A 72,089-nucleotide genomic window follows, 5' to 3' on the forward strand; every position below is an offset into this window, starting at 1 on the left:
CTATCTGTTTGAACATGGAAATATCTAAACCGCTATCAGCATGAAAATAGAAATATCTACACAGCTATCTGCATATACATGGAAATATCTACACAGCTATCTCTTTACACATGGAAATAACTACACCGCTATCTGTATGAACATGGAAATATCTACACCGCCATCTGTATGAACATGGAAATATCTGCACCGCCATCTGAATGAACACATAAATATCTACAGCGCCATCTGTATTAAGATGGAAATATCTACACCGCTATCTGTATAAACCTGGAAATATCCACATCGCTATCTGTATAAACATGGAAATATCTACACTGCTACCTGTATAAACATGGAAATATCTACACCACTACCTGTATAAACATGGAAATATCAGCACCGCTATCTGTATGAACATGGAAATATCAGCCCCTCTATCTGTATGAATATGGAAATATCTACACCGCTATCTCTATGAACATGGAAATATCTACACCGCCATCTGTATGAACATGGATATATCTACACAGCCATCTGGATGAACATGGAAATATCTACACCGCTATCTGTATGAACAAGGAAATATCTACACCGCTATCTGTATGAACATGGAAATACATACACCGCTATCTGTATGAACATGGAAATAGCTACACCGCTATCTGTATGGACATGGAAATTTCTTCACTGCCATCTGGATGAACATGGATATATCTACACAGCCATCTGGATGAACATGGAAATATCTACACCGCTATCTGTATGAACATGGAAATATCTACACCGCTATCTGCATGAACATGGAAATATCTACACCGCTATCTGTATGAACATGGAAATATCCACACCGCTATCTGTATGAACATGGAAATATCTACACCGCTATCTGTTTGAACATGGAAATATCTACACCGCTGTCAGCATGAAAATGGAAATATCTACACAGCTATCTGCATATACATGGAAATATCTACACAGCTGTCTCTTTACACATGGAAATAACTACACCGCTATCTCTATAAACATGGAAATATCCACTCCGCCATCTGTATGAACATGGAAATATCTGCACCGGCATGTGTATGAGCATATAAATATCTGCACCGCCATATGTATTAAAAAGGAGATATCTACACCGCTATCTGTATAAACATGGAAATATCTACACCGCTATCTGTATAAACATGGAAATATCAACTCCGCTATCTGTATAAACATGGAAATATCAGCACCGCTATCAGTGTGAACATGGAAACATCTACACCGCTATCTGTATGAACATGGAAATATCTACACCGCTGTCTGTATGAACATGGAAATATCTTCACCGCCATCTGTATGAACATGGATACATCTACACAGCCATCTCTATGAACATGGAAATATCTACACCGCTATCTGTATGAACATGGAAATATCTACACCGCTATCTTTGTAAACATGCGTACATCTTCACCGCTATCTATATAAACATGGAAATATCTACACCGCTATCTGTATGAACATGGAAATATCTACACCGCAATCTGTTTGAACATGGAAATATCTAAACTGCTATCTGCATGAAAATAGAAATATATACACAGCTATCTGAATATACATGGAAATATCTACAAAGCTATCTCTTTACACATGGAAATAACTACACCACTATCTCTATAAACATGGAAATATCTACACCGCCATCTGAATGAACATGGAAATATCTGCACCGCCATCTGTATGAACATATAAATATCTACACCGCCATCTGTATTAAGATGGAGATATCTTCACCGCTATCTGTAGAAACTTGGAAATATCTACACAGCTATCTGTATAAACATGGACATATCTTCACCGCTGTCTGTATAAACATGGAAATATCTACACCGCTACCTGTATAAACATGGAAATATCAGCACCGCTATCTGTATGAACACGGAAATATCTACCCCGCTATCTCTATGAACATGGAAATATCTACACCGCTATCTGTATGAACATGGAAATAGCTACACCGCTATCTGTATGAACATGGAAATATCTACACCACTATCTGAATGAACATGGAAATATCTACACCGCTATCTGTATGAACATGGAAATATCTACACCACTATCTGAATGAACATGGAAATATCTACACCGCTATCTGTATGAACATGGAAATATCTACACCGCTATCTGTGTAAATATGCATACATCTTCACCGCAATCTGTATAAACATGGAGATATCTACACCGCTATCAGTATAAACATGGAAATATCTACACCGCTATCTATATAAACATGGAAATAACTACACCACTATCTGTATAAACATGGAAATATCTACACCGCTACCTGTATAAACATGGAAATATCAGCACCGCTATCTGTATGAACATGGAAATATCAACCCCTCTATCTGTATGAACGTGGAAATACCTACTCCGCTATCTGTATGAACATGGAAATATCTACACCGCTATCTGTATGAACATGGAAATATCTACAACGCCATCTGTTTGAAAATGGATATATCTACACAGCCATCTGGATGAACATGGAAATATCTACACCGATATCTGTATGAACATGGAAATAGCTACACCGCTATCTGTATGAACATGGAAATATCTACACCACAGTCTGTATGAACATGGAAATATCTACACTGCTATCTGTATGAACATGGAATTATCATCACCGCCATCTGTATGAACATGGATATATCTGTACAGCCATCTGGATGAACATGGAAATATCTACACCGCTATCTGTATGAACATGGAAATAGCTACAGAGCTATCTGTATGAACATGGAAATATCTACACCGTTACCTGTATAAACATGGAAATATCAGCACAGCTATCTGTATGAACATGGAAATATCTGCACCGCTATGTGTACGAAGATGGAAATATCTACACCGCTATCTGTATGAACATGGAAATAGCTACACCGCTATCTGTATGAATATGGAAATATCTACACCACTATCTGTATGAACATGGAAATATCTACACCGCTATCTGTATGAACATGGATATATCTACACAGCCATCTGGATGAACATGGAAATATCTACACCGCTATCTGCATGAACATGGAAATATCTACACCACTAAGTGTGTAAGCATGCATACATCTTCACCGCTATCTGTATAAACACGGAAATATCTACACCGCTATCTGTTTGAACATGGAAATATCTAAACCGCTATCTGCATGAAAATGGAAATATCTACACAGCTATCTACATATACAAAGAAATATCTACACAGCTATTTCTTTACACATGGAAATAACTACACCGCTATCTGTATGAACATGGAAATATCTGCACGGCCACCTGTATGAACATATTAATATCTACCCCGCCATCTGTATTAAGATGGAGATATCTACACCGCTATCTGTATAAACATGGAAATATCTACAGCGCTTTCTGTATAAACATGGAAATATCTACACCGCTATCTGTATAAACATGGAAATATCTACACCGCTACCTGTATAAACATGGAAATATCAGCACCGCTACCTGTATAAACATGGAAATATCAGCACCGCTATCTGTATGAACATGGAAATATCTACACCACTATCTGTATGAACATGGAAATATCTACACCGCTAGATGTATAAACATGGAATTATCTTCACTGCCATCTGTATGAACATGGATATGTCTACACAGCCATCTGGATGAACATGGAAATATCTACACCGCTATCTGTATGAACATGGAAATAGCTACACCGCTATCTGTATGAACATGAAAATATCTGCACCGCCATCTGTATGAACATATAAATATCTACACCGCCATCCGTATTAAGAAGCAGATATCTACACCTCTATCTGTATTAACCTGGAAATATCTACACCGCTATCTGTATAAACATGGAAATATCTACACCGCTATCTGTATAAACATGGAAATATCTACACCGCTATCTGTATGAATATGGAAATAACTACACCGCTATCTGTATGAACATGGATATATCTACACAGCCATCTGGATGAACATGGAAATATCTACACCGCTATCTGTATGAGCGTGGAAATATCTACACCGCTATCTGTGTAAACATGCATACATCTTCAGCGCTATCTGTATAAACATGGAAATATCTACACCGCTATCTGTATGAACATGGAAATATCTACACCGCTATCTGTTTGAACATGGAAATATCTAAACCGCTATCTGCATGAAAATGGGAATATCTACACAGCTATCTGCATATACATGGAAATATCTACACAGCTATCTCTTTACACATGGAAATAACTACACCGCTATCTGTATGAACATGGAAATATCTGCACCGCCATCTGTATGTACATAGAAATATCTACTCCGCCAGCTGTATTAAGATGGAGATATCTACACCGCTATCTGTATAAACATGGAAATATCTACACCGCTATCTGTATAAACATGGAAATATCTACACCGCTATTTGTATAAACATGGAAATATCTACACCGCTACCTGTATAAACTTGGAAATATCAGCACCGCTATCTGTATGAACATGGAAATATATACACCGCTATCTGTATTAACATGGAAATATCTACACCGCTATCTGTATGAACATGGATATATATGCACCGCTATCTGTATGAACATGGAAATATCTACACCGCTATCTGTTTGAACATGGAAATATCTACACCGCTATCTGCATGAAAATGGAAATATCTACACAGCTATCTGCATATACATGGAAATATCTACACAGCTATCTCTTTGCACATGGAATTAACTACACCGCTATCTCTATTAACATGGAAATATCTACACCGCCATCTGTATGAACATGGAAATATCTTCACCGCCATCTGTATGAACATATAAATATCTACACCGCCATCTGTATTAAGAAGGAAAAATCTACACCGCTATCTGTATAAACATGGAAATATCTACACCGCTATCTGTATAAACATGGAAATATCTACACCGCTATCTGTATAAACATGGAAATATCAGCACCGCTATCTCTATGAACATGGAAATATCTGCACCGCTATCTGTATGAACATGGAAATATCTACAGCGCTATCTGTATGAACATGGAAATATATTCACCACCATCTGTATGAACATGGATATATCTACACAGCCATCTGTATGAACATGGAAATATCTACACCGCTATCTGTATGAACATGGAAATATCTACACCGCTATCTGTATGAACATGGAAATATCTTCACCGCAATCTGTATGAACATAGATATGTCTACACAGACATCTGGATGAACATGGAAATATCTACACCGCGATCTGTATGAACATGGAAATATCTACACCGCTATCTGTGTAAACATGCATACGTTTCACCGCTATCTGTATAAACATGGAAATATCTACACCGCTATCTGTATGAACATGGAAATATCTACACCGCTATCTGTTTGAACATGGAAATATCTAAACCGCTAAATGCATGAAAATAGAAATATCTACACAGCTATCTACATATACATGGAAATATCTACAAACCAATCTCTTTACCCATGGAAATAACTACACCGCTATCTCTATAAACATGGATATATCTACACCGCCATCTGTACGAACATGGAAATATCTGCACTGCCATCTGTATTAACATATAAATATCTACACCGCCATCTGTATTAAGATGGAGATATCTTCACCGCTATCTGTATAAACTTGGAAATATCTACACCGCCATCTTTATAAACCTGGAAATATGTACACCGCTATCTGTATAAAGATGGAAATATCTACACCGCTACCAGTATAAACATGGAAATATCAGCACCACTATCTGTATGAACTTGGAAATATCTACACTGCTATCTCTATGAACATGGAAATATCTACACCACTATCTGTATGAACAAGGAAATATCTACACCGCTATCTGTATGAACATGGAATTATCATCACCGCCATCTGTATGAACATGGATATATCTGTACAGCCATCTGGATGAACATGGAAATATCTACACCGCTATCTGTATGAACATGGAAATAGCTACAGAGCTATCTGTATGAACATGGAAATATCTACACCACTACCTGTATAAACATGGAAATATCAGCACAGCTATCTGTATGAACATGGAAATATCTACACCGCTATGTGTACGAAGATGGAAATATCTACACCGCTATCTGAATGAACATGGAAATAGCTACACCGCTATCTGTATGAACATGGAAATATCTACACCACTATCTGTATGAACATGGAAATATCTACACCGCTATCTGTATGAACATGGATATATCTACACAGCCATCTGGATGAACATGGAAATATCTACACCGCTATCTGTATGAACATGGAAATATCTACACCACTAAGTGTGTAAGCATGCATACATCTTCACCGCTATCTGTATAAACATGGAAATATCTACACCGCTATCTGAACATGGAAATATCTAAACCGCTATCTGCATGAAAATGGAAATATCTACACAGCTTTCTGCATATACATGGAAATATCTACACAGCTATTTCTTTACACATGGAAATAACTACACCGCTATCTGTATGAACATGGAAATATCTCCACGGCCATCTGTATGAACATATTAATATCTACACCGCCATCTGTATTAAGATGGAGATATCTACACCGCTATCTGTATAAACATGGAAATATCTACAGCGCTATCTGTATAAACATGGAAATATCTACACCGCTATCTGTATAAACATGGAAATATCTACACCGCTACCTGTATAAACATGGAAATATCAGCACCGCTACCTGTATAAACATGGAAATATCAGCACCGCTGTCTGTATGAACTTGGAAATATCTACACCACTATCTGTATGAACATGGAAATATCTACACCGCTAGATGCATAAACATGGAATTATCTTCACTGCCATCTGTATGAACATGGATATGTCTACACAGCCATCTGGATGAACATGGAAATATCTACACCGCTATCTGTATGAACATGGAAATAGCTACACCGCTATCTGTATGAACATGAAAATATCTGCACCGCCATCTGTATGAACATATAAATATCTACACCGCCATCCGTATTAAGAAGCAGATATCTACACCTCTATCTGTATAAACCTGGAAATATCTACACCGCTATCTGTATAAACATGGAAATATCTACACCGCTATCTGTATAAACATGGAAATATCTACACCGCTATCTGTATGAATATGGAAATAACTACACCGCTATCTGTATGAACATGGATATATCTACACAGTCATCTGGATGAACATGGAAATATCTACACCGCTATCTGTATGAGCGTGGAAATATCTACACCGCTATCTGTGTAAACATGCATACATCTTCAGCGCTATCTGTATAAACATGGAAATATCTACACCGCTATCTGTATAAACATGGAAATATCTACACCGCTACCTGTATAAACATGGAAATATCAGCACCGCTATCTGTATGAACATGGAAATATCAGCCCCTCTATCTGTATGAACGTGGAAATACCTACTCCGCTATCTGTATGAACATGGAAATATCTACACCGCTATCTGTATGAACATGGAAATATCTACAACGCCATCTGTTTGAACATGGATATATCTACACAGCCATCTGGATGAACATGGAAATATCTACACCGATATCTGTATGAACATGGAAATAGCTACACCGCTATCTGTATGAACATGGAAATATCTACACCACTATCTGTATGAACATGGAAATATCTACACCGCTATCTGTATGAACATGGAATTATCATCACCGCCATCTGTATGAACATGGATATATCTGTACAGCCATCTGGATGAACATGGAAATATCTACACCGCTATCTGTATGAACATGGAAATATCTACACCGCTATGTGTACGAAGATGGAAATATCTACACCGCTATCTGTATGAACATGGAAATAGCTACACCGCTATCTGTATGAACATGGAAATATCTACACCACTATCTGTATGAACATGGAAATATCTACACCGCTATCTGTATGAACATGGATATATCTACACAGCCATCTGGATGAACATGGAAATATCTACACCGCTACCTGTATGAACATGGAAATGTCTACACCACTAAGTGTGTAAGCATGCATACATCTTCACCGCTATCTGTATAAACATGGAAATATCTACACCGCTATCTGTTTGAACATGGAAATATCTAAACCGCTATCTGCATGAAAATGGAAATATCTACACAGCTATCTGCATATACATGGAAATATCTACACAGCTATTTCTTTACACATGGAAATAACTACACCGCTATCTGTATGAACATGGAAATATCTGCATGGCCATCTGTATGAACATATTAATATCTACACCGCCATCTGTATTAAGATGGAGATATCTACACCGCTATCTGTATAAACATGGAAATATCTACAGCGCTATCTGTATAAACATGGAAATATCTACACCGCTATCTGTATAAACATGGAAATATCTACACCGCTACCTGTATAAACATGGAAATATCAGCACCGCTACCTGTATAAACATGGAAATATCAGCACCGCTATCTGTATGAACATGGAAATATCTACACCACTATCTGTATGAACATGGAAATATCTACACCGCTAGATGTATAAACATTTAATTATCTTCAATGCCATCTGTATGAACATGGATATATCTACACCACTATCTGTATGAACATGGAAATAACTACACCGCTATCTGTAGGAACATGGAAATATCTACACCGCTATCTGTATGAACATGGATATATCTACACAGCCATCTGGATGAACATGGAAATATCTACACCGCTATCTGTATGAACATGGAAATAGCTTCACCGCTATCTGTATGAACATGGAAATATCTGCAACGCCATCTGTATGAACATATAAATATCTACACCGCCATCTGTATTAAGATGGAGATATCTTCACCGCTATCTGTAGAAACTTGGAAATATCTACACAGCTATCTGTATAAACATGGACATATCTTCACCGCTATCTGTATAAACATGGAAATATCTACACCGCTACCTGTATAAACATGGAAATATCAGCACCGCTATCTGTATGAACATGGAAATATCTACCCCGCTATCTCTATGAACATGGAAATATCTACACCGCTATCTGTATGAACATGGAAATAGCTACACCGCTATCTGTATGAACATGGAAATATCTACACCACTATCTGAATGAACATGGAAATATCTACACCGCTATCTGTATGAACATGGATATTTCTACACCGCTATCTGTTTGAACATGGAAATATCTACACCGCTATCTGCATGAAAATGGAAATATCTACACAGCTATCTGCATAAACATGGAAATATTTACACAGCAATCTCTTTACACATGGAAATAACTACACCGCTATCTGTATGAACATGGAAATATTTACACCGCCATCTGTATGAACATGGAAATATCTGCACTGACATCTGTATGAACATATACATATCTACACGGCCATCTGTATTAAGATGGAGATATCTACACCGCTATCTGCATGAACATGGAAATATCTACACCGCTATCTGTATGAACATGGAAATATCCACACCGCTATCTGTATAAACATGGAAATATCTACACCGCTATCTGTTTGAACATGGAAATATCTACACCGCTGTCAGCATGGAAATGGAAATATCTACACAGCTATTTGCATATACATGGAAATATCTACACAGCTATCTCTTTACACATGGAAATAACTACACCGCTATCTCTATAAACACGGAAATATCTACTCCGCCATCTGTATGAACGTGGAAATATCTGCACCGGCATGTGTATGAACATATAAATATCTGCACCGCCATCTGTATTAAGAAGGAGATATCTACACCGCTATCTGTATAAACATGGAAATATCTACACCGCTATCTGTATAAAAATGGAAATATCAACACCGCTATCTGTATAAACAAGGAAATATCAGCACAGCTATCAGTATGAACATGGAAATATCTACACCGCTATCTGTATGAACGTGGAAATGTCTACACCGCTGTCTGTATGAACATGGAAATACCTTCACCGCCATCTGTATGAACATGGATATATCTACACAGCCATCTGTATGAACATGGAAATATCTACACCGCTATCCGTATGAACATGGAAATATCTACACCGCTATCTGTATGAACATGGAAATATCTTCACCACCATCTGTATGATCATCGATATGTCTACACAGCCATCTGGATGAACATGGAAATATCTACACCGCGATCTGTATGAACATGGAAATATCTACACCACTGTCTGCGTAAACATGCATACATTTCACCGCTATCTGTATAAACATGGAAATATCTACACCGCTATCTGTATGAACATGGAAATATCTACACCGCAATCTGTTTGAACATGGAAATATCTAAACTGCTATCTGCATGAAAATAGAAATATATACACAGCTATCTGAATATACATGGAAATATCTACAAAGCTATCTCTTTACACATGGAAATAACTACACCACTATCTCTATAAACATGGAAATATCTACGCCGCCATCTGTATGAACATGGAAATATCTGCACTGCCATCTGTATGAACATATAAATATCTACACCGCCATCTGTATTAAGATGGGGATATCTTCACCGCTATCTGTATAAACTTGGAAATATCTACACCGCTATCTGTATAAACCTGGAAATATCTACACCGCTATCTGTATAAACATGGAAATATCTTCACCGCTATCTGTATAAACATGGAAATATCTACACCGCTACCTGTATAAACATGGAAATATCAGCACCGCTATCTGCATGAACATGGCAGTAACAGCCCCTCTATCTGTATGAACATGGAGATATCTACAACGCTATCTGTAAGAACATGGAAATATCTACACCGCTATCTGTATGAACATGGAAATAACTTCACCGCAATCTGTATGAACATGGATATATCTACACAGCCATCTGGATGAACATGGAAATATCTACACCGCTATCTGTATGAACATGGAAATAGCTACACCGCTATCTGTATGAACATGGAAATATCTACAACACTATCTGTTTGAACATGGAAATATATACACCGCTATCTGTATGAACATGGAAATATCTTCACCGCCATCTGTATGAACATGGATATATCTACACAGCCATCTGGATGAACATGAAAATATCTACACCGCTATCTGTATGAACATGGAAATAGCTACACCGCTATCTGTATGAACATGGAAATATCTACACCGCTATCTGTATGAACATGGAAATATCTACACCGCTATCTGTATGAACATGGAAATATATTCACCGCCATCTGTATGAACATTGATATATCTACAGAGCCATCTGGATGAACATGGAAATATCTACACCGCTATCTGTATGAACATGGAAATATCTACACCGCTATCTGTGTAAACATGCATACATCTTCACCGCTATCTGTATGAACATGGAAATATCTACACCGCTGTCTGTATTAACATGGAAATATCTACACCACTATCTGCATGAAAATGGAAATATCTACACAGCTATCTGCATATACATGGAAATATCTAAAAAGCTATCTCTTTACACATGGAAATAACTACACCGCTATCTCTATAAACATGGAAATATCTACACCGCCATCTGTATGAACATGGAAAAATCTGCACCGCCATCTGTATGAACATATAAATATCTACACCGCCATCTGTATTAAGATGGAGATATCTACACCGCTATCTGTATAAACCTGGAAATATCTACACCGCTATCTGTATGAACATGGAAATAGCTACACCGCTCTCTGTATCAAAATGGAAATATCTACACCACTATCTGTATGAACATGGAAATATCTACACCGCTATCTGTATGAACATGGATATATCTACACAGCCATCGGGATGAACATGGAAATATCTACACCGCTATCTGTATGAACCTGGAAATATCTACACCGCTATCTGTGTAAACATGCATACATCTTCACCGCTATCTGTATAAACATGGAAATATCTACACCGCTATCTGTATGAACATGGAAATAGCTACACCGCTATCTGTATGAATATGGAAATAGCTACACCGCTATCTGTTTGAACATGGATATATCTACACAGCCATCTGGATGAACATGGAAATATCTACACCGCTATCTGTGTAAACATGCATACATCTTCACCGCTATCTGTATGAACATGGAAATATCTCCACCGCTATCTGTATGAACATGGAAATATCTACACCACTATCTGTTTGAACATGGAAATATCTACACCGCTATCTGCATGAAAATGGAAATATATACACAGCTATCTGCATATACATGGAAATATCTACAAAGCTGTCTCTTTACACATGGAAATAACTACACCGCTATCTCTGTAAACATGGAAATATCTACACCGCCATCTGTATGAACATGGAAATATCTGCACCGCCATCTGTATGAAGATATAAATATCTACACCGCCATCTGTATTAAGATGGAGATATCTACACCGCTATCTGTATAAACCTGGAAATATCTACACCGCTATCTGTATAAACATGGAAATATCTACACCGCTATCTGTATAAACATGGAAATATCTACACCGCTACCTGTATAAACATGGAAATATCAGCACCGCTATCTGTATGAACATGGAAATATCTACACCGCTATCTGCATGAACATGGAAATATCTACACCGCTATCTGTATGAACATGGAATTATCCACACCGCTATCTGTATAAACATGGAAATACCTACACTGCTATCTGTTTGAACATGGAAATATCTACAGCGCTGTCAGCATGAAAATGGAAATATCTACACAGCTATTTGCATATACATGGAAATATCTACAAAGCTATCTCCTTACACATGGAAATAACTACACCGCTATCTCTATAAACATGGAAATATCAACTCCGCCATCTGTATGAACATGGAAATATCTGCACCGGCATGTGTATGAACATATAAATATCTGCACCGCCATCTGTATTAAGAAGGAGATATCTACACAGCTATCTGTATAAACATGGAAATATCTGCACCGATATCTGTATGAACATGGAAATATCTACACCGCTATCTGTATAAACATGGAAATATCAGCAACGCTATCAGTATGAACATGGAAATATCTACACCGCTATCTGTATGAACGTGGAAATATCTACACCGCTGTCTGTATGAACATGGAAATACCTTCACCGCCATCTGTATGAACATGGATATATCTACAAAGCCATCTGTATGAACATGGAAATATCTACACCGCTATCCATATGAACATGGAAATATCTACACCGCTATCTGTATGAACATGGAAATATCTTCACCACCATCTGTATGATCATCGATATGTCTACACAGCCATCTGGATGAACATGGAAATATCTACACCGCGATCTGTATGAACATGGAAATATCTACACCACTATCTGCGTAAACATGCATATATTTCCCCGCTATCTGTATAAACATGGAAATATCTACACCGCTATCTGTATGAACATGGAAATATCTACAAAGCTATCTGTTTGAACATGGAAATACCTAAACCGCTATCAGCATGAAAATAGAAATATATACACAGCTATCTGCATATACATGGAAATATATACAAAGCTATCTCTTTACACATGGAAATAACTACACCGCTATCTTTATAAACATGGAAATATCTACACCGCCATCTGTATGAACATGGAAATATCTGCACTGCCATCTGTATGAACATATAAATATCTACACCGCCATCTGTATTAAGATGGGGATATCTTCACCGCTATCTGTATAAACTTGGAAATATCTACACCGCTATCTGTATAAACCTGGAAATATCTACACCGCTATCTGTATAAACATGGAAATATCTTCACCGCTATCTGTATAAACATGGAAATATCTACACCGCTACCTGTATAAACATGGAAATATCAGCACCGCTATCTGCATGAACATGGCAGTAACAGCCCCTCTATCTGTATGAACATGGAGATATCTACACCGCTATCTGTAAGAACATGGAAATATCTACACCGCTATCTGTATGAACATGGAAATAACTTCAACGCAATCTGTATGAACATGGATATATCTACACAGCCATCTGGATGAAGATGGAAATATCTACACCGCTATCTGTATGAACATGGAAATAGCTACACCGCTGTCTGTATGAACATGGAAATATCTACAACACTATCTGTATGAACATGGAAATATATACACCGCTATCTGTATGAACATGGAAATATCTTCACCGCCATCTGTATGAACATGGATATATCTACACAGCCATCTGGATGAACATGAAAATATCTACACCGCTATCTGTATGAACATGGAAATAGCTACACCGCTATCTGTGTGAACATGGAAATATCTACACCGCTATCTGTATGAACATGGAAATATCTACACCACTATCTGTATGAACATGGAAATATATTCACCGCCATCTGTATGAACATTGATATATCTACAGAGCCATCTGGATGAACATGGAAATATCTACACCGCTATCTGTATGAACATGGAAATATCTACACCGCTATCTGTGTAAACATGCATACATCTTCACCGCTATCTGTATGAACATGGAAATATCTACACCGCTGTCTGTATGAACATGGAAATATCTACACCGCTATCTGCATGAAAATGGAAATATCTACACAGCTATCTGCATATACATGGAAATATCTACAAAGCTATCTCTTTACACATGGAAATAACTACACCGCTATCTCTATAAACATGGAAATATCTACACCGCCATCTGTATGAACATGGAAATATCTGCACCGCCATCTGTATGAACATATAAATATCTACACCGCCATCTGTATTAAGATGGAGAATTCTATACCGCTATCTGTATAAACCTGGAAATATCTACACCGCTATCTGTATGAACATGGAAATAGCTACACCGCTATCTGTATGAACATGGAAATATCTACACCACTATCTGTATGAACATGGAAATATCTACACCGCTATCTGTATGAACATGGATATATCTACACAGCCATCGGGATGAACATGGAAATATCTACACCGCTATCTGTATGAACCTGGAAATATCTACACCGCTATCTGTGTAAACATGCATACATCTTCACCGCTATATGTATAAACATGGAAATATCTACACCGCTATCTGTATGAACATGGAAATAGCTACACCGCTATCTGTATGAATATGGAAATAGCTACACCGCTATCTGTATGAACATGGATATATCTACACAGCCATCTGGATGAACATGGAAATATCTACACCGCTATCTGTGTAAACATGCATACATCTTCACCGCTATCTGTATGAACATGGAAATATCTCCACCGCTATCTGTATGAACATGGAAATATCTACACCTCTATCTGTTTGAACATGGAAATATCTACACCGCTATCTGCATGAAAATGGAAATAAATACACAGCTATCTGCATATACATGGAAATATCTACAAAGCTATCTCTTTACACATGGAAATAACTACACCGCTATCTCTGTAAACATGGAAATATCTACACCGCCATCTGTATGAACATGGAAATATCTGCACCGCCATCTGTATGAAGATATAAATATCTACACCGCCATCTGTATTAAGATGGAGATATCTACACCGCTATCTGTATAAACCTGGAAATATCTACACCGCTATCTGTATAAACATGGAAATATCTACACCGCTATCTGTATAAACATGGAAATATCTGCACCGCTACCTGTATAAACATGGAAATATCAGCACCGCTATCTGTATGAACATGGAAATATCTACACCGCTATCTGCATGAACATGGAAATATCTACACCGCTATCTGTATGAACATGGAAATATCCACACCGCTATCTGTATAAACATGGAAATACCTACACTGCTATCTGTTTGAACATGGAAATATCTACAGCGCTGTCAGCATGAAAATGGAAATATCTACACAGCTATTTGCATATACATGGAAATATCTACACAGCTATCTCTTTAGACATGGAAATAACTACACCGCTATCTCAATAAACATGGAAATATCTACTCCGCCATCTGTATGAACATGGAAATATCTGCACCGGCATGTGTATGAACATATAAATATCTGCACCGCCATCTGTATTAAGAAGGAGATATCTACACGGCTATCTGTATAAACATGGAAATATCTACACCGCTATCTGTATGAACATGGAAATATCTACACCGCTATCTGTATGAACATGGAAATATCTACACCGCTATCTGTATAAACATGGAAATATCAGCAACGCTATCAGTATGAACATGGAAATATCTACACCGCTATCTGTATGAACGTGGAAATATCTACACCGCTGTCTGTATGAACATGGAAATACCTTCACCGCCATCTGTATGAACATGGATATATCTACAAAGCCATCTGTATGAACATGGAAATATCTACACCGCTATCCATATGAACATGGAAATATCTACACCGCTATCTGTATGAACATGGAAATATCTTCACCACCATCTGTATGATCATCGATATGTCTACACAGCCATCTGGATGAACATGGAAATATCTACACCGCGATCTGTATGAACATGGAAATATCTACACCACTATCTGCGTAAACATGCATATATTTCCCCGCTATCTGTATAAACATGGAAATATCTACACCGCTATCTGTATGAACATGGAAATATCTACAAAGCTATCTGTTTGAACATGGAAATACCTAAACCGCTATCAGCATGAAAATAGAAATATATACTCAGCTATCTGCATATACATGGAAATATATACAAAGCTATCTCTTTACACATGGAAATAACTACACCGCTATCTTTATAAACATGGAAATATCTACACCGCCATCTGTATGAACATGGAAATATCTGCACTGCCATCTGTATGAACATATAAATATCTACACCGCCATCTGTATTAAGATGGGGATATCTTCACCGCTATCTGTATAAACTTGGAAATATCTACACCGCTATCTGTATAAACCTGGAAATATCTACACCGCTATCTGTATAAACATGGAAATATCTTCACCGCTATCTGTATAAACATGGAAATATCTACACCGCTACCTGTATAAACATGGAAATATCAGCACCGCTATCTGCATGAACATGGCAGTAACAGCCCCTCTATCTGTATGAACATGGAGATATCTACACCGCTATCTGTAAGAACATGGAAATATCTACACCGCTATCTGTATGAACATGGAAATAACTTCAACGCAATCTGTATGAACATGGATATATCTACACAGCCATCTGGATGAAGATGGAAATATCTACACCGCTATCTGTATGAACATGGAAATAGCTACACCGCTATCTGTATGAACATGGAAATATCTACAACACTATCTGTATGAACATGGAAATATATACACCGCTATCTGTATGAACATGGAAATATCTTCACCGCCATCTGTATGAACATGGATATATCTACACAGCCATCTGGATGAACATGAAAATATCTACACCGCTATCTGTATGAACATGGAAATAGCTACACCGCTATCTGTGTGAACATGGAAATATCTACACCGCTATCTGTATGAACATGGAAATATCTACACCACTATCTGTATGAACATGGAAATATATTCACCGCCATCTGTATGAACATTGATATATCTACAGAGCCATCTGGATGAACATGGAAATATCTACACCGCTATCTGTATGAACATGGAAATATCTACACCGCTATCTGTGTAAACATGCATACATCTTCACCGCTATCTGTATGAACATGGAAATATCTACACCGCTGTCTGTATGAACATGGAAATATCTACACCGCTATCTGCATGAAAATGGAAATATCTACACAGCTATCTGCATATACATGGAAATATCTACAAAGCTATCTCTTTACACATGGAAATAACTACACCGCTATCTCTATAAACATGGAAATATCTACACCGCCATCTGTATGAACATGGAAATATCTGCACCGCCATCTGTATGAACATATAAATATCTACACCGCCATCTGTATTAAGATGGAGAATTCTATACCGCTATCTGTATAAACCTGGAAATATCTACACCGCTATCTGTATGAACATGGAAATAGCTACACCGCTATCTGTATGAACATGGAAATATCTACACCACTATCTGTATGAACATGGAAATATCTACACCGCTATCTGTATGAACATGGATATATCTACACAGCCATCGGGATGAACATGGAAATATCTACACCGCTATCTGTATGAACCTGGAAATATCTACACCGCTATCTGTGTAAACATGCATACATCTTCACCGCTATATGTATAAACATGGAAATATCTACACCGCTATCTGTATGAACATGGAAATAGCTACACCGCTATCTGTATGAATATGGAAATAGCTACACCGCTATCTGTATGAACATGGATATATCTACACAGCCATCTGGATGAACATGGAAATATCTACACCGCTATCTGTGTAAACATGCATACATCTTCACCGCTATCTGTATGAACATGGAAATATCTCCACCGCTATCTGTATGAACATGGAAATATCTACACCTCTATCTGTTTGAACATGGAAATATCTACACCGCTATCTGCATGAAAATGGAAATAAATACACAGCTATCTGCATATACATGGAAATATCTACAAAGCTATCTCTTTACACATGGAAATAACTACACCGCTATCTCTGTAAACATGGAAATATCTACACCGCCATCTGTATGAACATGGAAATATCTGCACCGCCATCTGTATGAAGATATAAATATCTACACCGCCATCTGTATTAAGATGGAGATATCTACACCGCTATCTGTATAAACCTGGAAATATCTACACCGCTATCTGTATAAACATGGAAATATCTACACCGCTATCTGTATAAACATGGAAATATCTGCACCGCTACCTGTATAAACATGGAAATATCAGCACCGCTATCTGTATGAACATGGAAATATCTACACCGCTATCTGCATGAACATGGAAATATCTACACCGCTATCTGTATGAACATGGAAATATCCACACCGCTATCTGTATAAACATGGAAATACCTACACTGCTATCTGTTTGAACATGGAAATATCTACAGCGCTGTCAGCATGAAAATGGAAGTATCTACACAGCTATTTGCATATACATGGAAATATCTACACAGCTATCTCTTTAGACATGGAAATAACTACACCGCTATCTCTATAAACATGGAAATATCTACTCCGCCATCTGTATGAACATGGAAATATCTGCACCGGCATGTGTATGAACATATAAATATCTGCACCGCCATCTGTATTAAGAAGGAGATATCTACACGGCTATCTGTATAAACATGGAAATATCTACACCGCTATCTGTATGAACATGGAAATATCTACACCGCTATCTGTATAAACATGGAAATATCAGCACCGCTATCAGTATGAACATGGAAATATCTACACCGCTCTCTGTATGAACGTGGAAATATCTACACCGCTGTCTGTATGAACATGGAAATACCTTCACCGCCATCTGTATGAACATGGATATATCTACACAGCCATCTGTATGAACATGGAAATATCTACAACGCTATCTGTATGAACATGGAAATATCTTCACCGCCATCTGTATGATCATCGATATGTCTACACAGCCATCTGGATGAACATGGAAATATCTACACCGCGATCTGTATGAACATGGAAATATCTACACCACTATCTGCGTAAACATGCATACATTTCACCGCTATCTGTATAAACATGGAAATATCTACACCGCTATCTGTATGAACATGGAAATATCTACAAAGCTATCTCTTTGAACATGGAAATACCTAAACCGCTATCTGCATGAAAATAGAAATATCTACACAGCTATCTGCATATGCATGGATATATATACAAAGCTATCTCTTTACACATGGAAATAACTACACCGCTATCTTTATAAACATGGAAATATCTACACCGCCATCTGTATGAACATGGAAATATCTGCACTGCCATCTGTATGAACATATGAATATCTACACCGCCATCTGTATTAAGATGGGGATATCTTCACCGCTATCTGTATAAACTTGGAAATATCTACACCGCTATCTGTATAAACCTGGAAATATCTACACCGCTATCTGTATAAACATGGAAATATCTTCACCGCTATCTGTATAAACATGGAAATATCTACACCGCTACCTGTATCAACATGGAAATATCAGCACCGCTATCTGCATGAACATGGCAATATCAGCCCCTCTATATGTATGAACATGGAAATATCTACACCACTATCTGTATGAACATGGAAATAGCTACACCGCTATCTGTATGAACATGGAAATATCTACAACACTATCTGTATGAACATGGATATATATACACCGCTATCTGTATGAACATGGAAATATCTTCACCGCCATCTGTATGAACATGGATATATCTACACAGCCATCTGGATGAACATGAAAATATCTACACCGCTATCTGTATGAACATGGAAATAGCTACACCGCTATCTGTATGAACATGGAAATATCTACACCGCTATCTGTATGAACATGGAAATATCTACACCGCTATCTGTATGAACATGGAAATATATTCACCGCCATCTGTATGAATATGGATATATCTACAGAGCCATCTGGATGAACATGGAAATATCTACACCGCTATCTGTATGAACATGGAAATATCTACACCGCTATCTGTGTAAACATGCATACATCTTCACCGCTATCTGTATAAACATGGAAATATCGACACCGCTATCTGTATGAACATGGAAATAGCTACACCGCTATCTGTATGAACATGGAAATATCTACACCGCTATCTGTTTGAACATGGAAATATCTACACCGCTATCTGCACGAAAATGGAAATATATACACTGCTATCTGCATATACATGGAAATATCTACACAGCTATCTCCTTACACATGGAAATAACTACACCGATATCTCTATAAACAAGGAAATATCTACACCGCCATCTGTATGAACTTAGAAATATCTTCACCGCCATCTGTATGAACATATAAATATCTACACCGCCATCTGTATAAAGAAGGAGATATCTACACTGCTATCTGTATAAACATGGAAATATCTACACCGCTGCCTGTATAAACATGGAAATGTCAGCACCGCTATCTCTATGAACATGGAAATATCTACACCGCTACCTGTATGAACATGGAAATATCTACACCGCTATCTGTATGAACATGGAAATATCTACACCGCTATCTGTTTGAACATGGAAATATCTACACCGCTATCTGAATGAACATGGAAATATCTACACCGCTACCTGTATGAACATGGAAATATCTACACAGCCATCTGGATGAACATGGAAATATCTACATAGCTATCTGTATGAACATGGAAATATCTACACCGTTATCTGTATGAACATTGATATATCTACACAGCCATCTGGATGAACATGGAAATATCTACACCGCTATCCGTGTAAACATGCATACATCTTCACCGCTATCTGTATAAACATGGAAATATCTACACCGCTATCTGTATGAACATGGAAATATCTAAACCGCTATCTGTATGAACATGGAAATATCTACACTGCTATCTGTTTGAACATGGAAATATCTACACCGCTATCTGCATGAAAATGGAAATATCTACACTGCTATCTGCATATACATGGAAATATCTACTCAGCTATCTCTTTACACATGGAAATAACTACACCGCTATCTGTATGAACATGGAAATATCTACACCGCCATCTGTATGAACATGGAAATATCTGCACCGACAACTGTATGAACATATAAATATCTACACTGCCATCTTTATTAAGATGGAGATATCTACACCGCTATCTGTATAATCATGGAAATATCTACACCGCTATCTGTATAAACATGGAAATATGTACACCGGTACCTGTATAAACATGGAAATATCCGCACCGCTATCTGTATGAACATGGAAATATCTACACCGCTATCTGTATGAACATGGAAATATCTACACCGCTATCTGTATGAACATGGAAATATCTACACCGCTATCTGTATGAACATGGAAATATCTACACCGCTATCTGTTTGAACATGGAAATATCTACTCCGCTGGCTGCAAGAAAATGGAAATATCTACACAGCTATCTGCATATACATGGAAATATCTACACAGCTACCTCTTTACACTTGCAAATAATTACACCGCTATCTCTATAAACTTGGAAATATCTACACCGCCATCTGTATGAACATGGAAATATCTGCACCGCCATTAGTATGAACATATAAACATTTACACAGCCATCTGTATTAAGAAGGAGATATCTACACCGCTATCGGTATAAACATGGAAATATCTACACCGCTACCTGTATAAACAAGGAAATATCAGCACCGCTATATATATGAACATGGAAATATCTACACCGCTATCTGTATGAACATGGAAATATCTACACCGCTATCTGTATGAACATGGAAATATCTACACCGCTACCTGTATAAACATGGAAATATCAGCACCGCTATCTGTATGAACATGGAAATATGTACACCGCTATCTCTATGAACATGGAAATATCTACTCCGCTATCTGTTTGAACATGGAAATATCTAAACCGATATCTGCATGAAAATGGAAATATCTACACAGCTATCTGCATATACATGGAAATATCTACACAGCTATCTCTTTACACATGGAAATAACTACACCGCTATCTGTATGAACATGGAAATATCTTCACCGCTATCTGTATGAACATGGAAATATCTACACCGCTATCTGTATGAACATGGAAATATATTCACCGCCATCTGTATGAATATGGATATATCTACAGAGCCATCTGGATGAACATGGAAATATCTACACCGCTATCTGTATGAACATGGAAATATCTACACCGCTATCTGTGTAAACATGCATACATCTTCACCGCTATCTGTATGAACATGGAAATACCTACACCGCTATCTGTATGAACATGGAAATATCTACACCGCTATCTGTTTGAACATGGAAATATCTACACCGCTGGCTGCAAGAAAATGGAAATATCTACACAGCTACCTCTTTACACTTGCAAATAACTACACCGCTATCTCTATAAACTTGGAAATATCTACACCGCCATCTGTATGAACATGGAAATATCTGCACCGCCATCTGTATGAACATATAAACATTTACACAGCCATCTGTATTAAGAAGGAGATATCTACACCGCTATTGGTATAAACATGGAAATATCTACACCGCTACCTGTATAAACAAGGAAATATCAGCACCGCTATATGTATGAACATGGAAATATCTACACCGCTATCTGTATGAACATGGAAATATCTACACCGCTATCTGTATGAACATGGAAATATCTACACCGCTACCTGTATAAACATGGAAATATCAGCACCGCTATCTGTATGAAGATGGAAATATCTACACCTCTATCTCTATGAACATGGAAATATCTACTCCGCTATCTGTTTGAACATGGAAATATCTAAACCGATATCTGCATGAAAATGGAAATATCTACACAGCTATCTGCATATACATGGAAATATCTACACAGCTATCTCTTTACACATGGAAATAACTACACCGCTATCTGTATGAACATGGAAATATCTTCACCGCCATCTGTATGAACATGGATATATCTACACAGGCATCTGGATGAACATGGAAATATCTATACCGCTATCTGTATGAAAATGGAAATATCTACTCCGCTATCTGTGTAAACATGCATACATCTTCACCGCCACCTGTATAAACATGGAAATATCTACACTGCTATCTGCATGAACATGGAAATGTCTACACCGCTATCTGTTTGAACATTGAAATATCTACACCGCTATCTGCATGAAAATGGAAATATCTACACAGCGATCTGCATATACATGGAAATATCTAAACAGCTATCTCTTTACACATGGAAATAACTTCAGCACTATCTCTATAAACATGAAAATATCTTCACCGCCACCTGTATGAACATGGAAATATCTGCACAGCCATCTGTATGAAGATATAAATATCTACACACCCATCTATATTAAGATGGAGATATCTACACCGCTATCTGTATAAACTTGGAAATATCTACACCGCTACATGTATAAACATGGAAATATCTACACCGCTATCTGTATTAACATGGAAATATCTACACCGCTACTTGTATAAACATGGAAATATCAGCACCGCTATCTGTTTGAACATGGGAATACCTACACTGCTATCTCTATGAACATGGAAATATCTACACCGCTATCTGTATGAACATGGAAATAGCTACACCGCTATCTGTATGAACATGGAAATATCTACACCACTACCTGTATGAAAATGGAAATATCTACACCGCTATCTGTATGAACATGGATATATCTACACAGCCATCTGGATGAACATGGAAATATCTACACCGCTATCTGGATGAACATGGAAATATCTACACCGCTATCTGTGTAAATATGCATACACCTTCACCGCAATCTGTATAAACATGGAAATATCTACACCTCTATCTGTATGAACATGGAAATATCTACACCGCAATCTCAATGAACATGGAAATATCTACAACGCTATCTGTGTAAACATGCATACATCTTCACCGCTATCTGTATAAACATGGAAATATCTACACTGCTATCTGTATGAACATGGAAATAACTACACCGCTATCTGAATGAACATGGAAATATCTACACCGCTATCTGTTTGAACATGGAAATATCTACACCGCTATCTGCATGAAAGTGGAAATATCTACATGCTATCTGCATATACATGGAAATACCCACACAGCTATCTCTTTACACATGGAAATATCTACAACGCTATCTGTATGAACATGGAAATATCTACACCGCCATCTGTATGAACATGGAAATATGTGCACCGCCAACTGTATGAACATATAAATATCTACACCGCCATCTGTATTAAGATGGAGATATCTACACCGCTATCTGTGTAAATATGCATACACCTTCACCGCAATCTGTATAAACATGGAAATATCTACACCGCTATCTGTATAAACATGGAAATATCTACACCGCTATCTGTATAAACATGGAAATATCTACACCGCTACCTGTATAAACAAGGAAATATCAGCACCGCTATATGTATGAACATGGAAATATCTACACCGCTATCTTTATGAACATGGAAATATCTACACCGCTATCTGTATGAACATGGAAATATCTACACCGCTATCTGTACGAACATGGAAATATCTACACCGCAGTTTGAACATGGAAATATCTACACCGCTGTCTGCATGAAAATGGAAATATCTAAACAGCTATCTGCATATACATGGAAATATCTACACAGCTACCTCTTTACACATGGAAATAACTACACCGCTATCCCTATAAACTTGGAAATATCTACACCGCCATCTGTATGCACATGGAAATATCTGCAACGCCATCTGTATGAACATATAAACATCTACACCGCCATCTGTATTAAGAAGGAGATATCTACACCGCTATCTGTATAAACATGGAAATATCTACACCTCTATCTGTATAAACATGGAAATCTCTACACCGCTATCGGTATGAACATGGAAATATCTACACCGCTATCTGTATGAACATGGAAATATCTACACCGCTATCTGTATGAACATGGAAATACCTTCACCGTCATCTGTATGAACATGGATATATCTACACAGCCATCTGTATGAACATGGAAATATCTACACCGCTATCTGTATGAACATGGAAATATCTACACCGCTGTCTGTATGAACATGGAAATATCTTCACCGCCATCTGTATGAACATGGATATGTCTACACAGCCATCTGGATGAACATGGAAATATCTACACCGCGATCTGTATCAACATGGAAATATCTACACCGCTATCTGTTTGAACATGGAAATATCTAAACCCCTATCTGCATGAAAATAGAAATATCTACACAGCTATCTGCATATACATGGGAATATCTACAAAGCTATCTCTATACACATGGAAATAACTGCACCGCTATCTCTATAAATATGGAAATATCTACAGCGCCATCTGTATGAACATGGGAATATCTGCACCGCCATCTGTATGAACATATAAATATCTACACCGCCATCTGCTTTAAGATGGAGATATCATCACCGCTCTCTGTATAAACTTGGAAATATCTACACCGCTACCTGTATAAACATGGAAATATCAGCACCGCTATCTGTATGAACATGGAAATATCTACACCGCTATCTCTATGAACATGGAAATATCTACACCGCTATCTGTTTGAACATGGAAATATCTAAACCGCTATCTGCATGAAAATGGAAATATCTAAACAGCTTTCTGCATATACATGGAAATATCTACACAGCTATCTCTTTACACATGGAAATAACTACACCGCTATCTGTATGAACATGGAAATATCTTCACCGCCATCTGTATGAACATGGATATATCTACACAGCCATCTGGATGAACATGGAAATATCTACACTTCTATCTATATGTACATGGAAATATCTACTCCGCTATCTGTGTAAACATGCATACATCTTCACCGCCATCTGTATAAACATGGAAATATCTACACTGCTATCAGCATGAACATGGAAATATCTACACCGCTATCTGATTGAACATGGAAATATCTTCACCGCTATCTGCATGAAAATGGAAATATCTACACAGCGATCTGCATATACATGGAAATATCTACAAAGCTATCTCTTTACACATGGAAATAACTACAGCGCTATCTCTATAAACATGCAAATATCTACACCGCCATCTGTATGAACATGGAAATATCTGCACCGCCATCAGTATGAAGATATAAATATCTACACCCCCATCTATATTAAGATGGAGATATCTACACCGCTATCTGTAAAAACATGGAAATATCTACACCGCTACCTGTATAAACATGGAAATATCAGCACCGCTATCTGTATGAACATGGAAATATCTACACCGCTATCTCTATGAACATGGAAATATCTACACCGCTATCTGTATGAAAATGGAAATAGCTACACCGCTATCTGTATGAACATGGAAATATCTACAACACTACCTGTATGAAAATGGAAATATCTACACCGCTATTTGTATGAACATGGATATAACTACACAGCCATCTGGATGAACATGGAAATATCTACACCGCTATCTGTATGAACATGGAAGCATCTACACCGCTATCTGTGTAAATATGCATACATCTTCACCGCAATCTGTATAAACATGGAAATATCTACACCGCTATCTGTATGAACATGGAAATATCTACACCGCTGTTTGAACATGGAAATATCTACACCGCTATCTGTGTAAACATGCATACATCTTCACCGCTATCTGTATAAACATGGAAATATCTACACTGCTATCCGTATGAACATGGAAATATCTACACCGCTATCTGTATGAACATGGAAATATCTACACTGGTATCTGTATGAACATGGAAATATCTTCACCGCCATCTGTATGAACATGGATATATCTACACAGCCATCGGGATGAACATGGAAATATCTACACCGATATCTGTATGAACATGGAAATATCTACACCGCTATCTGTTTGAACATGGAAATATCTACACCGCTATCTCTATGAACATGGAAATATCTTCACCGCCATCTGTATAAACATGGAAATATCTATACCGCTATCTCTATGAACATGGAAATATCTACACCGCTATCTGTATGAACATGGATATATCTACACAGCTATCTGTATGAACATGGAAATATATACACCGCTATCTGTGTAAACATGTATACATCTTCACCGCTATCTGTATAAACATGGAAATATCTATACCGCTATCTCTATGAACATGGAAATATCTACACCGCTATCTGTATGAACATGGATATATCTACACAACCATCTGTATGAACATGGAAATATCTACACCACTACCTGTATGAAAATGGAAATATCTACACCGCTATCTGTATGAACATGGATATATCTACACAGCCATCTGGATGAACATGGAAATATCTACACCGATATCTGTATGAACATGGAAATATCTACACCGCTATCTGTTTGAACATGGAAATATCTACACCGCTATCTCTATGAACATGGAAATATCTTCACCGCCATCTGTATGAACATGGATATGTCTACACAGCCATCTAGATGAACATGGAAATATCTACACCCCGATCTGAATGAACATGGAAATATCTACACCGCTATCTGTGTAAACATGCATACATCTTCACCGCTATCTGTATGAACATGGAAATTTCTACACCGCTGTCTCTATGAACATGGAAATATCTACACCGCTATCTGCATGAAAATGGAAATATCTACACAGCTGTCTGCATATACATGGAAATATCTACAAAGCTATCTCTTTACACATGGAAATAACTACACCGCTATCTCTATAAACATGGAAATATCTACACCGCCATCTGTATGAACATGGAAATATCTGCACCGCCATCTGTATGAACATATAAATATCTACACCGCCATCTGTATTAAGATAGAGATATCTACACCGCTATCTGTATAAACCTGGAAATATCTACACCGCTATCTGTATGAACATGGAAATAGCTACACCGCTATCTGTATCAACATGGAAATATCTACACCACTATCTGTAAGAACATGGAAATATCTACACCGCTATCTGTATGAACATGGATATATCTACACAGCCATTGGGATGAACATGGAAATATATACACCGCTATCTGTATGAACCTGGAAATATCTACACCGCTATCTGTGTAAACATGCATACATTTCCACCGCTATCTGTATAAACATGGAAATATCTACACCGCTATCTGTATGAACATGGAAATAGCTACACCGCTATCTGTATGAATATGGAAATAGCTACACCGCTATCTGTATGAACTTGGATATATCTACACAGCCATCTGGATGAACATGGAAATATCCACACCGCTATCTGTATAAACATGCATACATCTTCACCGCTATCTGTATGAACATGGAAATATCTCCACCGCTATCTGTATGAACATGGAAATATCTACACCGCTATCTGTTTGAACATGGAAATATCTACACCGCTACCTGCATGAAAATGGAAATAAATACACAGCTATCTGCATATACATGGAAATATCTACAAATCTATCTCTTTACACATGGAAATAACTACACCGCTATCTCTGTAAACATGGAAATATCTACACCGCCATCTGTATGAACATGGAAATATCTGCACCGCCATCTGTATGAAGATATAAATATCTACACCACCATCTGTATTAAGATGGAGATATGTACACCGCTATCTGTATAAACCTGGAAATATCTACACCGCTATCTGTATAAACATGGAAATATCTACACCGCTATCTGTATAAACATGGAAATATGTACACCGCTACCTGTATAAACATGGAAATATCAGCACCGCTATCTGTATGAATATGGAAATATCTACACCGCTATCTGCATGAACATGGAAATATCTACACCGCTATCTGTATGAACATGGAAATATCCACACCGCTATCTGTATAAACATGGAAATACCTACACTGCTATCTGTTGGAACATGGAAATATCTACAGCGCTGTCAGCATGAACATGGAAATATCTACACCGCTATCTGCTTGAACATGGAAATATCTAAACTGCTATCTGCATAAAAATAGAAATATCTACACAGCTATCTGCATATACATGAAAATATCTACAAAGCTATCTCTTTACACATGGAAATAACTACAGCGCTATCTCTATAAACATGGAAATATCTACACCGCCATCTGAATGAACATGGAAATATGTACACCGACATCTGTATGAACATATAAATATCTACACCGCCATCTGTATTAAGATGGAGATATCTTCACCGCTATCTGAATGAACATGGAAACATCTACACCGCTATCTCTATGAACATGGAAATATCTTCACCGCTATCTGTATGAACATGGAAATATCTACACCGCTATCTGTATGAACATGGAAATATCTACTCCGCTATCTGTTTAAACATGCATACATCTTCACCGCCACCTGTATAAACATGGAAATATCCACACTGCTATCTGCATGAACATGGAAATGTCTACACCGCTATCTGTTTGAACATGGAAATATCTACACCGCTATCTGCATGAAAATGGAAATATCTACACAGCGATCTGCATATACATGGAAATATCTACACAGCTATCTCTTTACACATGGAAATAACTACAGCGCTATCTCTATAAACATGCAAATATCTACACCGCCACCTGTATGAACATGGAAATATCTGCACCGCCATCTGTATGAAGATATAAATATCTACACCCGCATCTATATTAAGATGGAGATATCTACACCGCTATCTGTATAAACTTGGAAATATCTACACCGCTACATGTATAAACATGGAAATATCTACACCGCTATCTGTATAAACATGGAAATATCTACACTGCTACCTGTATAAACATGGAAATATCAGCACCGCTATCTGTTTGAACATGGGAATACCTACACCGCTATCTCTACGAACATGGAAATATCTACACCGCTATCTGTATGAACATGGAAATAGCTACACCGCTATCTGTATGAACATGGAAATATCTACACCACTACCTGTATGAAAATGGAAATATCTACACCGCTATCTGTATGAACATGGATATATCTACACAGCCATCTGGATGAACATGGAAATATCTACACCGCTATCTGGATGAACATGGAAATATCTACACCGCTATCTGTGTAAATATGCATACACCTTCACCGCAATCTGTATAAACATGGAAATATCTACACCTCTATCTGTATGAACATGGAAATATCTACACCGCAATCTCAATGAACATGGAAATATCTACACCGCTATCTGTGTAAACATGCATACATCTTCACCGCTATCTGTATAAACATGGAAATATCTGCACTGCTATCTGTATGAACATGGAAATAACTACACCGCTATCTGTATGAACATGGAAATATCTACACCGCTATCTGTTTGAACATGGAAATATCTACACCGCTATCTGTTTGAACATGGAAATATCTACACCGCTATCTGCATGAAAATGGAAATATCTACACTGCTATCTGCATATACATGGAAATATCTACACAGCTATCTCTTTACACATGGAAATAACTACACCGCTATCTGTATGAACATGGAAATATCTACACCGCCATCTGTATGAACATGGAAATATATGCACCGACAACTGTATGAACATATAAATATCTACACCGCCATCTGTATTAAGATGGAGATATCTACACCGCTATCTGTATAAACATGGAAATATCTACACCGCTATCTGTATAAACATGGAAATATCAACACCGCTATCTGTATAAACAAGGAAATATCAGCACCGCTATATGTATGAACATGGAAATATCTACACCGCTATCTGTATGAACATGGAAATATCTACAATGCTATCTGTATGAACATGGAAATATCTACACCGCTATCTGTATGAACATGGAAATATCTACACCGCTATCTGTATGAACATGGAAATATCTACAATGCTATCTGTATGAACATGGAAATATCTACACCGCTATCTGTATGAACATGGAAATATCTACACCGCTATCTGTTTGAACATGGAAATATCTACACCGCTGTCTGCATGAAAATGGAAATATCTACACAGCTATCTGCATATAAATGGAAATATCTACACAGCTACCTCTTTACACATGGAAATAACTACACCGCTATCCCTATAAATTTGGAAATATCTAAACCGCCATCTGTATGCACATGGAAATATCTGCACCGCCATCTGAATGAACATATAAACATCTACACCGCCATCTGTATTAACAAGGAGATATCTACACCGCTATCTCTATAAACATGGAAATATCTACACCGCTATCTGTATAAACATGGAAATCTCTACACCGCTATCTGTATAAACATGGAAATATCTACACCGCTGCCTGTATAAACATGGAAATATCAGCACCGCTATCGGTATGAACATGGAAATATCTACACCGCTATCTGTATGAACATGGAAATATCTACACCGCTATCTGTATGAACATGGAAATATCCTCACCGTCATCTGTATGAACATGGATATATCTACACAGCCATCTGTATGAACATGGAAATATCTACACCGCTATCTGTATGAACATGGAAATATCTACACCACTGTCTGTATGTACATGGAAATATTTTCACCGCCATCTGTATGAACATGGATATGCCTACACAGCCATCTGTATGAACATGGAAATATCTACACCGCGATCTGTATGAACATGGAAATATCTACACCGCTATCTGTTTGAACATGTAAATATCTAAACCCCTATCTGCATGAAAATAGAAATATCTTCACAGCTATCTGCATATACATGGAAATATCTACAAAGCTATCTCTATACACATGGAAATAACTGCACCGCTATCTCTATAAACATGGAAATATCTACAGCGCCATCTGTATGAACATGGGAATATCTGCACCGCCATCTGTATGAACATATAAATATCTACACCGCCATCTGCTTTAAGATGGAGATATCTTCACCGCTCTCTGTATAAACTTGGAAATATCTACACCGCTACCTGTATAAACATGGAAATATCAGCACCACTATCTGTATGAACATGGAAATATCTACACCGCTATCTCTATGAACATGGAAATATCTACACCGCTATCTGTTAGAACATGGAAATATCTAAACCGCTATCTGCATGAAAATGGAAATATCTACACAGCTATCTGCATATACATGGAAATATCTACAGAGCTATCTCTTTAAACATGGAAATAACTACACCGCTATCTGTATGAACATGGAAATATCTTCACCGCCATCTGTATGAACATGGATATATCTACACAGCCATCTGGATGAACATGGAAATATCTACACCGCTATCTATATGAACATGGAAATATCTACTCCGCTATCTGTGTAAACATGCATACATCTTCACCGCCATCTGTATAAACATGGAAATATCTACACTGCTATCAGCATGAACATGGAAATATCTACACCTCTATCTGTTTGAACATGGAAATATCTTCACCGCTATCTGCATGAAAATGGAAATATCTACACAGCGATCTGCATATACATGGAAATATCTACAAAGCTATCTCTTTACACATGGAAATAACTACAGCGCTATCTCTATAAACATGCAAATATCTACACCGCCATCTGTATGAACATGGAAATATCTGCACCGCCAGCAGTATGAAGATATAAATATCTACACCCCCATCTATATTAAGATGGAGATATCTACACCGCTATCTGTATAAACATGGAAATATCTGCACCGCTACCTGTATAAACATGGAAATATCAGCACCGCTATCTGTATGAACATGGAAATATCTACACCGCTATCTCTATGAACATGGAAATATCTACACCGCTATCTGTATGAAAATGGAAATAGCTACACCGCTATCTGTATGAACATGGAAATATCTACACCACTACCTGTATGAAAATGGAAATATCTACACCGCTATTTGTATGAACATGGATATATCTACACAGCCATCTGGATGAACATGGAAATATCTACACCGCTATCTGTATGAACATGGAAATATCTACACCGCTATCTGCGTAAATATGCATACATCTTCACCGCAATCTGTATAAACATGGAAATATCTACACCGCTATCTGTATGAACATGGAAATATCTACACCGCTGTTTCAACATGGAAATATCTACACCGCTATCTGTGTAAACATGCATACATCTTCACCGCTATCTGTATAAACATGGAAATATCTACACTGCTATCTTTATGAACATGGAAATATCTACACCGCTATCTGTATGAACATGGAAATATCTACACCGCTATTTGTTTGAACATGGAAATATCTACACCTCTATCTGCATGAAAATGGAAATATCTACACTGCTACCTGCATATTCATGGAAATATCTACACAGCTATCTCTTTACACATGGAAATAACTACACCGCTATCTGTATGAACATGGAAATATCTACACCGCCATCTGTATGAACATGGAAATATCTGCACCGCCAACTGTATGAACATATAAATATCTACACCGCCATCTGTATTAAGTTGTAGATATCTACACCGCTATCTGTATAAACATGGAAATATCAGCACCGCTATATGTATGGACATGGAAATATCTACACCACTATCTGTATGAAAATGGAAATATCTACACCGCTATCTGTATGACAATGGAATTATCTTCACCGCCATCTGTATGAACCTGGATATATCTACACAGCCATCTGGATGAACATGGAAATATCTACACCGCTATCTGTATGAACATGGAAATAGCAACACAGCTATCTGTATGAACATGGAAATATCTACACCGCTATCTGTATGAAGATGGAAATATCTTCACCGCCATCTGTATGAACATGGATATATCTACACAGCCATCTGGATGAACATGGAAATATCTACACCGCTATCTATATGAACATGGAAATATCTACTCCGCTATCTGTGTAAACATGCATACATCTTCACCGCCATCTGTATAAACATGGAAATATCTACACTGCTATCAGCATGAACATGGAAATATCTACACCTCTATCTGTTTGAACATGGAAATATCTTCACCGCTATCTGCATGAAAATGGAAATATCTACACAGCTATCTGCATAAACACGGAAGTATTTACACAGCAATCACTTTACACATGGAAATAACTACACCGCTATCTGTATGAACATGGAAATATTTACACCGCCATCTGTATGAACATGGAAATATCTGCACCGACATCTGTATGAACATATACATATCTACACGGCCATCTGTATTAAGATGGAGATATCTACACCGCTATCTGTATAAACATGGAAATATCTACACCGCTATCTGTATAAACATGGAAATATCAACACCGCTATCTGTATAAACATGGAAATATCTACACCGCTACCAGTATAAACAAGGAAATATCAGCACCGCTATATGTATGAACATGGAAATATCTACACCGCTATCTGTATGAACATGGAAATATCTACACCGCTATCTGTATGAACATGGAAATATCTACACCGCTATCTGTATGAACATGGAAATATCTACACCGCTATCTGTTTGAACATGGAAATATCTACACCGCTGTCTACATGAAAATGGAAATATCTAAACAGCTATCTGCATATAAATGGAAATATCTAAACAGCTACCTCTTTACACATGGAAATAACTACACCGCTATCCCTATAAACTTGGAAATATCTACACCGCCATCTGTATGCACATGGAAATATCTGCACCGCCATCTGAATGAACATATAAACATCTACACCGCCATCTGTATTAAGAAGGAGATATCTACACCGCTATCTGTATAAACATGGAAATATCTACACCACTATCTGTATAAACATGGAAATCTCTACACCGCTATCTGTATAAACATGGAAATATCTACACCGCTGCCTGTATAAACATGGAAATATCAGCACCGCTATCGGTAAGAACATGGAAATATCTACACCGCTATCTGTATGAACATGGAAATATCTACACCGCTATCTGTATGAACATGGAAATATCTTCACCGTCATCTGTATGAACATGGATATATCTACACAGCCATCTGTATGAACATGGAAATATCCACACCGCTATCTGTATGAACATGGAAATATCTACAGCACTGTCTGTATGAACATGGAAATATCTTCACCGCCATCTGTATGAACATGGATATGTCTACACAGCCATCTGTATGAACATGGAAATATCTACACCGCGATCTGTATGAACATGGAAATATCTACACCACTACCTGTATGAAAATGGAAATATCTACACCGCTATTTGTATGAACATGGATATATCTACACAGCCATCTGGATGAACATGGAAATATCTACACCGCTATCTGTATGAACATGGAAATATCTACACCGCTATCTGCGTAAATATGCATACATCTTCACCGCAATCTGTATAAACATGGAAATATCTACACCGCTATCTGTATGAACATGGAAATATCTACACCGCTGTTTGAATTTGGAAATATCTACACCGCTATCTGTGTAAACATGCATACATCTTCACCGCTATCTGTATAAACATGGAAATAACTACACTGCTATCTGTATGAACATGGAAATATCTACACCGCTATCTGTATGAACATGGAAATATCTACACCGCTATTTGTTTGAACATGGAAATATCTACACCGCTATCTGCATGAAAATGGAAATATCTACACTGCTACCTGCATATTCATGGAAATATCTACACAGCTATCTCTTTACACATGGAAATAACTACACCGCTATCTGTATGAACATGGAAATATCTACACCGCCATCTGTATGAACATGGAAATATCTGCACCGCCAACTGTATGAACATATAAATATCTACACCGCCATCTGTATTAAGTTGTAGATATCTACACCGCTATCTGTATAAACATGGAAATATCAGCACCGCTATATGTATGGACATGGAAATAACTACACCACTCTCTGTATGAAAATGGAAATATCTACACCGCTATCTGTATGAACATGGAATTATCTTCACCGCCATCTGTATGAACATGGATATATCTACACAGCCATCTGGATAAACATGGAAATATCTACACCGCTATCTGTATGAACATGGAAATAGCAACACAGCTATCTGTATGAACATGGAAATATCTACACCGCTATCTGTATGAACATGGAAATATCTACACTGCTATCTGTATGAACATGGAAATATCTTCACCGCCATCTGTATGAACATGGATATATCTACACAGCCATCTGAATGAACATGGAAATATCTACACAGCTATCTGTATGAACATGGAAATATATACACCGCTATCTGTGTAAACATGCATACATCTTCACCGCTATCTGTATAAACATGGAAATATCTACACCGCTATCTGTATGAACATGGATATATCTACACAGCCATCTGGATGAACATGGAAATATCTACACCGATATCTGTATGAACATGGAAATATCTACACCGCTATCTGTATGAACATGGAAATAGCTACACCGCTATCTGTTTGAACATGGAAATATCTAAACCGCTATCTGCATGAAAATGGAAATATCTACACCGCTATCTCTATGAACATGGAAATATCTACACCGCTATCTGTTTGAACATGGAAATATCTACACCGCTATCTGTATGAACATGGAAATATCTTCACCGCCATCTGTATGAACATGGATATGTCTACACAGCCATCAAGATGAACATGGAAATATCTACACCCCGATCTGTATGAACATGGAAATATCTACACCGCTATCTGTGTAAACATGCATACATCTTCACCGCTATCTGTATAAACATGGAAATATCTACACCGCTATCTGTATGAACATGGAAATATCTACAGCGCAATCTGTTTGAAGATGGAAATATCTAAACTGCTATCTGCATGAAAATAGAAATATCTACACAGCTATCTGCATATACATGGAAATATCTACAAAGCTATCTCTTTTCACATGGAAATAACTACACCGCTATCTCTATAAACATGGAAATATCTGCACCGCCATCTGCATGAACATATAAATATCTACACTGCCATCTGTATTAAGATGGAGATATCTTCACCGCTATCTGTATAAACTTGGAAATATCTACACAGCTATCTGTATAAACATGGACATATCTTCACTGCTATCTGTATAAACATGGAAATATCTACACCGCTACCTGTATAAACATGGAAATATCAGCACCGCTATCTGTATGAACATGGAAATATCTACACCGCTATCTGCATGAACATGGAAATATCTACACCACTATCTGTATGAACATGGAAATAGCTACACCACTATCTGAATGAACATGGAAATATCTACACCGCTATCTGTATGAACATGGATATATCTACACCGCTATCTGTTTGAACATGGAAATATCTACACCGCTATCTGCATGATAATGGAAATATCTACACAGCTATCTGCATAAACATGGAAATATTTACACAGCAATCACTTTACACATGGAAATAACTACACCGCTATCTGTATGAACATGGAAATATTTACACCGCCATCTGTATGAACATGGAAATATCTGCACCGACATCTGTATGAACATATACATATCTACACGGCCATCTGTATTAAGATGGAGATATCTTCACCGCTATCTGTATAAACATGGAAATATCTACACCGCTATCTGTATAAACATGGAAATATCAACACCGCTATCTGTATAAACATGGAAATATCTACACCGCTACCTGTATAAACAAGGAAATATCAGCACCGCTATATGTATGAACATGGAAATATCTACACCGCTATCTGTATGAACATGGAAATATCTACACCGCTATCTGTATGAACATGGAAATATCTACACCGCTATCTGTATGAACATGGAAATATCTACACCGCTATCTGTTTGAACATGGAAATAGCTACACCGCTGTCTGCATGAAAATGGAAATATCTACACAGCTATCTGCATATAAATGGGAATATCTACACAGCTACCTCTTTACACATGGAAATAACTACACCGCTATCCCTATAAACTTGGAAATATCTACACCGCCATCTGTATGCACATGGAAATATCTGCACCGCCATCTGAATGAACATATAAACATCTACACCGCCATCTGTATTAAGAAGGAGATATCTACACCGCTATCTGTATAAACATGGAAATATCTACACCGCTATCTGTATAAACATGGAAATCTCTACACCGCTATCTGTATAAACATGGAAATATCTACACCGCTGCCTGTATAAACATGGAAATATCAGCACCGCTATCGGTATGAACATGGAAATATCTACACCGCTATCGGTATGAACATGGAAATATCTACACCTCTGTTTGAACATGGAAATATCTTCACCGTCATCTGTATGAACATGGATATATCTACATAGCCATCTGTATGAACATGGAAATATCTACACCGCTATCTGTATGAACATGGAAATATCTACTCCGCTATCTGTTTGAACATGGAAATATCTAAACCCCTATCTGCATGAAAATAGAAATATCTTCACAGCTATCTGCATATACATGGAAATATCTACAAAGCTATCTCTATACACATGGAAATAACTGCACCGCTATCTCTATAAACATGGAAATATCTACAGCGCCATCTGTATGAACATGGGAAAATCTGCACCGCCATCTGTATGAACATATAAATATCTACACCGCCATCTGCTTTAAGATGGAGATATCTTCACCGCTCTCTGTATAAACTTGGAAATATCTACACCGCTACCTGTATAAACATGGAAATATCAGCACCACTATCTGTATGAACATGGAAATATCTACACCTCTATCTCTATGAACATGGAAATATCTACACCGCTATCTGTTTGAACATGGAAATATCTAAACCGCTATCTGCATGAAAATGGAAATATCTACACAGCTATCTGCATATACATGGAAACATCTACACAGCTATCTCTTTACACATGGAAATAACTACACCGCTATCTGTATGAACATGGAAATATCTTCACCGCCATCTGTATGAACATGGATATATCTACACAGCCATCTGGATGAACATGGAAATATCTACACCGCTATCTATATGAACATGGAAATATCTACTCCGCTATCTCTGTAAACATGCATACATCTTCACCGCCATCTGTATAAACATGGAAATATCTACACTGCTTTCAGCATGAACATGGAAATATCTACACCGCTATCTGTTTGAACATGGAAATATCTTCACAGCTATCTGCATGAAAATGGAAATATCTACACAGCGATCTGCATATACATGGAAATATCTACAAAGCTATCTCTTTACACATGGAAATAACTACAGCGCTATCTCTATAAACATGCAAATATCTACACCGCCATCTGTATGAACATGGAAATATCTGCACCGCCATCAGTATGAAGATATAAATATCTACACCCCCATCTATATTAAGATGGAGATGTCTACACCGCTATCTGTATAAACATGGAAATATCTGCACAGCTACCTGTATAAACATGGAACTATCAGCACCGCTATCTGTATGAACATGGAAATACCTACACCGCTATCTCTATGAACATGGAAATATCTACACCGCTATCTGTATGAAAATGGAAATAGCTACACCGCTATCTGTATGAACATGGAAATATCTACACCACTACCTGTATGAAAATGGAAATATCTACACCGCTATTTGTATGAACATGGATATATCTACACAGCCATCTGGATGAACATGGAAATATCTACACCGCTATCTGTATGAACATGGAAATATCTACACCGCTATCTGCGTAAATATGCATACATCTTCACCGCAATCTGTATAAACATGGAAATATCTACACCGCTATCTGTATGAACATGGAAATATCTACACCGCTGTTTGAACATGGAAATATCTACACCGCTATCTGTGTAAACATGCATACATCTTCACCGCTATCTGTATAAACATGGAAAGATCTACACTGCTATCTGTATGAACATGGAAATATCTACACCGCTATCTGTATGAACATGGAAATATCTACACCGCTATTTGTTTGAACATGGAAATATCTACACCGCTATCTGCATGAAAATGGAAATATCTACACTGCTACCTGCATATTCATGGAAATATCTACACAGCTATCTCTTTACACATGGAAATAACTGCACCGCTATCTGTATGAACATGGAAATATCTACACCGCCATCTGTATGAACATGGAAATATCTGCACCGCCAACTGTATGAACATATAAATATCTACACCGCCATCTGTATTAAGTTGTAGATATCTACACCGCTATCTGTATAAACATGGAAATATCAGCACCGCTATATGTATGGACATGGAAATATCTACACCACTATCTGTATGAAAATGGAAATATCTACACCGCTATCTGTATGAACATGGAATTATCTTCACCGCCATCTGTATGAACATGGATATATCTACACAGCCATCTGGATGAACATGGAAATATCTACACCGCTATCTGTATGAACATGGAAATAGCAACACAGCTATCTGTATGACCATGGAAATATCTACACCGCTATCTGTATGAACATGGAAATATCTACACTGCTATCTGTATGAACATGGAAATATCTTCACCGCCATCTGTATGAACATGGATATATCTACACAGCCAACTGGATGAACATGGAAATATCTACACAGCTATCTGTATGAACATGGAAATATATACACCGTTATCTGTGTAAACATGCATACATCTTCACCGCTATCTGTATAAACATGGAAATGTCTACACCGCTATCTGTATGAACATGGATATATCTACACAGCCATCTGGATGAACATGGAAATATCTACACCGATATCTGTATGAACATGGAAATATCTACACCGCTATCTGTATGAACATGGAAATAGCTACACCGCTATCTGTTTGAACATGGAAATATCTAAACCGCTATATGTATGGACATGGAAATATCTACACCACTATCTGTATGAAAATGGAAATATCTACACCGCTATCTGTATGAACATGGAATTATCTTCACCGCCATCTGTATGAACATGGATATGTCTACACAGCCATCAAGATGAACATGGAAATATCTACACCCCGATCTGTATGAACATGGAAATATCTACACCGCTATCTGTGTAAACATGCATACATCTTCACCGCTATCTGTATAAACATGGAAATATCTACACCGCTATCTGTATGAACATGGAAATATCTACAGCGCAATCTGTTTGAACATGGAAATATCTAAACTGCTATCTGCATGAAAATAGAAATATCTACACAGCTATCTGCATATACATGGAAATATCTACAAAGCTATCTCTTTTCACATGGAAATAACTACACCGCTATCTCTATAAACATAGAAATATCTGCACCGCCATCTGCATGAACATATAAATATCTACACTGCCATCTGTATTAAGATGGAGATATCTTCACCGCTATCTGTATAAACTTGGAAATATCTACACAGCTATCTGTATAAACATGGACATATCTTCACTGCTATCTGTATAAACATGGAAATATCTACACCGCTACCTGTATAAACATGGAAATATCAGCACCGATATCTGTATGAACATGGAAATATCTACACCGCTATCTGCATGAACATGGAAATATCTACACCACTATCTGTATGAACATGGAAATAGCTACACCGCTATCTGTATGAACATGGAAATATCTACACCACTATCTGAATGAACATGGAAATATCTACACCGCTATCTGTATGAACATGGATATATCTACACCGCTATCTGTTTGAACATGGAAATATCTACACCGCTATCTGCATGAAAATGGAAATATCTACACAGCTATCTGCATAAACATGGAAATATTTACACAGCAATCACTTTACACATGGAAATAACTACACCGCTATCTGTATGAACATGGAAATATTTACACCGCCATCTGTATGAACATGGAAATATCTGCACCGACATCTGTATGAACATATACATATCTACACGGCCATCTGTATTAAGATGGAGATATCTACACCGCTATCTCTATAAACATGGAAATATCTACACCGCTATCTGTATAAACATGGAAATATCTACACCGCTATCTGTATAAACATGGAAATATCTACAACGCTACCTGTATAAACATGGAAATATCAGCACCGCTATCTGCATGAACATGGAAATGACCCCTCTCTCTGTATGAAGATGGAGATATCTACAACGCTATCTGTATGAACATGGAAATATCTACACCGCTATCTGTATATACATGGAAATATCTTCACTGCCATCTGTATGATGATGGATATGTCTACACAGCCATCTGGATGAACATGGAAATATCTACACCGCGATCTGTATGAACATGGAAATATCTACACCACTATCTGTGTAAACATGCATACTTTTCACCGCTATCTGTATAAACATGGAAATATCTACACCGCTATCTGTATGAACATGGAAATATCTACAAACTATCTGTTTGAACATGGAAATACCTAAGCCGCTATCTGCATGAAAATAGAAATATCTACACAGCTATCTGCATATACATGGAAATATATACAATGCTATCTCTTTACACATGGAAATAACTACACCGCTATCTTTATAAACATGGAAATTTCTACACCGCCATCTGTATGAACATGGAAATATCTGCACTGGATCTGTATGAACATATAAATATCTACACCGCCATCTGTATTAAGATGGGGATATCTTCACCGCTATCTGTATAAACTTGGAAATATCTACACCGCTATCTGTATAAACCTGGAAATTTCTACACCGCTATCTGTATAAACATGGAAATATCTTCACGGCTATCTGTATAAACATGCAAATATCTACACCGCTACCTGTATAAACATGGAAATATCAGCACCGCTATCTGCATGAACATGGCAATATCAGCCCCTCTATCTGTATGAACATGGAGATATCTACACCGCTATCTGTAAGAACATGGAAATTTCTACACCGCTATCTGTATGAACATGGAAATATCTTCACCGCTATCTGTATGAACATGGATATATCTACACAGCCATCTGAATGAACATGGAAATATCTACACCGCTACCTGTATAAACATGGAAATATCAGCACCGCTATCTGTATGAACATGGAAATATCTACACCGCTATCTCTATGAACATGGAAATATCTACTCCGCTATCTGTTTGAACATGGAAATATCTAAACCGCTATCTGCATGAAAATGGAAATATCTACACAGCTATCTGCATATACATGGAAATATCTACACAGCTATCCCTTTACACATGGAAATAACTACACCGCTATCTGTATGAACATGGAAATATCTTCACCGCCATCTGTATGAACATGGATATATCTACACAGCCATCTGTATGAACATGGAAATATCTACACCGCTATCTGTATGAACATGGAAATATCTACTCCGCTATCTGTGTAAACATGCATACATCTTCACCGCCACCTGTATAAACATGGAAATATCCACACTGCTATCTGCATGAACATGGAAATGTCTACACCGCTATCTGTTTGAACATGGAAATATCTAAACCGCTATCTGCATGAAAATGGAAATATCTACACAGCGATCTGCATATACATGGAAATATCTACACAGCTATCTCTTTACACATGGAAATAACTACAGCGCTATCTCTATAAACATGCAAATATCTACACCGCCACCTGTATGAACATGGAAATATCTGCACCGCCATCTGTATGAAGATATAAATATCTACACCCCCATCTATATTCAGATGGAGATATCTACACCGCTATCTGTATAAACTTGGAAATATCTACACCGCTACATGTATAAACATGGAAATATCTACACCGCTATCTGGATGAACATGGAAATATCTACACCGCTATCTGTGTAAATATGCATACACCTTCACCGCAATCTGTATAAACATGGAAATATCTACACCTCTATCTGTATGAACATGGAAATATCTACACCGCAATCTCAATGAACATGGAAATATCTACACCGCTATCTGTGTAAACATGCATACATCTTCACCGCTATCTGTATAAACATGGAAATATCTACACTGCTATCTGTATGAACATGGAAATAACTACACCGCTATCTGTATGAACATGGAAATATCTACACCGCTATCTGTTTGAACATGGAAATATCTACACCGCTATCTGTTTGAACATGGAAATATCTACACCGCTATCTGCATGAAAATGGAAATATCTACACTGCTATCTGCATATACATGGAAATATCTACACAGCTATCTCTTTACACATGGAAATAACTACACCACTATCTGTATGAACATGGAAATATCTACACCGCCATCTGTATGAACATGGAAATATATGCACCTCCAACTGTATGAGCATATAAATAGCTACACCGCCATCTGTATTAAGATGGAGATATCTACACCGCTATCTGTATAAACATGGAAATATCTACACCGCTATCTGTATAAACATGGAAATATCAACACCGCTATCTGTATAAACATGGAAATATCTACACCGCTACCTGTATAAACAAGGAAATATCAGAACCGCTATATGTATGAACATGGAAATATCTACACCGCTATCTGTATGAACATGGAAATTTCTACACCGCTATCTGTATGAACATGGAAATATCTACACCGCTATCTGTATGAACATGGAAATATCTACACCGCTATCTGTTTGAACATGGAAATATCTACACCACTGTCTGCATGAAAATGGAAATATCTACACAGCTATCTGCATATAAATGGAAATATCTACACAGCTACCTCTTTACACATGGAAATAACTACACCGCTATCCCTATAAACTTGGAAATATCTACACCGCCATCTGTATGCACATGGAAATATCTGCACCGCCATCTGAATGAACATATAAACATCTACACCGCCATCTATATTAAGAAGGAGATATCTACACCGCTATCTGTATAAACATGGAATTATCTACACCGCTATCTGTATAAACATGGAAATCTCTACACCGCTATCTGTATAAACATGGAAATATCTACACCGCTGCCTGTATAAACATGGAAATATCAGCACCGCTATCGGTATGAACATGGAAATATCTACACCGCTATCTGTATGAACATGGAAATATCTACACCGCTATCTGTATGAACATGGAAATATCTTCACCGTCATCTGTATGAACATGGATATATCTACACAGCCATCTGTATGAACATGGAAATATCTACACCGCTATCTGTATGAACATGGAAATATCTACACCACTGTCTGTATGAACATGGAAATATCTTCACCGCCATCTGTATGAACATGGATATGTCTACACAGCCATCTGTATGAACATGGAAATATCTACACCGTGATCTGTATGAACATGGAAATATCTACACCGCTATCTGTTTGAACATGGAAATATCTAAACCCCTATCTGCATGAAAATAGAAATATCTTCACAGCTATCTGCATATACATGGAAATATCTACAAAGCTATCTCTATACACATGGAAATAACTGCACCGCTATCTCTATAAACATGGAAATATCAACAGCGCCATCTGTATGAACATGGGAATATCTGCACCGCCATCTGTATGAACATATAAATATCTACACCGCCATCTGCTTTAAGATGGAGATATCTTCACCGCTCTCTGTATAAACTTGGAAATATCTACACCGCTACCTGTATAAACATGGAAATATCAGCACCACTATCTGTATAAACATGGAAATATCTACACCGCTATCTCTATGAACATGGAAATATCTACACCGCTATCTGTTTGAACATGGAAATATCTAAACCGCTATCTGCATGAAAATGGAAATATCTACACATCTATCGGCATATACATGGAAATATCTACACAGCTATCTCTTTACACATGGATATAACTACACCGCTATCTGTATGAACATGGAAATATCTTCACCGCAATCTGTATGAAAATGGATATATCTACACAGCCATCTGGATGAACATGGAAATATCTACACCGCTATCTATATGAACATGGAAATATCTACTCCGCTATCTGTGTAAACATGCATACATCTTCACCGCCATCTGTATAAACATGGAAATATCTACACTGCTATCAGCATGAACATGGAAATATCTACACCGCTATCTGTTTGAACATGGAAATATCTTCACCGCTATCTGCATGAAAATGGAAATATCTACACAGCGATCTGCATATACATGGAAATATCTACAAAGCTATCTCTTTACACATGGAAATAACTACAGCGCTATCTCTATAAACATGCAAATATCTACACCGCCATCTGTATGAACATGGAAATATCTGCACCGCCATCAGTATGAAGATATAAATACCTACACCCCCATGTATATTAAGATGGAGATATCTACACCGCTATCTGTATAAACATGGAAATATCTGCACCGCTACCTGTATAAACATGGAAATATCAGCACCGCTATCTGTATGAACATGGAAATATCTACTCCGCTATCTCTATGAACATGGAAATATCTACACCGCTATCTGTATGAAAATGGAAATAGCTACACCGCTATCTGTATGAACATGGAAATATCTACACCACTACCTGTATGAAAATGGAAATATCTACACCGCTATTTGTATGAACATGGATATATCTACACAGCCATCTGTATGAACATGGAAATATCTACACCGCTGTCTGTATGAACATGGAAATATCTTCACTGCCATCTGTATGAACATGGATATGTCTACACAGCCATCTGGATGAACATGGAAATATCTACACCGCGATCTCTATGAACACGGAAATATCTACACCGCTATCTGTGTAAACATGCATACATCTTCACCGCTATCTGTATAAACATGGAAATATCTACACCGATATCTGTATGAACATGGAAATATCTACACCGCTATCTGTTTGAACATGGAAATATCTGAACCCCTATCTGCATGAAAATAGAAATATCTACACAGCTATCTGCATATACATGGAAATATCTACAAAGCTATCTCTATACACATGGAAATAACGACACCGCTATAACTATAAACATGCCAATATCTACAGCGCCATCTGTATGAACATGGAAATATCTGCACCGCCATCTGTATGAACATATAAATATCTACACCACCAACTGCTTTAAGATTTAGATATCTTCACCGCTCTCTGTATAAACTTGGAAATATCTACACCGCTATATGTATAAACATGGAAATATCTACACCGCTACCTGTATAAACATGGAAATATCTACACCCCTACCTGTATAAACATGGAAATATCAGCACCGCTATCTGTATGAACATGGAAATATCTACACCGCTATCTCTATGAACATGGAAATATCTACACCGCAATCTGTTTGAACATGGAAATATCTAAACCGCTATCTGGATGAAAATGGAAATATCTACACAACTATCTGCATATTCATGGAAATATCTACACAGCTATCTCTTTACACATGGAAATAACTACACCGCTATCTGTATGAACATGGAAATATCTTCACCGCCATCTGTATGTACATGGATATATCTACACAGCCACCTGGATGAACATGGAAATATCTACACCGCTATCTGTATGAACATGGAAATATCTACACCGCTATCTTTGTAAACATTCATACATCTTCACCGCCATCTGTATAAACATGGAAATATCTACACTGCTATCTGTATAAACATGGAAATATCTACACCGCTACCAGTATAAACATGAAAATATCAGCACCGCTATATGTGTAAACATGCATACATCTTCACAGCTATCTGTATAAACATGGAAATATCTACACTGCTATCTGTATTCACATGGAAATATCTACACCGCTATCTCTATGAACATGGAAATATCTACACCGCTATCTGTATGAACATGGAAATAGCTACACCGCTATTTGTATGAACATGGAAATATCTACACCACAACCTGTATGAAAATGGAAGTATCTACACCGCTATCTGTATGAACATGGATATATCTACACAGCCATCCATATGAACATGGAAATATCTACACCGCTATCTGTGTAAATATGCATACATCTTCACCGCAATCTGTATAATCATGGAAATATCTACACTGCTATCTGTATGAACATGGAAATATCTACACCGCTATCTGTTTGAACATGGAAATATCTACACCGCTATCTGTGTAAACATGCATACATCTTCACCGCTATCTGTATGAACATGGAAATCTGTACACCGCTATCTGTATGAACATGGAAATATCTACACCGCTATCTGTATGAACATGGAAATATCTACACTGCTATCTGCTTGAACATGGAAATATCTACACCGCTATCTGCTTGAAAATGGAAATATCTACACTGCTATCTGCATATACATGGAAATAACTACTCAGCTATCTCTTTACACATGGAAATAACTACACCGCTATCTGTATGAACATGGAAATATCTACACCGCCATCTGTATGAACATAGAAATATCTGCACCGCCAACTGTATGAACATATAACTATCTACACCGCCATCTTTACTAAGATGGAGATATCTACACCGCTATCTGTATAAACATGGAAATATCTACACCGCTATCTGTATAAACATGGAAATATCTACACCGCTATCTGTATAAACATGGAAATATCTACACCGCTACCTGTATAAACATGGAAATATCAGCACAGCTATCTGTATGAACATGGAAATATCTACACCGCTATCTGTATGAACATGGAAATATCTACACCGCTATCTGTTTGAACATGGAAATATCTACACCGCTATCTGTGTAAATATGCATACATCTTCACCGCAATCTGTATAAACATGGAAATACCTACACCGCTACCTGTATGAACATGGAAATATCTACACCGCTATCTGTTTGAACATGGAAATATCTACACCGCTATCTGTGTAAACATGCATACATCTTCACCGCTATCTGTATAAACATGGAAATATCTACACTGCTATCTGTATGAAAATGGAAATATCTACACCACTATCTGTATGAACATGGAAATATATACACGGCTATCTGTATGAACATGGAAATACCTACACCGCTATCTGTATGAACATGGATATATCTACACAGCCATCTGGATGAACATGGAAATATCTACAATGCTATCTGTATGAACATGGAAATATCTACACCGTTATCTGTAAGAACATGGATATATCTACACAGCCATCTGGATGAACATGGAAATATCTACACCGCTATCTGTGTAAACATGCATACATCTTCACCGCTATCTGTATAAACATGGAAATATCTACACCGCTATCTGAACATGGAAATATCTACACCGCTATCTGTATGAACATGGAAATATCTACACTGCTATCTGTTTGAACATGGAAATATCTACACCGCTATCTGCATGAAAATGGAAATATCTATACTGCTATCTGCATATACATGGAAATATCTACTCAGCTATCTCTTTACACATGCAAATAACTACACCGCTATCTGCATGAACATGGAAATATCTACACCGCCATCTGTATGAACATGGAAATATCTGCACCGCCAACTTTATGAACATATAAATATCTACACCGCCATCTTTATTAACATGGAGATATCTACACCGCTATCTGTTTAAACATTTAAATATCTACACCGCTATCTGTATAAACATGGAAATATCTACACCGCGATCTGTATAAACATGGAAATATTTACACCGCTACATGTATAAACATGGAAATATCATGACCGCTATCTGTATGAACATGGAAATATCTACACCGCTATCTGTATGAACGTGGAAATATCTACACCGCTATCTGTTTGAACATGGAAATATCTACACCGCTGTCTGCATGAAAATGGAAATATCTACACAGCTATCTGCATACACATGGAAATATCTACACAGCTACCTCTTTACACATGCAAATAACTACACCGCTATCTCTATAAACATGGAAATATCTACACCGCCATCTGTATGAACATGGATATATCTACACAGCCATCTGGATGAACATGGAAATATCTACACTGCTATCTGCATGAACATGGAAATATCTACACTGCTATCTGCGTAAACATGCATACATCTTCACCGCTATCTGTATAAACATGGAAATATCTACACCGATATCCGTATGAACATGGAAATATCTACACCGCTATCTGTTTGAACATAGAAATATCTAAACCCCTATCTGCATGAAAATACAAATATCTACACAGCTATCTGCATATACATGGAAATATCTACAAAGCTATCTCTATACACATGGAAATAACTACACCGCCATCTGTATGAACATGGAAATATCTGCACCGCCATCTGTATGAACATATAAATATCTACACCGCCATCTGCTTTAAGATGGAGATATCTTCACCGCTCTCTGTATAAACTTGGAAATATCTACACCGCTATCTGTATAAACATGGAAATATCTACACCGCTACCTGTATAAACATGGAAATATCTACACCGCTACCTGTATAAACATGGAAATATCAGCAAGGCTATCTGTATGAACATGGAAATATCTACACCGCTATCTCTATGAACATGGAAATATCTACACCGCTATCTGTTTTAACATGGAAATATCTAAACCGCTATCTGCATGAAAATGGAAATATGTACACAGCTATCTGCATATATATGGAAATATCTACAAAGCTATCTCTTTACACATGGAAATAACTACACCGCTATCTGTATGAACATGGAAATATCTTCACCGCCATCTGTATGAACATGGATATATCTACACAGCTATCTGGATGAACATGGAAATATCTACACCGCTATCTGTATGAACATGGAAATATCTTCACCGCCATCTGTATGAACATGGATATGTCTACACAGCCATCTGGATGAACATGGAAATATCTACACTGCTATCTGCATGAACATGGAAATATCTACACCGCTATCGGTTTGAACATGGAAATATCTACACCGCTATCTGCATGAAAATGGAAATATCTACACAGCGATCTGCACATACATGGAAATATCTACACAGCAATCTCTTTACACATGGAAATAACTACAGCGCTAGCTCTATAAACATGCAAATATCTACACCACCACCTGTATGAACATGTAAATATCTGCACCGCCATCTGTATTAAGATATAAATATCTACACCCCCATCTATATTAAGATGGAGATATCTACACCGCTATCTGTATAAACATGGAAATATCTACACCGCTACCTGTATAAACATGGAAATATCAGCACCGCTATCTGTTTGAACATGGGAATATCTACACCGCTATCTGTGTAAACATGCATACATCTTCACCGCTATCTGTATAAACATGGAAATATCTACACTGCTATCTGTATGAACATGGAAATATCTACACCGCTATCTGAACATGGAAATATCTAAACCGCTATCTGCATGAAAATGGAAATATCTACACTGCTATCTATATATACATGGAAATATCTACACAGCTATCACTTTACACATGGAAATAACTACACCGCTATCTGTATGAACATGGAAATATGTACACCGCCATCTGCATGAACATGGAAATATCTGCACAGCCATCTTTATGAAGATATAAATATCTACACCCCCATCTATATTAAGATGGAGATATCTACACCGCTATCTTTATAAACTTGGAAATATCTACACCGCTATAGGTATAAACATGGAAATATCTACACCGCTATCTGTATAAACATGGAAATATCTACACCTCTATCTGTATGAACATGGAAATATCTACACCGCTATCTGTTTGAACATGGAAATATCTACACCGCTATCTGTGAAAACATGCATACAACTTCACCGCTATCTGTATAAACATGGAAATATCTACACTGCTATCTGTATGCAAATGGAAATATCTACACCGCTATCTGTATGAACATGGAAATATGTACACGGCTACCTGTATGAACATGGAAATATCTACACCGCTATCTGTGTGAAAATGGATATATCTACACAGCCATGTGGATGAACATGGAAATATCTACACTGTTATCTGTATGAACATGGACATATCTACACAGCCATCTGGATGAACATGGAAATATCTACACCGCTATCTGTGTAAACATGCATACATCTTCACTGCTATCTGTATAAACATGGAAATATCTACACCGCTATCTGTATGAACATGGAAATATCTACACCGCTATCTGTATGAACATGGAAATATCTACACCGCTATCTGCATGAAAATGGAAATATCTACACTGCTACCTGCATATACATGGAAATAACTATTCAGCTATCTCTTTACACATGGAAATAACTACACCGCTATCTGTATGAACATGGAAATATCTACACCGCCATCTGTATGAACATGGAAATATCTGCACCGCCAACTGTATGAACATATAAATATCTACACCGCCATCTTTATTAAGATGGAGATATCTACACCGCTATCTGTATAAACATGGAAATATCTACACCGCTATCTGTATAAACATGGAAATGTCTACACCGCTATCTGTATAAACATGGAAATATCTACTCCGCTACCTGTATAAACATGGAAATATCAGTACAGCTATCTGTATGAACATAGAAATATCTACACCGCTATCTGTATGAACATGGAAATATCTACACCGCTATCTGTATGAACATGGAAATATCTACACCGCTATCAGTGTAAATATGCATACATCTTCACCGCAATCTGTATAAACATGGAAATACCTACACCGCTACTTGTATGAACATGGAAATATCTACACCGCTATCTGTATGAACATGGAAATATCTACACCGCTATCTGTATGAACATGGAAATATCTACACCGCTATCTCTATGAACATGGAAATATCTACACAGCTATCTGTATGAACATGGAAATATCTACACCGCTATCTGTTTGAACATGGAAATATCTACACCGCTGTCTGCATGAAAATGGAAATATCTACACAGCTATCTGCATATACATGGAAACATCTACACAGCTATCTCTTTACACATGGAAATAACTACACCGCTATATAAACATGGAAATATCTACACCGCCATCTGTATGAACATGGAAATATCTGCACCGCCATCTGTATTAAGAAGGAGATATCTACAACGCTATCTGTATAAACATGGAAATATCTACACCGCTATCTGTATAAACATGGAAACATCTACACGGCTATCTGTATAAACATAGAAATATCTACACCGCTACCTGTATAAACATGGAAATATCAGCACCGCAATCGGTATGAACATGGAAGTATCTACACCGCTATCTGTATGAACATGGAAATATCTACAACGCTATCTGTTTGAACATGGAAATATCTACACCACTGTCTGCATGAAAATGTAAATATCTACACAGAAATCTGTATATACATGGAAATATCTACACAGCTATCTCTTTACACGTGGAAATAACTACACCGCTATCTCTAAAAACATGGAAATATCTACACCACGATCTGTATGAACATGGAAATATCTACACCGCTATCTGTGTAAACATGCATACATCTTCACCGCTATCTGTATAAACATGGAAATATCTACACCGCTATCTGTATGAACATGGAAATATCTACACCGCTATCTGTTTGAACAGCTAAATATCTAAACCGCTATCTGCATGAAAATAGAAATAACTACACAGCTATCTGCATATACATGGAAATATCTACAAAGCTATCTCTATACACATGGAAATAACTACACCGCTATCTCTATAAACATGGAAATATCTACAGTGCCATCTGTATGAACATGGAAATATCTGCACCGCCATCTGTATGAAGATATAAATATCTACACCCCCATCTATATTAAGATGGAGATATCTACACCGCTATCTGTATAAACTTGGAAATATCTACACCGCTATATGTATAAACATGGAAATATCTACACCGCTATCTGTATAAACATGGAAATATCTACACCGCTACCTGTATTAACATCGATATATCAGCATGGCTATCTGTATGAACATGGAAATATCTACACCGCTTTCTCTATGAACATGGAAATATCTACACCACTATCTGTATGAACATGGAAATAGCTACAACGCTATCTGTATGAACATGGAAATATCTACACCACTACCTGTATGAACATGGAAATATATACACCGCTATCTGTAAGAACATGGATATATCTACACTGCCATCTGGATGAACATGGAAATATCTACACCGCTATCTGTATGAACATGGAAATTTCTACACCGCTATCTGTGTAAATATGCATACATCTTCAACGCAATCTGTATAAACATGGAAATATCTACACCGCTATCTGTGTGAACATGGAAATATCTACACCGCTATCTGTTTGAACATGGAAATATCTACACCGGTATCTGCATGAAAATGGAAATATCTACAGAGCTATCTGCATATACATAGAAATATCTACACAGCTATCTCTTTACACATGGAAATAACTACACCACTATCTGTACGAACATGGAAATATCTACACCGCCATCTGTATGAACATGGAAATATCTGCACCGCCATCTGTATGAACATATAAATATCCACACGGCCATCTGTATTAAGATGGAGATATCTACACCGCTATTTGTATAAACATGGAAATATCTACACCGCTATCTGTATAAACATGGAAATACCTACCCCGCTACCTGTATAAACATGGAAATATCAGCACCGCTATCTGTATGAACATGGAAATATCTACACCACTATCTGTATGAACATGGAAATATCTACACCGCTATCTATATGAACATGGAATTATCTTCACCGCCATCTGTATGAACATGGATATATCTACACAGCCATCTGGATGAACATGGCAATATCTACACCGCTATCTGTATGAACATGGAAATTGCTACACAGCTATCTGTATGAACATGGAAATATCTACACAGCTATCTGTATGAACATGGAAATATCTACACTGCTATCTGTATGAACATGGAAATATCTACACTGCTATCTGTATGAACATGGATATATCTACACAACCATCTGGAAGAACATGGAAATATCTACACCGCTATCTGTATGAACATGGAAATATCTACACCGTTATCTGTAAGATCATGGATATATCTACACAGCCATCTGGATGAACATGGAAATATCTACACCGCTGTCTGTGTAAACATGCATACATCTTCACCGCTATCTGTATAAACATGGAAATATCTACACCGCTATCTGAACATGGAAATATCTACACCGCTATCTGTATGAACATGGAAATATCTACACTGCTATCTGTTTGAACATGGAAATATCTACACCGCTATCTGCATGAAAATGGAAATATCTATACTGCTATCTGCATATACATGGAAATATCTACTCAGCTATCTCTTTACACATGGAAATAACTACACCGCTATCTGTATGAACATGGAAATATCTACACCGCCATCTGTATGAACATGGAAATATCTGCACCGCCAACTTTATGAACTTATAAATATCTACACCGCCATCTTTATTAACATGGAGATATCTACACCGCTATCTGTATAAACATTTAAATATCTACACCGCTATCTGTATAAACATGGAAATATCTACACCGCTATCTGTATAAACATGGAAATATTTACACCGCTACCTGTATAAACATGGAAATATCAGCACCGCTATCTGTATGAACATGGAAATATCTACACCGCTATCTGTATGAACATGGAAATATCTACACCGCCATCTGTATGAACATGGAAATATCTGCACCGCCATGTGTATGAACATATAAATATCTGCACCGCCATCTGTATTAAGAAGGAGATATCTACACCGCTATCTGTATAAACATCGAAATATCTACACTGCTATCTGTATAAACATGGAAATATCTACACCGCTATCTGTATAAACATGGAAATATCTACACCGCTACGTGTATAAACATGGAAATATCAGCACCGCTATCAGTATGAACATGGAAATATCTACACCGCTAACTGTATGAACATGGAAATATCTACACAGCTATCTGTATGAACATGGAAATAACTTCACCGCCATCAGTGTGAACATGGATATATCTACACAGCCATCTGTATGATCATGGAAATATCTACACCGCTATATGTATGAACATGGAAATATCTACACCGCTATCTGTATGAACAGGGAAATATCTTTACCGCCATCTGTATGAACATGGATATGTCTACACAGCCATCTGGATGAACATGGAAATATCTACACCGCGATCTGTATGAACATGGAAATATCTGCACTGCCATCTGTATGAACATATAAATATCTACACGGTCATCTGTATTAAGATGGAGATATCTTCACCGCTATCTGTATAAACTTGGAAATATCTACACCGCTATCTGTATAAACATGGAAATACCTACACCGCTACCTGTATAAACATGGAAATATCAGCACTGCTATCTGTATGAACCTGGAAATATCTACACCTCTATATCAATGAACATGGAAATATCTACACCGCTATCTGTATGAACATGGATATATCTACACAGCCATTTGGATGAACATGGAAATATCTACACCGCTATCTGCATGAACATGGAAATATCTACACCGCTATTTGTGTAAACATGCATACATCTTCACCGCAATCTGCAAAAGCATGGAAATAGCTACACCGCTATCTGAATGAACATGGAAATATCTACAACGCTATCTGTTTGATCATGGAAATATCTAAACCGCTATCAGCATGAAAATGGAAATATCTACACCGCTATCTGCATATATATGGAAATATCTACACAGCTATCTCTTTACACATGGAAATAACTACACCGCTATCTGTATGAACATGGAAATATCTAAACAGCCATCTGTATGAACACGGAAATATCTGCACCGCCATCTGCATGAACATATAAATATCTACACCGCCATCTGTATTAAAAAGGAGATATCTACAACGCTATCTGTATAAACATGGATAAATCTACACCGCTCTCTGTATAAACATGGAAATATCTACACTGCTACCTGTATAAACATGGAAATATCTAAACCGCTACCTGTATAAACATGGAAATATCAGCACCGCTATCTGTATGAACATGGAAATATCAGCCCCTCTATCTGTATGAATATGGAAATATCTACACCGCTATCTCTATGAACATGGAAATATCTACACCGCTATCTGTTTGAACATGAAAATCTCTAAACCGCTATCTGCATGAAAATGGTAATATCCACACAGCTATCTTTATATACATGGAAATATCTACACAGCTATCTCTTTACACATGGAAATAACTACACCGCTATCTGTATGAACATGGAAATATCTTCACAGCCATCTGTATGAACATGGATATATCTTCACAGCCTCCTGGATGAACATGGAAATATCTACACTGCTATCTGTATGAACATGGAAATATCTGCAATTCTATCTGTATGAACATGGAAATACATACACCGCTATCTGTATGAACATGGAAATAGCTACACCGCTTTCTGTATGAACATGGAAATATCTACACCGCTATCTGTATGGACATGGAAATATCTACACCGCTATCTGTATGAACATGGAAATAACTTCACCGCCATCAGTATGAACATGGATATATCTACACAGCCATCTGTATGATCATGGAAATATCTACACCGCTATCTGTTTGAACATGGAAATATCTACACCGCTGTCTGCATGAAAATGGAAATATCGACACAGTTATCTGCCTATACATGGAAATATCAACACAGCTATCTCTTTACACATGGAAATAACTACACCCCTATATAAACATGGAAATATCTACACCGCCATCTGTATGAACATGGAAATATCTGCACCGCCATCTGTATGAACATATAAACATCTACACCGCCATCTGTATTAAGAAGGAGATATCTACAACGTTATCTGTATAAACATGGAAATATCTACACCGCTATCTGTATAAACATGGAAACATCTACACCGCTATCTGTATAAACATGGAAATTTCTACACCTCTATCTGTATAAACATGGAAATATCAGCACCGCTATCGGTATGAACATGGAAATTTCTACACCGCTATCTGTATGAACATGGAAATATCTACACCGCTATCTGTGTAAACATGGAAATATCTTCACCGCCATCTGTTTGAACATGGATATGTCTACACAGCCATCTGGATGAACATGGAAATATCTACACCGCGATCTGTATGAACATGGAAATACCTACACCGCTATCTGTGTAAACATGCATACATCTTCACCGCTATCTGTATAAACATGGAAATATCTACACCGCTATCTGTATGAACATGGAAATATCTACACCGCTGTCTGTTTGAACAGCTAAATATCTAAACCGCTATATGCATGAAAATAGAAATATCTACACAGCTATCTGCATATACATGGAAATATCTACAAAGCTATCTCTATACACATGAAAATAACTACACCGCTATCTCTATAAACATGGAAATATCTACAGTGCCATCTGTATGAACATGGAAATATCTGCACCGCCATCTGTATGAAGATATAAATATCTACACCCCCATCTATATTAAGATGGAGATATCTACACCGCTATCTGTATAAACTTGGAAATATCTACACCGCTATATGTATAAACATGGAAATATCTACACCGCTATCTGTATAAACATGGAAATATCTACACCGCTATCTGTATGAACATGGATATATCTACACAGCCATCTGGATGAACATGGAAATATCTACACCGCTATCTGTATGAACATGGAAATATCTACACCGCTATCTGTGTAAATATGCATACATCTTCACCGCAATCTGCATAAACATGGAAATATCTACACCGCTATCTGTTTGAACATGGAAATATCTACACCAGTATCTGCATGAAAATGGAAATATCTACAGAGATATCTGCATATACATAGAAATATCTACACAGCTATCTCTTTACACATGGAAATAACTACACCGCTATCTGTATGAACATGGAAATATCTACACCGCCATCTGTATGAACATGGAAATATCTGCACCGCCATCTGTATGAACATATAAATATCTATACGGCAATCTGTACTAAGATGGAGATATCTACACCGCTATTTGTATAAACATGGAAATATCTACACCGCTATCTGTATAAACATGGAAATATCTACCCCGCTACCTGTATAAACATGGAAATATCAGCACCGCTATCTGTATGAACATGGAAATATCTACACCACTATCTGTATGAACATGGAAATATCTACACGGCTATCTGTATGAACATGGAATTATCTTCACCGCCATCTGTATGAACTTGGATATATCTACACAGCCATCTGGATGAACATGGAAATATCTACACCGCTATCTGTATGAACATGGAAATAGCTACACAGCTATCTGTACGAACATGGAAATATCTACACCGCTATCTGTATGAACAGGGAAATATCTACACTGCTATCTGTATGAACATGGAAATATCTACACCGCTATCTGTATGAACATGGATATATCTACACAACCATCTGGATGAACATGGAAATATCTACACCGCTATCTGTATGAACGTGGAAATAGCTACACCGCTATCTGCTTGAACATGGAAATATCTAAACCGCTATCTGCATGAAAATGGAAATATCTACACAGCTATCTGCATATACCTGGAAATATCTGCACAGCTATCTCTTTACACATGGAAATAACTACACCGCGATCTGTATGAACATGGAAATATCTGCACAGCCATCTGTATGAACTTATAAACATCTACACCGCCATCTGTATTAAGATGGAGATATCTACACCGCTATCTGTATAAACATGGAAATTTCTACACCGCTATCTGTATAAACATGGAAATATCAGCACCGCTATCTGTATGAACATGGAAATATCAGCCCCTCTATCTGTATGAACATGGAAATATCTACACCGCTATCTGTATGAACATGGAAATATCTACACCGCTAGATGTATGAACATGGAATTATCTTCACCGCCATCTGTGTGAACATGGATATGTCTACACAGCCATCTGGAGGAACATGGAAATATCTACACCGCTATCTGTATGAACATGGAAATAGCTACTCCGCTATCTGTATGAACATGGAAATATCTGCACCGCCATCTGTGTGAACATATAAATATCTACACCGCCATCTGTATTAAGATGGAGATATCTACACCGCTATCTGTATAAACATGGAAATATCTACACCGCTATCTGTATAAACATGGAAATATCTACACCACTATCTGTATAAACATGGAAATATCTACACCGCTACCTGTATAAACATGGAAATATCAGCACCGCTATCTGTATGAACATGGAAATATCTACACCGCTATCTGTATGAACATTGAAATATCTACACCGCTATCTGTATGAACATGGAAATATCTACACCGCTATATGTATGAACATGGAAATATCTACACCGCTATCTGTTTGAACATGGAAATATCTACACCACTGTCTGCATGAAAATGTAAATATCTACACAGAAATCTGTATATACATGGAAATATCTACACAGCTATCTCTTTACACATGGAAATAACTACACCGCTATCTCTAAAAACATGGAAATATCTACACCGCCATCTGTATGAACATGGAAATATCTGCACCGCCATCTGTATGAACATATAAATATCTACACCGCCATCTGTATTAAGAAGGAGATATCTGCACCGCTATCTGTATAAACCTGGAAATATCTACACCGCTATCTGTATAAACATGGAAATATCTACACCGCTACCTGTATAAACATGGAAATAGCACAGCTATCTGTATGAACATGGAAATATCTACACCGCTATCTGTACGAACATGGAAATATATACACCGCTGTCTGTATGAACATGGAAATAGCTACACCGCTATCTGAACATGGAAATATCTACACCACTATCTGTATTAACATGGAATTAACTACACCGCTATATGTATGAACATGGATATATCTACACAGCCATCTCGATGGACATGGAAATATCTAAACCGCTATCTGTATGAACATGGAAATATCTACACCGCTATCTGTGTAAACATGCATACATCTTCACCGCTATCTGTATAAACATGGAAATATCTACACCGCTATCTGTATGAACATGGAATTATCTACACCTCTGTTTGAACTTGGAAATATCTAAACCGCTATCTGCATGAAAATGGAAATATCTACAGAGCTATCTGCATATACATGGAAATATCTACACAGCTATCTCTTTACCAATGGCAATAACTACACCGCTATCTGTATGAACATGGAAATATCTGCACCGCCATCTGTATGAACATATAAATATCTACACCGCCATCTGTATTAAGACGGAGATATCTACACCGCTATCTGTATGAACATGGATATGACTACACAGCCATCTGGATGAACATGGAAATATCTACACCGCTATCTGTATGAACATGGAAATATATACACCGCTATCTGTATGAACATGGAAATATCTACACCGCTATCTGTATGAACATGGAAATATCTACACCGCTATCTGTATGAACATGGAAATATATACACCGCTATCTGTATGAACATGGAAATATCTACACCGCTATCTGTTTGAACATGGAAATATCTACACCGCTGTCTGCATGAAAATGGAAATATCTACACAGCTATCTGCATATACATGGAAATATCTACACAGCCATCTCTTTACACATGGAAATAACTACACCGCTATCTCTAAAAACATGGAAATATCTACAACGACATCTGTATGAACATGGAAATATCTTCACTGCCATCTGTATGAACATATAAATATCTACACCGCCATCTGTATTAAGGAGATATCTACACCGCTATCTGTATAAACATGGAAATATCTACACCGCTATCTGTATAAACATGGAAATATCTACACCGCTATCTGTATAAAAATGGAAATATCAGCACAGCTATCAGTATGAACATATAAATATCTACACCGCTATCTGTGTGAACATGGAGATATCTACACCGCAATCTGTATGAACATGGAAATATCTACACCGCCATCTGTATGAACATGGAAATATCTGCACCGCCATGTGTATGAACATATAAATATCTGCACCGCCATCTGTATTAAGAAGGAGATATCTACACCGCTATCTGTATAAACATCGAAATATCTACACTGCTATCTGTATAAACATGGAAATATCTACACCGCTATCTGTATAAACATGGAAATATCTACACCGCTACGTGTATAAACATGGAAATATCAGCACCGCTATCAGTATGAACATGGAAATATCTACACCGCTATCTGTATGAACATGGAAATATCTACACCGCTATCTGTATGAACATGGAAATAACTTCACCGCCAAAAGTATGAACATGGATATATCTACACAGCCATCTGTATGATCATGGAAATATCTACACCGCTATATGTATGAACATGGAAATATCTACACCGCTATCTGTATGAACATGGAAATATCTTCACCGCCATCTGTATGAACATGGATATGTCTACACAGCCATCTGGATGAACATGGAAATATCTACACCGCGATCTGTATGAACATGGAAATATCTGCACTGCCATCTGTATGAACATATAAATATCTACACCGCCATCTGTATTAAGATGGAGATATCTTCACCGCTATCTGTATAAACTTGGAAATATCTACACCGCTATCTGTATAAACATGGAAATACCTGCACCGCTACCTGTATAAACATGGAAATATCAGCACTGCTATCTGTATGAACCTGGAAATATCTACACCGCTATATCAATGAACATGGAAATATCTACACCGCTATCTGTATGAACATGGATATATCTACACAGCCATCTGGATGAACATGGAAATATCTACACTGCTATCTGCATGAACATGGAAATATCTACACCGCTATTTGTGTAAACATGCATACATCTTCACCGCAATCTGCAAAAGCATGGAAATAGCTACACCGCTATCTGAATGAACATGGAAATATCTACAACGCTATCTGTTTGATCATGGAAATATCTAAACCGCTATCAGCATGAAAATGGAAATATCTACACCGCTATCTGCATATACATGGAAATATCTACACAGCTATCTCTTTACACATGGAAATAACTACACCGCTATCTGTATGAACATGGAAATATCTGCACCGCCATCTGTATGAACATATAAATATCAACACCGCCATCTGTATTAAGATGGAGATATCTACACCGCTATCTGTATGAACATGGATATGACTACACAGCCATCTGGATGAACATGGAAATATCTACACCGCTATCTGTATGAACATGGAAATATATACACCGCTATGTGTATGAACATGGAAATATCTACACCGCTATCTGTATGAACATGGAAATACCTTCACCGCTATCTGTATGAACATGGAAATATATACACCGCTATCTGTATGAACATGGAAATAATTACACCGCTATCTGTTTGAACATGGAAATATCTACACCGCTGTCTGCATGAAAATGGAAATATCTACACTGCTATCTGCATATACATGGAAATATCTACAGAGCTATCTCTTTACACATGGAAATAACTACACCGCTATCTCTAAAAACATGGAAATATCTACACCGCCATCTGTATGAACATGGAAATATCTTCACTGCCATCTGTATGAACATATAAATATCTACACCGCCATCTGTATTAAGGAGATATCTACACCGCTATCTGTATAAACATGGAAATATCTACACCGCTATCTGTATAAACATGGAAATATCTACACCGCTATCTGTATAAAAATGGAAATATCAGCACCGCTATCAGTATGAACATGGAAATATCTGCACCGCCATCTGTATGAACATGGAAATATCTACACCGCTATCTGTGTGAACATGGAGATATCTACACCGCAATCTGTATGAACATGGAAATATCTACACCGCCATCTGTATGAACATGGAAATATCTGCACCGCCATGTGTATGAACATATAAATATCTGCACCGCCATCTGTATTAAGAAGGAGATATCTACACCGCTATCTGTATAAACATCGAAATATCTACACTGCTATCTGTATAAACATGGAAATATCTACACCGCTATCTGTATAAACATGGAAATATCTACACCGCTACGTGTATAAACATGGAAATATCAGCACCGCTATCAGTATGAACATGGAAATATCTACACCGCTATCTGTATGAACATGGAAATATCAACACCGCTATCTGTATGAACATGGAAATAACTTCACCGCCAAAAGTATGAACATGGATATATCTACAGAGCCATCTGTATGATCATGGAAATATCTACACCGCTATATGTATGAACATGGAAATATCTACACCGCTATCTGTATGAACATGGAAATATCTTCACCGCCATCTGTATGAACATGGATATGTCTACACAGCCATCTGGATGAACATGGAAATATCTACACCGCGATCTGTATGAACATGGAAATATCTGCACTGCCATCTGTATGAACATATAAATATCTACACCGCCATCTGTATTAAGATGGAGATATCTTCACCGCTATCTGTATAAACTTGGAAATATCTACACCGCTATCTGTATAAACATGGAAATACCTGCACCGCTACCTGTATAAACATGGAAATATCAGCACTGCTATCTGTATGAACCTGGAAATATCTACACAGCTATATCAATGAACAGGGAAATATCTACACCGCTATCTGTATGAACATGGATATATCTACACAGCCATCTGGATGAACATGGAAATATCTACACCGCTATCTGCATGAACATGGAAATATCTACACCGCTATTTGTGTAAACATGCATACATCTTCAACGCAATCTGCAAAAGCATGGAAATAGCTACACCGCTATCTGAATGAACATGGAAATATCTACAACGCTATCTGTTTGATCATGGAAATATCTAAACCGCTATCAGCATGAACATGGAAATATCTACACCGCTATCTGTATGAACATGGAAATATCTTCAACGCCATCTGGATGAACATGGATATGTCTACACACACATCTGGATGAACATGGAAATATCTACACCGCGATCTGTATGAACATGGAAATATCTACACTGCTATCTGTGTAAACATGCATACGTTTCACCGCTATCTGTATAAACATGGAAATATCTACACCGCTATCTGTATGAACATGGAAATATCTACACCGCTATCTGTTTGAACATGGAAATATCTAAACCGCTATCTGCATGAAAATAGAAATATCTACACAGCTATCTGCATATACATGGAAATATCTACAAACCTATCTCTTTACACATGGAAATAACTACACCGCTATCTCTATAAACATGGAAATATCTACACCGCCATCTGTATGAACATGGAAATATCTGCACTGCCATCTGTATGAACATATAAATATCTACACCACCATCTGTATTAAGATGGAGATATCTTTACCGCTATCTGTATAAACTTGGAAATATCTACACCGCTATCTTTATAAACCTGGAAATATCTACACCGCTATCTGTATAAACATGGAAATATCTACACCGCTATCTGTATGAACTTGGAAATATCTACACCGCTATCAGTTTGAACATGGAAATATCTAAACCGCTATCTGCATGAAAATGGAAATATCTACACAGCTATCTGCATATGCATGGAAATATCTACACAGATATCTCTTTACACACGGAAAAAACTACACCGCTATCTGTATGAAGATGGAAATATCTTCACCGCCATCTGTATGAACATGGATATATCAACACAGCCATCTGGAAGAACATGGAAATATCTACACCGCTATCTGTATAAACATGCATACATCTTCACCGCTATCTGTATAAACATGGAAATATCTACACTGCTATCTGCATGAACATGGAAATATCTACACCGCTATCTGCATGAAAATGGAAATATCTACACAGCGATCTGCATATACATGGAAATATCTACAAAGCTATCTCTTTACACATGGAAATAACTACAGCGCTATCTCTATATACATGCAAATATCTACACCGCCATCTGTATGAACATGGAAATATCTGCACCGCCATCTATATGAAGATATAAATATCTACACCACAATCTATATTAAGATGAAGATATCTACACCGCTATATGTATAAACATGGAAATATCTACACCGCTATCTGTATAAACATGGAAATATCTACACCGCTATCTGTATAAACATGGAAATATCTACACCGCTACCTCTATAAACATGGAAATATCAGCACCGCTATCTGTATGAACACGGAAATATCTACACCGCTATCTCTATGAACATGGAAATAACTACACCGCTATCTGTATGAACATGGAAATAACTACACTGCTATCTGTAGGAACATGGAAATATCTACACCGCTATCTGTATGAACATGGATATATCTACACAGCCATCTGGATGAACATGGAAATATCTACACCGCTATCTGTATGAACATGGAAATATCTACACCGCTATCTGTGTAAATATGCATACATCTTCACCGCAATCTGTATAAACATGGAAATATCTTCACCGCTATCTGTATGAACATGGAAATGTCTACACCGCTATCTGTTTAAACATGGAAATATCTACACCGCTATCTGCATGAAAATGGAAATATCTACAGAGCTATCTGCATATACATGGAAATATCTACACAGCTATCTCTTTACACATGGAAATAACTACACCGCTATCTGTATGAACATGGAAATATCTACACTGCCATCTGTATGAACATGGAAATATCTGCACTGCCATCTGTATGAACATACAAATATCTTCACGGCCGTCTGTATTAAAATGGAGATATCTACACCGCTATCAGTATAAACATGGAAATATCTACACCGCTATCTATATAAACATGGAAATAACTATACCGCTATCTGTATAAACATGGAAATATCTACACCGCTACCTGTATAAACATGGAAATATCAGCACCGCTATCTGTATGAACATGGAAATATCAGCCCCTCTATCTATATGAACGTGGAAATACCTACTCCGCTATCTGTATGAACATGGAAATATCTACACCGCTATCTGTGTGAACATGGAAATATCTACACCACTGTCTGCATGAAAATGTAAATATCTACACAGAAATCTGTATATACATGGAAATATCTACACAGCTATCTCTTTACACATGGAAATAACTACACCGCTATCTCTAAAAACATGGAAATATCTACACCGCCATCTGTATGAACATGGAAATATCTGCACCGCCATCTGTATGAACATATAAATATCTACACCGCCATCTGTATTAAGAAGGAGATATCTGCACCGCTATCTGTATAAACCTGGAAATATCTACACCGCTATCTGTATAAACATGGAAATATCTACACCGCTACCTGTATAAACATGGAAATAGCACAGCTATCTGTATGAACATGGAAATATCTACACCGCTATCTGTACGAACATGGAAATATATACACCGCTGTCTGTATGAACATGGAAATAGCTACACCGCTATCTGAACATGGAAATATCTACACCACTATCTGTATTAACATGGAATTAACTACACCGCTATATGTATGAACATGGATATATCTACACAGCCATCTCGATGGACATGGAAATATCTAAACCGCTATCTGTATGAACATGGAAATATCTACACCGCTATCTGTGTAAACATGCATACATCTTCACCGCTATCTGTATAAACATGGAAATATCTACACCGCTATCTGTATGAACATGGAATTATCTACACCTCTGTTTGAACTTGGAAATATCTAAACCGCTATCTGCATGAAAATGGAAATATCTACAGAGCTATCTGCATATACATGGAAATATCTACACAGCTATCTCTTTACCAATGGCAATAACTACACCGCTATCTGTATGAACATGGAAATATCTGCACCGCCATCTGTATGAACATATAAATATCTACACCGCCATCTGTATTAAGACGGAGATATCTACACCGCTATCTGTATGAACATGGATATGACTACACAGCCATCTGGATGAACATGGAAATATCTACACCGCTATCTGTATGAACATGGAAATATATACACCGCTATCTGTATGAACATGGAAATATCTACACCGCTATCTGTATGAACATGGAAATATCTACACCGCTATCTGTATGAACATGGAAATATATACACCGCTATCTGTATGAACATGGAAATATCTACACCGCTATCTGTTTGAACATGGAAATATCTACACCGCTGTCTGCATGAAAATGGAAATATCTACACAGCTATCTGCATATACATGGAAATATCTACACAGCCATCTCTTTACACATGGAAATAACTACACCGCTATCTCTAAAAACATGGAAATATCTACAACGACATCTGTATGAACATGGAAATATCTTCACTGCCATCTGTATGAACATATAAATATCTACACCGCCATCTGTATTAAGGAGATATCTACACCGCTATCTGTATAAACATGGAAATATCTACACCGCTATCTGTATAAACATGGAAATATCTACACCGCTATCTGTATAAAAATGGAAATATCAGCACAGCTATCAGTATGAACATATAAATATCTACACCGCTATCTGTGTGAACATGGAGATATCTACACCGCAATCTGTATGAACATGGAAATATCTACACCGCCATCTGTATGAACATGGAAATATCTGCACCGCCATGTGTATGAACATATAAATATCTGCACCGCCATCTGTATTAAGAAGGAGATATCTACACCGCTATCTGTATAAACATCGAAATATCTACACTGCTATCTGTATAAACATGGAAATATCTACACCGCTATCTGTATAAACATGGAAATATCTACACCGCTACGTGTATAAACATGGAAATATCAGCACCGCTATCAGTATGAACATGGAAATATCTACACCGCTATCTGTATGAACATGGAAATATCTACACCGCTATCTGTATGAACATGGAAATAACTTCACTGCCAAAAGTATGAACATGGATATATCTACACAGCCATCTGTATGATCATGGAAATATCTACACCGCTATATGTATGAACATGGAAATATCTACACCGCTATCTGTATGAACATGGAAATATCTTCACCGCCATCTGTATGAACATGGATATGTCTACACAGCCATCTGGATGAACATGGAAATATCTACACCGCGATCTGTATGAACATGGAAATATCTGCACTGCCATCTGTATGAACATATAAATATCTACACCGCCATCTGTATTAAGATGGAGATATCTTCACCGCTATCTGTATAAACTTGGAAATATCTACACCGCTATCTGTATAAACATGGAAATACCTGCACCGCTACCTGTATAAACATGGAAATATCAGCACTGCTATCTGTATGAACCTGGAAATATCTACACCGCTATATCAATGAACATGGAAATATCTACACCGCTATCTGTATGAACATGGATATATCTACACAGCCATCTGGATGAACATGGAAATATCTACACTGCTATCTGCATGAACATGGAAATATCTACACCGCTATTTGTGTAAACATGCATACATCTTCACCGCAATCTGCAAAAGCATGGAAATAGCTACACCGCTATCTGAATGAACATGGAAATATCTACAACGCTATCTGTTTGATCATGGAAATATCTAAACCGCTATCAGCATGAAAATGGAAATATCTACACCGCTATCTGCATATACATGGAAATATCTACACAGCTATCTCTTTACACATGGAAATAACTACACCGCTATCTGTATGAACATGGAAATATCTGCACCGCCATCTGTATGAACATATAAATATCAACACCGCCATCTGTATTAAGATGGAGATATCTACACCGCTATCTGTATGAACATGGATATGACTACACAGCCATCTGGATGAACATGGAAATATCTACACCGCTATCTGTATGAACATGGAAATATATACACCGCTATGTGTATGAACATGGAAATATCTACACCGCTATCTGTATGAACATGGAAATACCTTCACCGCTATCTGTATGAACATGGAAATATATACACCGCTATCTGTATGAACATGGAAATAATTACACCGCTATCTGTTTGAACATGGAAATATCTACACCGCTGTCTGCATGAAAATGGAAATATCTACACTGCTATCTGCATATACATGGAAATATCTACAGAGCTATCTCTTTACACATGGAAATAACTACACCGCTATCTCTAAAAACATGGAAATATCTACACCGCCATCTGTATGAACATGGAAATATCTTCACTGCCATCTGTATGAACATATAAATATCTACACCGCCATCTGTATTAAGGAGATATCTACACCGCTATCTGTATAAACATGGAAATATCTACACCGCTATCTGTATAAACATGGAAATATCTACACCGCTATCTGTATAAAAATGGAAATATCAGCACCGCTATCAGTATGAACATGGAAATATCTGCACCGCCATCTGTATGAACATGGAAATATCTACACCGCTATCTGTGTGAACATGGAGATATCTACACCGCAATCTGTATGAACATGGAAATATCTACACCGCCATCTGTATGAACATGGAAATATCTGCACCGCCATGTGTATGAACATATAAATATCTGCACCGCCATCTGTATTAAGAAGGAGATATCTACACCGCTATCTGTATAAACATCGAAATATCTACACTGCTATCTGTATAAACATGGAAATATCTACACCGCTATCTGTATAAACATGGAAATATCTACACCGCTACGTGTATAAACATGGAAATATCAGCACCGCTATCAGTATGAACATGGAAATATCTACACCGCTATCTGTATGAACATGGAAATATCTACACCGCTATCTGTATGAACATGGAAATAACTTCACCGCCAAAAGTATGAACATGGATATATCTACAGAGCCATCTGTATGATCATGGAAATATCTACACCGCTATATGTATGAACATGGAAATATCTACACCGCTATCTGTATGAACATGGAAATATCTTCACCGCCATCTGTATGAACATGGATATGTCTACACAGCCATCTGGATGAACATGGAAATATCTACACCGCGATCTGTATGAACATGGAAATATCTGCACTGCCATCTGTATGAACATATAAATATCTACACCGCCATCTGTATTAAGATGGAGATATCTTCACCGCTATCTGTATAAACTTGGAAATATCTACACCGCTATCTGTATAAACATGGAAATACCTGCACCGCTACCTGTATAAACATGGAAATATCAGCACTGCTATCTGTATGAACCTGGAAATATCTACACAGCTATATCAATGAACAGGGAAATATCTACACCGCTATCTGTATGAACATGGATATATCTACACAGCCATCTGGATGAACATGGAAATATCTACACCGCTATCTGCATGAACATGGAAATATCTACACCGCTATTTGTGTAAACATGCATACATCTTCAACGCAATCTGCAAAAGCATGGAAATAGCTACACCGCTATCTGAATGAACATGGAAATATCTACAACGCTATCTGTTTGATCATGGAAATATCTAAACCGCTATCAGCATGAACATGGAAATATCTACACCGCTATCTGTATGAACATGGAAATATCTTCAACGCCATCTGGATGAACATGGATATGTCTACACACACATCTGGATGAACATGGAAATATCTACACCGCGATCTGTATGAACATGGAAATATCTACACTGCTATCTGTGTAAACATGCATACGTTTCACCGCTATCTGTATAAACATGGAAATATCTACACCGCTATCTGTATGAACATGGAAATATC

The sequence above is a fragment of the Gorilla gorilla genome, chromosome 6 (genome assembly GCF_029281585.2).
Source record: "Gorilla gorilla gorilla isolate KB3781 chromosome 6, NHGRI_mGorGor1-v2.1_pri, whole genome shotgun sequence".
Classification (NCBI taxonomy): domain Eukaryota; kingdom Metazoa; phylum Chordata; class Mammalia; order Primates; family Hominidae; genus Gorilla; species Gorilla gorilla.